The sequence below is a fragment of the Miniopterus natalensis genome, chromosome X (genome assembly GCF_054644295.1).
Source record: "Miniopterus natalensis isolate mMinNat1 chromosome X, mMinNat1.hap1, whole genome shotgun sequence".
In the NCBI taxonomy this organism is placed as follows: domain Eukaryota; kingdom Metazoa; phylum Chordata; class Mammalia; order Chiroptera; family Miniopteridae; genus Miniopterus; species Miniopterus natalensis.
This window is the reverse complement of record NC_142103.1, coordinates 91,665,310-91,737,398: the sequence shown is the minus strand read 5'-3', so window position 1 is coordinate 91,737,398 and position 72,089 is coordinate 91,665,310.

Genomic DNA, 72,089 nt, shown 5'->3' with positions numbered 1-72,089 from the left:
ATCTGAAAAATTATCAAAAGCACACACTACTAAAAATTATTTTGCATGTTATATATACATGTAACAAAATGAAAAAACTCATTGCTGATGAAAAGTGTTAATTGGAGAAGGCTTAGAATGATGTTGAAAATAATGGTAAATTCTGATGGCAGCAGTTTAGACTTGTTGATTAGTTTCCAAAAAGAGAATATATATGACTTTTCTGTGCATGACCTTTGACCCCAACTGGCCAGTTAGAACATCTACCTAGGTATGTAGAGAAAGGGGAAAATGATGCTACGTAAGTTCACGGGGCACAGGACTTATCTTTGGCAAACAAAGAATGAAAATTAGTTAACTAGGTAATGGGGCAGGTATGCAAAGAACAATCTCTTTAGGAAGAACATGTACAAAGGTCCTGAGGTAGAAGGAGTATGGTTCAAAGACCGAAGTGATGGAAGGCTAGACCAGTTTTATTACAGAGAACTGAGTGGTGGATGGGAGATCCCAGAGAGTGGCAATAATGGACAATGGCATAGAATGTGGCAGATCCTATAGATCGATTTAAGGAGTTTTAGGTTGATCCTTACAGAAATGGTAAGGCATTAAAAGATTTAAGTGAGGAAATAAAATAATTAGATTTGCATTTTAAAAGATCACCCTGGAAGATTCTAAAAATTCTGTATACTGTATTATATATTTTATTGATGAATAAACCTTCGACCATTCTGATAATGTTATAATAACCTAGTTATTAAATAACAGGAAAGGAGTGAAGGGTAGACTGAATGAAAAAGGACTGCCATTCATACAGCTCTGCCCGGCAGCTGCAGTTACCATTCCCCAAGTCTGTTCCCAGCAGGCGGCTTGGGGAAGGTGCTGGACAGCAGACGCAGGCCCGGGAGGGGGGTGATGTGGGAAGGTGCTTACCCGGCAGACGCACCCGGGAACAAGTCAGCGGCCACTGCAAGCGCGGGAAGGGTTGATATTTCAGCTCCTGAGCAAAGGAGGCTCCCTCTCTCTCCCGCCGCTTGCCTGTGCTCCTGGCCCTCCCGCGGCAGCGGGCTTACTCCCCTGCGCTCGCCCACATGGCTCAAGGCCATGAGGGACCCGCTCAACAGACTGATGGACTGAATCTAGCCCGATGCTGTACCGGAGCCAATTCCACCTTGGAATGGAAACTCTGGACACTGGCCCTGCATTTGGCTCTACTGAACCCCCAGCTGCACATTTATCAGGACTGGGTTAAGGAACATGGGACTTTAAAACCCGAGAAATATAATTCCACACCAATAAAAGCCATTGACTCTGTGGTGCGAGTCTTAGAAAATTCATTTTCTCAAGATATGACAAGAGCCACCCCACTCCCACTAGTGTTGGGGAAATTGGACCCACTGATTTCTCCAGCAACAATTCACTCAATAAATATTAATTGGGCATCCTTGTGACAGTATTTTCCTTGAGATACATGGTTCCTTTCTACATGATGCACAATACTGTGTGTATAAAGCATTGGTAAGCATCTTGTATACATTATATCAGCTATACAAAACAAATGTTAATAAAGCTTATTTCTTTAGAATGCTGAACCCAACAAAAGCGAAAGTAGTATTTCTCAATATTTAGCATACATGAAAATCACCCAAAGGGTTCGATAAAACAAATTCTGGGCCCTATCCCCGGATAAGTTGCCAGTGATGCAGATGTTGCTGGACCTAGGACCATACTTTGAGAATCACTGAGCTCGAACTAGGCTTAAAAACTATTCCCAACACTCTTCAAACTCAATAGCAACAAAAAAGCATTGATTTCAGGAGAGTGCCCCTTAAACTATAATGTATATGCAAATTGCTTGTGAATGCTGTTCAAAAACAGATTCTGATTCAATTTTTCCAGTGGGAGCCCAAGGTTCTGAATTTCTAAAATGCTCCTGGGTGGTGCTAATTATGCTGGTCCATGAGACACCCCTTGAATAGCAATGTCTAGAGCAGACCAGCAACCTGGAAGCTTACTAGAATGAAAAAATCCCAGCCTACCCCACACCAAGGCAGAATTGATATTTAAACAAGATCTCCAGGTGACTCCTCTGCACTTTAAAATATAATAAGCACCTGTTACAAAGCAATAGTTCTCAAACTTGGCCAGACGTTTAAGTTGCTTAGAGAGATGTAAAAATACTGATTCCTTCTTTATTTTGGTATTGGGTTCAGCCCGGGCATTGGTGTTTTTTAATGCTCCCCAGGTTGTTTTAATGTGCATCAAAGTTTGAGGATTCTTCTAAAGCCCTGGTGCTTGAAGTGGGGTCTGTAGAGCAGTGGAACCTGGGAGTTTGCTAGAAATGCAGACTCTCGGGTCCACCCCAGACACACTGCATCTGAATTTTCCTTCGGACAAGCTCCTGTGGTGCATATTAAAACTTGAGAAGAGCTGACCTGCAAAACCAGCTTATCCTGTTGCTAAGAAGGAACTGAGTTGCTTTTCAGAGACAACACCAAAACCACAAGCCATGCAGCCAAAGCACTCACAGAGAGAACGCTGACCTCCAGCTGCACCCACAACCAAAGTCTCACCCCCCCAACCTGCCATGGAACCAAACCATGGAGGCCCTCTCAAAGGGGAATGGTCCCTGGCCCAGGGAGATCCGGTGCTGAAGCCCCTTACCATAGATGACCCGGTTTCAAAGCTCTCCAATTAAAACTTACCCCACAAAGCTTCTGCATACCTGTTCCCCGAACCCCTTAGAAACCAGTCCTGAACCCTGCAGAGTGAGGTGGATTTGGGCCTTCACCCATCTCCTCCCTTGGCTGCCTTTTGAAATAAACTCTTTCCTTGCTGGATACTCTCGCTTCAGTGATTGTTCTTACAGTGATTGTTCTTACGGCACATTGAGCATACACTTGCGGGTTTGATTACGTTAATGACAATAAAAAAATTAAAAAGCCAGTGCTTCAGTCTCAATAGCCACATTTCGAAGGCTCAGTACAATACCATTGTAATTAACCTAATTCTTAGTAACAGGAAGGGGGCAAAGGGAAGGCCAGATATCACAGGCATGTCATTTTGGCCGATTTGCCAGGAAGCTGCAGTTTAACACCCCTCAGGGAGCCGCTGGCCCATCCCACAGATTGCTGGGGGAAGGGACTGGGCAGGGGGCTTATAGACACGTGTTCAGTAAAGTCTGGGTGAAATAGGGAAGGTGCTTACTTGTTCGTCACACCTGGAACAAGTCAATGGCCACAGTAGGTGTGGTCCTGGCAAGTGCGGGAAGATCTGAGATATTTAACCCAAACAAAGAAGTTCCCTCTCTCTTTTCTCTCTTGGTTTCTCTCGGTCGCTTGCACACATGGCTCTTCGCCTGGTGTGACTGACTCCAGGCCTGCGGGGCTCTCAGGCTCCTGCCCTCTTGCATTCACCGGTGTGGCCCAGGACATGTGGGGCCCGCACAACAGAGTGATGGACTGGAGCTGGCTTGATGCTGAACTGGGCCCAGCTCCACCACGGAACCGAAACCATGGACACCGGCTCTGCTTCTAGCTCTACTGACTCCACAGCTACACTTCTTCCAGGACTGGAAGAATCAGTGGGGGAGGGATTCCCCACTTCCACCGATCACAAATAGTCACGAGTGGCCGGAGGCTACCATCCTGGACAATGTAAAAATCAAACATTTTCATCACGGCACAAAGTTCTGTGGGACTGCACTGGAGAGGGTATGGCACACTGTAATTAAAACCACTGGGAAAAGCCGAGTTTAAAGCAGGTGCAGAAAGCTGAGGATAGATTGTAGTGGATGAAATAGATGCCTGTGGAAACACCTATTTCATACATCTTTATGAAAATCACATTATAAGTAAATAAAATTATTTCTTAAAACTCTGGCCTTGCTTAGAGATCACTAGTGTAACTCCTCTGCATAGATCCTACAGAGTAATTCTTTTTTATACAAGTATTACATACAGGTTTATGGGAAGAGAAGACTTTTCCTGCTTTATATTCAGAAAAGGTGATTTCTTTCCAGCCCCCATTCATGCTCAAGGTGTCTCTGAACTGTGCTCAGGCAGCTCTGCTCTTACAAGGAGCTTCAGGGAATAGGAATTTACTCCCTCCACTTAAGTCAGGAGGATAACTAGGAAGCTTGCTGATTTAATTTTTGAGAAAGGTCCTGACGTTTTTTCCTCTATTTGCAAAAATGTCCTCGGGGGTTCAGTGACTCACCAAGCCAGCCATCACTGCCATCCCAGGCACACTTTGTTAACATGCAGCAATTGATCCCTGCCAGGGTCAGAACTCCAGACACACTCATAATTCTGGAAAGAAAGATGTTTGGAAGGCCTCCTTCCCTTTTAATTGCGAAATCTGAAATGGGGACACTATGTTTTAAGGCACCCTTGGGCATTCCTATGTTGTATTATTTAGAGTTTGACAGTAAATGATCTGCCGCTTAAAAATTCCTTTACCAGGAAGGCTTTCATTCCATCCTAATGCTTTGGCTTCTAGTTTACAAGTAAATCTCCTGTTTGTCTTGTGGTGAGGCACATTGCTACTAAGCAGCAAAATTAAATAATGAAATATGTTCAGAAATTACTGTCAGGGAGGAAAGATTTTCTTCTACTCTTGTAGATTCTTCTGGCTGGTCTAAATAATCAAACTGACATGAGACAGATTAGCAAAAGAAAAACAAATTAAAGTTTAATAACATGCATACATCCTGTATACATGGGAGAGACCCAGGAAAACTGAGTAACTTGCCAAAATGGTTGAAGCCTCCACCTTAAATACCATCCCCAGCTAAAGACAGAAGATGATGTTGGGGCGGGGAGAATCTGTAAGGAGCGGTGACCAGGAAAAGCACAGTAAACACGGCTAAGATTGTTATGCAGATTTAAATCCCTGCCTTCCCCATTAATAGTGCAGACGGGCCTGGTACAGCAAGGAAAACACCCTTACAGATGGAGATTTCCTTACAATGTAAATGTCTTTACAAAGGGTAGCTTCTACTTGGTCTTCTATAGAGCTTCTCCCACGTCTGCTCTTTGTTAAAAATAACCAGCTGAAAATAAATCTTAGACCAGATAGACATATTTTGGAGTGACAAATTTTAAATAGACAATTTACAAAAAGTGAGTTTTCTGCAGTTTTATATTTTTAAAATTTGTTAAGTTCTGATATTAGTGTGTAAGTGGGAGAGGAAATGAAGAGAAGATACTTTTCTAACTCAATGATCACTTCATATCCTTGTATTTTAAAATATTTAATAAGCCAAAGTAGGTAAGGGAGATGATTTGGGCTTACTGTGTGTGAGTTTGTTATTTCTCCAAATTACAAAAATATATTAAACATTTATAAACCAAACCTTAATGAAAAAATTAAATTTTAGAAAAATATTACTAACGAATGCACAAAGACAAAAATATTTACTGAAATTTATGCACGCGCACATTTACAAAGGCTTTGCTTTGTGTTCTTATAGAGATATGCATATAAAATGGAAATGAGTTTTGTGTTTATACATTCAGGTTATACCATTTATAAATATCCTCTGCTTATGGTATATTTGTAGTAATTACATAATTCACAATATTAAAACAACGCTAATTCAAAAAAGAAGTACAGATGTTGCTGGGGTATCTTTTTTCCCCATTCCTAGAACCACCCTGATTTGCACCAGCCAGGGAATTTGCAATAATGAGTTTCAAATCCGGAATGTAATTTTCCAGATGAACTGATGCCTTACTGATAGCAGATACTCTGAAACTCCGTTGACTCCAACATCACTGACTGCTCAGTAATGTTTCCGACAGCTGGGAAAAGGACATCAAAGAAAATGATCAGATTGCTTAACTATTTCCAAATAATAGTATGCCAACCTGGTTGTGGGTTCAGGCAAAAATCTGCTTTACGCTCCCAAACAGTATCACCTACATTCCTAAAACTTAACCATTAGTTCTCAGGCTAAAGGAAATAGATCTTTGGGGTTTTTGACACTATTGTGTGTTTGCAATGGGAATTTCCTGCGCATATTTCTAAGTAGGTGAAGGCAAATTGCAGATTTACCTAAAGTTAAAAATAAGCTGAAAGTTGTCTTGTACATAGTCCCTTGGCTCTGGCTATGGTGTTGACTGTTTTGCACAGGAAAGTGGAGCAGAGGAGCACAAAGCCAGATGCCTGGGTCTCATCTCAGAGTCGCCTAAGGAAGTTCACCAGTAATAAAAGTAAACCACAGAGAGAAAGTGACTAGAAAGAAAAGTTACGGACAGAAGTATTTTATTGAAAGGCAGGAAGTATAGAGAAAGGGAGGTGAAAAGAGAAGCTAGGCATTTTGGACATTTAAATCATCATTACTAAAAATTGCCACAGAAAAATGATATATTTCATAGTTACGCATTGATATACATGCTAGCAATACCCTGCAAATAAGTTATAAATTTCAACAATTTGTTTGACATTTAGATGAATGTTTTATGTCATACAAAGGGACAAAATCTTCATGCATAAATAGGGAACTGAAACTCAAATGACATTGGGGTCAGGCCAGTAATATAAAAAGGTGAAATGTGCCAGATGGAAATTGTGTTGGTCTAGGGAATGCAGATAAACAGAGAGAAATCAAAACCATGACATGTACACAAAACTGCAGATGGTTTACCAAGACTGGAGAATAGAGACGTAAGACATGGCAAGGTCTGGCTAGAGAGAGAGGAAGAGTTTAACAAATACCAAAAAAAAAGAAATACAGAAGCCATGCTAAGGGTCTCGCATTTCATCCTTAAAGGTATAAGAAGGAAATGATTATGGTATATACTTTAGAAAGATCATGTTGGTAATACTGTGTAGAATTCTCCTGTCCTCAGGAGACTGAGGTCTACAGAGATCATATATCCAAAGTAGAAATCTAGACAATATCAGAACTAGAATTCAAACTCATCAGGCTCACTTCCCATTCACTTTAGGATGCAGCGATATGAAATCATTGTCTATTTGCATTGGCAAATGCAAAGTCAAGCCAATGACATTTCTTTATTTATATGTAGAGGAACTATCTGTACTTGATTGAAAATTTCTGGAGCTTGAGTTGTATAAGTGTAAATATATTTTAAAAATAAATATCTAATGTGGTGTATATATTTATGTACTTAATACATGAATGTTGGTGATGAAGATATAGAGCATGTAAAATCGCTCAATTTCTCTCTGCAAAGTAATTTCAGTTGACCTTCAGAATTCATTAGCATCATTACTAATTGACTCATATTGACTTCTGTGACCTTTAGTAACAGCCTTAATTCAAATTCTAAATCTAGCAGAAGCACAACACTCTCTAAGGTAGTTTATTTTGTGGTACTCAGTTTTTGCTCTGGAAATATTAAAAATATACTGAAGTAGACAGACTAATACAACAAAACAACATGTGCCCATCACACAACTTCAATAATTATTACCTCAAAATTTATCTTATTTCAACTAAACCAGCGATCTTCAAACACAGACAATTTTGCCCCCAAGTGGACATTTGTCAGTCTGGAGTCATTTTTGGTAATTACATCGGGGGGGGGGGGCTGGCTGGCATCTAGTGGAAAGAGGCCAAAGATGCTGGTTAATATTCTATGTTACACAATCCCCATGACAAAGAATTATCTAGTCCAAAATGTCAGTGGTGCTGCTGTTGAAATATATTGATCTCAATTCTAACTCACTGTGTCCCTTTTCTGCATTATTGTTAAGCCAACCCCAAACACCATATAATTTCATCCATAACTTTTTAGTGTGAATTTAAAAAATTAGAAGGTTCTGACAAAATTTAAAGACATGGTCTGTTTTTGTTTGTTTGCTTGCTTGTTTCTCAGACCCATGCTTAGTGAACGGGTTCAGAACAGGCTTCCCCAAGATGTGCAACTTTGGCATGTGGATTATTCTGAGCTGAAGGTAATTGAGGCCCTTCAGTCTCAAGGGAAACTTTCACCTCTCCCTTAAGAATTTAAATGGAAGGCTTTGCCCATAATCAGAGTTATTAGCAGAAATAACTTTGTACGTAGAACAAACATCTAATTACTGAATATCTGTTCTTCTAGTCCTGTGAATTACCCCTCTCCCTCTGAAACTCAGGTCTCTCGCTTCATTCCTTAGCTCAGGATGCCAAATATACCTCATTTTATCTTTCTTTCTCTGAACTGTTCATAGTTGTGGGGTCTCTGACTCTCTCATGCATGTGAGGTTCCTGTACATACATATGTAACTAAATTTGGTCATTTTCTCCTGTTAATCTGTCTCATGTTGATTAACTATTAGACTAGCAGAAAGAACTTAGACCGATAGAGGAATATTTCATTCCCCTCCCATTAGCCATCTCATGATCCATTTTGTATCCCAAAGAGCTATCCTCTGTAAACCACATTTCCCAGTTTTTGTTCCCAAGTAGATTCTTACTGGGTTTGGCAAATGGAAGGCCCTGGATGGAGACTGCTTCAGGTAACATCTCCAATAATTTCCTGAGTGGATCTACCTCTTGCCTGAAGTCTACCTCTACTGAGTTAAATAGTGTCCCTCAAAATTCATGTCCATCTGGAACCTGTGAAAGTAACCTTATCTGGATATAGTGTCTTATGTATATAATTAATTTAAGATGAGGTCACGCTAGACTAAGGTTGTTCTTATATCCAATGCCTGGGGCTTTTTTAAGAAGCAGAAAATTTGAACGCAGAGACGTGGAAGAAACACACACACAGAGGAAAGATGGCCATGTGAAGGTGGAGGCAGCAATTGGAGTGGTGCAGCAACAAGCCAAGGGATGCCAAGGGATGCCAAGGGCTGCCGCCAACCACCAGAAGCTAGGAAGACGCAAGGAGAATTCTTCCCGCGGGCCTTCAGACGGGCGTGGCTCTGCTCAAACCTTCAAGACCCCTGAGCTGTAATGGAATAAACTAGTAGCAGGCCCATACAGCTCGTAATCTCTGAGCTTACTTACCACCCTCAGTTTTAATTCATCTAATGTCTATATAAGTAATTCCTTAGATAAATACCTTGCAATGAACTACATGGTGTGCTTACCATTTTCTTTACTGGGCCTTTATACATATTGACAATATAGTACCGAATTCAGTAATTTTTCTGAAAACTATCTTTGGATAGAACTTGTGTCTCTTTTAATAGATTCTATAGGCTGGCTTCTATACAAAAGCATTATCTTGTTTTTATTTAATATTCTGCATTTTGATGTGAAATATAATATAAATTAACCTGCATAAGCATTATCATTTAGCACATTATATTTGGGCAATACTTTGAAAACATGAGTTAATTAGGGAAAGAAACCCTTAAATTTTATAGGAATATAATGCAAACCTATAAACCAGGGAGTCTGAAACTTGTTCTGTAAAGGGCCACATAGTAATTATTTTACGCTTTGCAGGCCATATGGTCTCTACCACAAATACTTAACTCTGCTGCTTTAGCATGAAAGCAGTCATAAGCAATATGTAAATAAGTGAACATGGCTGTGTTCCAATAAAACTTTATTTACAAACAAAGGTGGTAGGCCTGATTTATACCATAAATCAGTGTTTGCTGACTTTGCCATAAACTACCTAGAATTCTGAATGCCTATTTTCCATTGATATCACATATAAATACCACATACATCTATATCATTTTATACAGAGAAAAAGTAGAGTTTCTTTTCCTTATGAAAGTCAATTTTTCAAAGATCTGCTAGCCTTTACTCTCTCTGTAATTCATTCTTTCAAAAGATTGATATCTTGGAAAAAGAGTCATTAGTCCAAAACATTAGACCTCAGGGATAAACCTGGAGCAAACTGATTGAGTGAACAAACCTACTTACTCTTTTGTTAAAGTCTCCTACACTCTTATTTAGAAGGATGAGTCAATTTTTCAAAGATCTCAACAGCTGGTCAGGATTTATTTTTTTCAGTATTACATTTTTATTCCACTCTCAAACACCCCCCAAAAATTCAATAGACTATTTTAAAAAGTAAATCGTTTTGGCCACAGACAGATAACAAAGAACATATGACTTAATTCATATTTCCTCCAGACTCAGCTATTTTTAAGACACTCCCTAAATTGTTTTATTGTTCTTAACGTCCAACTTAGAACTTAGTTCCTGACTCCTGGTAAATCATCAAATCGTATTTGCTGAATAAATGAGCATATTATTCTAAGATGGTGAATATGTATAATCATATGTCATGTAGAATATAAGATGGTTATTTTATAAATATAGAAGTTAAAAAATTCTCTTATGTGTACAAAAATGTATTGATTCAAAGAGGGACACTGTAAATCTGAACATGCAGAGAGGTGCTAACAGGTGCTAATTTTACATTGAGGAGAATTCTTCCCTTTGAATTGAATGGTTTCTCTCTGTCATGAGCAGGCAAATCCAAAGGCTTATAAAAATACTGAGTTATATCCTGGGGTTAACCAAGTCTGACATCATGGTACGCTCAATAGAATTGAAAGTTGAGATCCCCTTCCAGGTGCTTGAATGTCGTACAATAGTCTGCAGTAGCCATGCACGTAGGCAGCCCTGAACAGACTGCTAGTTCCTGAGTATCTAAATTGGTGACAATTTGTGAATGAATCACCATGAACTTGGCAACTGGATCAGCGCTGCTGCATCTGGCATTGCACACAATTTGCATACTGTGGAAGTGAAGCACTTCGCAATCTCTGAAGCCCAGCTCATTACGGCAAGATGAGCTCAGAGCCATGTGTTTCCCATCTTTAGTTCTAATTCCAGGCCAGCCAAAGTTAAAACCTAAGGACACACATACATAGTTTATGGATAATGACTGGCAGGATTGTTTTCACTTTAGTAAACCTAAGATGTTAAATTAAGCACAACTCAACTAACTAGAGTGGAAAGAGGACAGGCAAAATTTTACCTCCTTAATCATCAGTTTTTACCTAAAAAAATTACTAATTGAGTTACTTTAAATAAGAAAAGTGCCGGATGTGGTTATTAAAATGTAAACTATCTCATAATTTACATTTAGTTTCCATAAAGCACTTGTAACAATCATAAATTCATGGGAACCATGTGCTCAAACTGTTTTTCTAAAACATGACAGTGATTATTTTTTCTATTCTTTATACAGCTTGATTTTGTTGTTATTTAAAAACAAGAATAAAGGAGCATATGGGAGTAAGGCTTTTTCTGCAAATTTGCTTAGTATGTATATATAAAATTAGAATTAAGAGAAAATTTAGATATGTGCCATGGTGCCAGTATCCATTACATAGATTACAAGGCATACAAACAGAAGGGCACATAACCATATGCTGCCCATTACTACTAGAATTCTAAATGCACTGACAATTAGTGTTTTAGAAATTCATCCCAGAACCAACGATTTTGGCTTCAATATTCGGCTTCCCTCCAGACTGACTACTTCTCTACCTTTTCTCTTACAAATGATAATTTCGAGAATTAGAAATTTGGACTTAACAGGTATATTATGAATACATTTTTGTGATATGCTATTTCAAAATAATTTCAAGAAAGACTACTAATTAAGGATATTCAAAGTATTTTTATACCATAGGGAAGGGAAGCAAGATAAATATAAACAAAAATATATCTTCTGCAGGCCTATGAAATATTTGTCCGAAAATAATCGTGTCATCAATTCACTTGGTGATTTAACATATTCGCAAATGTAGTTTGGTGTGTTTAGAGGTCAATAAAAACTTTGTTGATGCACATAGTTAAATTACCAAGTACTACCTCTTCATGAAATTACTTTGTTGTTGTAAAAACAAACAAACAAAAATACATACACATATGTACACCCAAACACACATAAAGGATGTGCTTCTTTGCAAAATGCTTTGGAAATAAAAAATAGAATTTGGTCAATGAACTAATGTTTTTACTTAAATCAATTTGATTGTTTAGACTTCCAATCAATTATTAATTTTATCACACTGACTTTTGTTCTGTTAGACATAGCTTAATTGCCTTCACCTTGATGAAGTTAATTTTGTGACTTTGGATTAACTTTGTTGGGCCTCTGTTTCTCCATCAGGAGTTTGGACATGTTACACAAACTCATCTTTAATTACAGGGTTATTTATAACCTCAGAGGGGTTAATTATAGAATCTTCTTCATAGAGGTATTGTGGAAATTAAATGAGATCATTTATTTAAATCATTTAACACAGTTTCTAGCACAGAGTACATTTTCAAAAATTACTAGTGTACTATCTAGTATTTTCGGTTTAGGTTTACAAAAACATAAACCAAATTATAAGAGGAATAAAAATTGGCCCACGTAATAGGAAGCCTGCTGATAGGCCTCCGCTGGGCCTGGCCAGATAAAGACGTTCAAAAATGTCATTGTCATTTTCTTCCATCTCTCTCAGATCTGCTTCCCTGTACTGGCTTTATTCTCATTTAGGGTGTTAACATGATAGGAGAATACTGGTATTTACAATTTATAGTGACAGAGGAAAAGGAAAGGTCATTCCCTGCAGTTCCAGCAACAAGCTCAGAAGCATTCCTGTCGGGCAAATGTGCCAGGCCAGGGAGAAGGAGCGTCTGCGGAACATTCCAGGGACCCCTTTGGGGGACGGTGTGACACGTTCGCCCTGCTTTGAAACCCCAGAGCTAGGCAGGATTACTATGCAATGATTGTGAGGCCATTCAAGAAAGGAAGTCATACTTGGAAGACAAGAAGACAAGTCGGCTACAGTTACAACTTATTACTATCATGATTATTTTAGTAATAAGTAAACTCACTCAAAAGTCTCCCACTGACCAAGGCTCTCTTTCTTCCAGCATTTTATTTTCTATTATTCTTTTCTGAATTATCATTATTTTCTCCAAGATTCTTTTCTACTCTGCAGCTTGCACTGGTTCGTTATAAACATCAAAATTACTTTTATTTAACGGGGTAAATGATACCAGAAGTTAAATCCAAAAAAGTTGATGCTTCACAAATTTGCTCAAGGTTATAGAAAAAATACAAAGGAGATCTAAGTCTACTTGGAATGGCTTTTAGGAAGTGGCAATCATGGAAAGACTACATTTATTCAAATACGGATTGGAAATAAATATTTAACACTTAAACTTGGAATCAAAGTGATTGGTGACCATTCAAAAATAAGGTGGTACAGAAGTTAAGAGCATAGCTAAAGGCTTCTCTCTTGTTGTGACCTGACTCTCAGGTACATCTGCCAAAAAGGAATGTTTCCATTCAGAAGTAGAGGAGGCAGTTTAAATGTTAAAGATTTCATAGCACTTTTCATGGGAAAGAAAGTATTTTTCTTATCTCCTTCCTTAGCCAACAGAATATCATTTAAGGATAAGAGTGGAACTTATTCTTTAGGATTATTTATGGATATTTTCACCTAAGGCAATATTTGTTGTATCCACATGAAAAACAAATGATAGAACAGTGGGATTTTATGATCTTCGTGTGATGGGCATTTAAAATGGAAGACACAAATGTAATAGTTATACTGTAATTTAAACAAAAATAAATTTATTCTTTAACTTTGTGATCATAATTTTAAAAATAATCTTTTAATTTAAAAATAGTTTTAAAGTCACTAATCATCAGAGATGCAAATTAAAACCACAATGAGCTATCACCTCACACCTGCCAGAATGGCTCCATCAACAAGTCAACAAACAACAAGTGCTGGCGAGGGTGTGGGGAAAGGGGAGCCTGGTGCACTGCTGGAGGGAATGCAGACTGGGGCAGCCACTGTGGAAAACAGTGTGGAGTTTCCTCAAAAAATTAAAAATTGACCTGCCATTTGACCCAGTGATCCCACTTCCAGGAATATATCCTACGAATCCTGAAACACTAATCAGAAAGAATATCTGCACCCCTATGTTCATAGCAGCACAGTTTACAATAGCTAAGATCTGGAAACAGCCAAGTGCCCATCAGTAGCTGAGTGGATAAAAAGCTGTGGACATTCACACCATGGAATACTACGCAGCTGTAAAGAAGAAGGCTCTCGTACCCTTTGAGGTAACATGGAGGGACCTGGAGAAAATTATGCTAAGTGAAATAAGCCAGGCAGAGAAAGACAAGCACTACGTGATCTCACTCATATGTAGAATACAATAAACAAAATATACTGATGAACAAAATAGATCCAGAGACAAAGAAATAGGGAACAGACCGAGGGATCTCAGAGAGAAGGCGGGGATGGGGGTGTGGGTGGGGAGAGATTAATCAAACAACTTATATGTTTATAAGCATAACCCATGGACACAGACACTGGTGTGGGGAAGGCCTGTGGGTGGGTGGATGCGGGGTAGAGGGGATTGATGGGGGGGAAAGGGGGACATCTGTAATACTATCAACAATAAAGATAATTTTTAAATAAATAAATATTTAAAAAATAAATAAAAGTTTTAGGTGTATATAAAAATCCTAACATAATACAGAGAGCTCCCATATACCCTACATCCTGTATTACTTATTATTAGAATCTTACATTTAGTATGGGACATTTGTCACTATTAATGAACCCATAATGACACATTATAATAAACTAAATTTCAGACTTTGTTCAGAATTTTCTCCTTTTTACTACTATCCTTTGTTTTCTGTTCTAGGATCCCATCTGGGTGGCCACATTACATTTAGTTATCTTGTCTCCTTAGGCTCTCCTGGCTGTGACAGTTTCTTAGACTTTCCTTGACCAGCACAATGTCATATGTCAAATATATTTCAATTTTAAAAAAATGATTTTCAAGGAGCACTAGCCAAGCAGTTTGCAGAAAATGGCCCTCAATTGGAATTTATCTGATGGTTTTCTCATGATTAGACAACATTATGGCCTCCAGGGAAGATGACTATAGAGGTAAAATGTCTAGATTTTTCTTGCAATAAGAATGAGAGGGATGACTTCTGATAACCTTTAAATGTCAGAGCTGAAAAAGAACTCACTACTTTTTAAAGCGAATTCTAAGGCACTGACAAGACTTGTATTAGGATTGTTTAAGTAGACAGCAGAGATGTGTATACTTAATTAACAGCATTATAGCTCTTCTCAGATATATAGCTCACACGTATTGTTCTCAGAATGGAAAGTTGGCTCTCTGGCTGAACACCAGTTCACTGGGTTTTCTTGAGAACATGTCTTACTTTGATTAACTTTCATACATGTGAAGAATAGTAATGGTAGGAAAATGTTGTGGTTTTATTTTTTCTTAGAAGGGAATTACTTAATTTTAAGTAAAAGTTCTCAAAGGCAATGTCACTTAGAAAAAAGTAAAATTATCATTAATTATTCACTATATTTATAACATTGTTGGATAACTGAAAATAATGCCTCATATAAAGAACAACTACCTCTTTTCTATTGTTGTCATATATTCCTTTTTATGAAGGATGTTGTTTAGACACCCACAGTCTGATTATTAACAGTTAACCTTTCTCTGAAGTCAAGATTATCTTACTGATGGGCTTCTACAAGCAATGCCATACTATTTTGCCAAAAATTCAATATAGATCCAATGTAAGAAAAGCAAAGTAAAAATTGTAATAAAACAAGATTCTTTCTTTAAAGCTAAATGGAAGAGAAAGCCTGCACCATATAGGTTTATAAAAAATTGCGATTAGGTTCATGTTCTTTTTACTTTTAAAAAGTTTTCCTAGAAATAATTTACTAAATGGGTTATTTTTTATTTTGGGGAATCAAAATTGCTCCAAACTACAAATGAATTGAGTCCTGTAATCTTCAAAGAACTGAAATTTCTAAACCCTAAGGAGAAAACTACTTTCTCAAATTATAGTTAATCAAAACTGAACCTCTGTGGACATAACCATGAGTCATTTATAGCACAACAAAATATTCTTTAAAAAAAGAAACCTTAGGTCAGTATTTTAAAAGTGAAATTATATATGTCTGGTTAAAGATGGTGGAATAAAGCCATTTTCAACTATCTTCCAGGAAATCATCCCAAATGAAAATAAGAAATAAAGCAGAAATAGAGAGAAAGAAATATTTCCAATGAGCCAATGGAACAACCACAACCTTTAATCACAGGGTTTGAAGTAGAGTCAATTCTCATTATTTGTGGTAGTTACATTCTGTGAAGTCACTGCAAAATCTAATACTAAACCATTGCTTGTAGAAGAAACACAGGTTTAGATTCCTGTGAGTCTATGGCGACAATATTTTCATCATCAATCAATACATATCCTTGTTTTATGTATGTTTTCATTTAAAGACGCGTTTATATATATTTGATTCTGTAACACTGAACTCACAGGCTAAAACACTACAACTCATGCCTGAATGAAGCTTATCCAATATGTGTATTTTCTCCATAAGGCACACCATAGCTTCCTGCACTTAGGAATACAACATAGCACTTCAATACTATGCTTGGGGCCATTTGAAAAAGTAGAGACTAAAAAATAAAAAGGTAATGGTTGAGATCTTAGTATCTGGCAAGGGAGAATTCAGGTCAAAAACATTTACATAAAGGAAAGAACATATAATTCTCAAGTCAAATTCACAGTGGAGACATAACAGCAACGAATGCCTATGCACTAAATAATATACCTGCATAAAGCAGAAATTACATGAGAAGCTAGGAACAATAGATAGAAACCTACTAATAAAGATGAGTGCTTAACACAGTGCTTTCAACTCAAGTCAAGTGGACTGAAAATCACTACAGATACAGAAGACCTAAACACACTAATTATTACAGTCTTTCTAATGGAGTATGGATTAAACTTTGCACTCCAGGAACTGAGGATGAAGATTGTGCATTGGGGACATTCATGAGATTATTGGGTCAAAGATAAGTGCAATATCCATCAATAATACAAATAACATATTGGTTCACAATTCAATATGTTAGAAATCAGTATTTTTTAAAAAGACCATTCTATCTGGAAATGCAAAAACTTAACACTACATTTCAGATTCTACAGGATACAATTAAAGCAGTGATAGAATAGTTACACCCTTAAATATTCATATCAACATAAAAAGATGAAAATACATGAATTAAATATCCCACTCAAAAAGCTAAAAGAGAAAAACAAAATAAAGTGAAAGAGAGCAAAAGGAATAAAATAATAAGGATTACACCAGAAATTAATGCATTAGAAAACAGAAAAGTACTACAACTACATATAAATGGAAGTCTTATTTCTGTGAAAAATTAATGAAATAGATATCCTCAGCAAAACTAACCAAGAGAAAAAGTACAATTCACCCTAAGTATGAAATAACCATTGAAGCAGAGGAAATCATTTGCAAAACTCTTCAAGTCAACTTAAAAACTTGTGTGAAATGAATGATTTATTAGGAAACATAATTTACCACAATGTATTCCAATTTCTATTGAAGAAATAGAGGAGATTATCAAAGAACTGCCCGCTGAAAAAAAGAGGAGCGGATTCAAATTGGCTGGAAATCCTACTGCACCCTCAAAGAACAGACGCTGCTAACTTTACCCAAACTCTTGCAGAACATCGGAAAAAAGAGCAAAACTTCAAAATGTTTATTTACTTTTTGATTTTTTTTTTTTCTCACTGTGGTAAGAACACAACATGAGCTCTGCCTTCTTAACAAACTTTTTATATGCACAGTACAGTAGTTCACTGTAGGCACTATGTTGTAGAGAAGATCTCTAGAGCTTGCCCCTCCTGAGGGACACTTCATACCATTTATTGTTTGTCTATTTATTGATTTTTAGAGAGAGAGGAAGGGAGAGGGAGAGAGAGAAACATTGATGTGAGGGCAGAAAATCGACCAGCAGCCTCCTGCATGCCCCCACCATGGATTGAGCCAGCAACCTGGACTTGTGTCCTGCCCGGGAATCTAACCAGCAGCCCTTCAGTGGATGGCACGACACCCAACCAACCGAGCCAGGCAGGCCAGGGCCACTTCATACCTTTTAAACTGCAATTCCCCACTTCTCCCCGTCCCAAGCCCTGGCAACCACTATGTTACTCCTTCCTTTTATGAGTTTGACTACCTTAGATACTTCATATAAATGAAATCAAGTAGTATTTGTCCTTCTTTGACTGGCTTATTTCACTTTTTTTTTTTTTTGGATCCCTACCCAAGGATATTTTTTCCATTGATTTTTACATAGAGTGGAAGGGAAGGAGGAGGCAGAGAGAGAGGGAAAGAGAAAGAGAGACATCGACTTGAGAGACACATCAACTGGTTGCCTTTTGAATACTCCCTGCCCAGAGGATCGAACCACAACAGAGGTACATACATACCCTTGACTCAGAATCGAACCCGAGACCATTTGGTCTGTGGGCTGAGGCTCTTACCACTGAGAAAAACTAGCCAGGGCACTTTATTTCACTTTAAAAAAACACACCACAGAAACCATACAAATAATGAAATTAAACATGTCTTCGTGTCCTTAAAACTAGTAATATGCCAAGTGTCCTTTGAACCACAATTTAAAATCCAAGACAAAGAAAATGAAATCTTGAAAAACTCAACGAAATAAAGATCATAATAAAAAACACAGGAGAATCCAGCAGGGCGTGGCTCACCGTTTGAGCGTCGACCTAGGATCCAGGCGATCGGGGTTCAATTCCTGGTCTGGGCACATGCCCGGGTTGCAGGCTCAATCCCCAGCAGGAGGTGTGCAGGAGGGAGCTGATCAATGACTGATGTTTCTATCTCTCTTTCTCCCTCTGAAATCAATAAAGGTATAATAATTTAAAAAAACAACTACAGGATAAAACATTATGAATAAAGTAAAAGACAAATGACAAACAAGGAGAAAACATTTAAAAACTACATCTTAGGCAAAGGGCTAATATCTAGAATTTCTTAAAAATGGTGAAGAAAAAGACTTCACAATAGAAAATTGGGAAAAGAAATAAATATACAGTTTTCAATATACAGTAGTTGGCCCTTAAATAGATGAAAAATTAAGGTTGGCTCTTACTAAGAAAACTAGAGTTAAAACCACACTACAATCCAATTTGTAATCTATAAAAAAATCCCAAAAGAATGCTTTCTATTCAGAGAGGTTCAAGGATCAGCAGCAATGCAAGCACCTGGGAGCTGATAGAAATGCAGAACATCAGGTGCCACCCAGGACTTCCTGAATGAAAGGAAGTCAACACATTTCATCTGAGTTGTATTCACCTTAAAATGTATGAATCACGGCTCCATGTAAAACTCTTGCACAACTGAACTAGGCAATAAGAACAAACTTGTTCATAGCACTATGTGTTATAACTGAAAACTGATTTTTTTTAAAAAGTGTGTGCATTAATAGATGAATGGCCAGAACAATTGTGTGCATTCATAAAATGGAATAATAACACCTGCATCCACATAGATGCATATCAAATACACAACAGTGAGAAAGGAGCAAATCAGAGAATATCTGATACGACATGATTTACATAAAGTGCATAAAACAACGCATTGTTTAAGAATATCTAACGACCTAGAAATCCATCAATGAATGAATGGATAAATAAAATGTGGTACACACACACACACACACACACAGTGGCGTATTATTCAGCCTTAAAAAAGAAGGAAATCCTGCTATTAGTTTCAAGGATGAACCTGGAGGATATTATGTTAAGTGAAATAAGCCAGACACAGAAAGACAAGTAATATATGGTATCACTTATATGAAGTATCTAAATAGGTAGATCCATAGACTCAGAGAGTAGAATGATGGTTGGCAGTGGCGAGAGGTGAAGGCAATGGAGAGATGCTGGTCAAACTGTACAAAGCTTCAGTTGTGCAGGATGAATACGCTCTGGAGATCTGACTATAGTTAACAATAAGTAATACTGCACAGTATATGTAAAATTTGCTGAGGTTAAATCTTAAGTATTCTCACCACACACCTAAACAAAGAAAATGATAACTATGTGAAATGATAGATCTGTTAATTAGCTTGGTTGCTATTATTTCACAATGCATACATTTATGGCAACATCAAGTTGTAAACCTGAAATATATACAATTTCTATTTATCAATTATACTTCAATAAAGCTGAGAAAAAGACTATCTAGACAAATGGGAAGACTAAAAGAAAAGCAGAAAAACTATAATGCAAAATTTAGGGCAAATTTCTTCTTCCGGCCATGATGGAAGTACTAAGGGCCAAAATAATCATTCCACCTTAAACAACTAAAAAAAAGTGGATGAAATCTGTGAAACAAAATGTTTCTGAAATTAGACAACTCACAGTACAGGACAGTGATTCCTGAGAGACAGGAAACAAGTTAGGTGAGCCCTGTGAATACCGCAGTTTATTACCTAGAGTGAGTTTCCTGGCTGCAGGTCAGGAAGGTACAACTGATGTTCAGCGTGCTATCACCAAAACTTGAGGAGAACTACCCCAGAACCAGAGAAGCTAGGAAGGCTGGAATCTGCAAATCAGAGTATCAGAGAAGAAAGAGAATTGCAGAGGGTTCCACTGGAGTCCACAGCTGTGGACAGATCAGTGTATGAATGGGAGGAAACTCCCCAAGGCTGAGAAATACCCACTGGAAAAAAGCAGACAGAACTATCAGTGAAGCTTACAGAGGTCCAGGGAGAGTTTGTGTTTCTCAATAATAAAGAGAAAACATGTTAAATAATAAAAATCAAGACCACTAAGAGGAATATGTTCTCTGTAGTATTTTAAGTTGGATGGTTTTATATATAATCCATTACATATATTCCCTGTCCTTTTAAAATTAAATGAATTCATTTTTAGTTGATTATAATTGCTATATTTATTAACGGGGAATTTTGTAGTTGAATTTGACAATTAGGACATGTGAAAGCCACTTCATTAATCTAATGCCAAAGAAATAAGAAAGTCTGTAACTTTTCCTGACAACACCGTAATTCTTGGCAAATCAATAAAGAAAGAAGAGAATCTTAAGCTAAACCAGCATAGGCTGTCATTGTCTCAAATTCGTTTTTTCAGTCTCTACTTCATTAACTTTTGGAGACAAGTGATTCTATATTGAAAAAGATTTCCTTTTATCTGACCCTGCATCACCTGTGTCCAATGTGTCCATATTCTGGCACAGAACAGGGGATCAGAAGTAAAAACAGCAGATGGGAGGGCCCATGCCCTTGGTTAATGATGCCTTGGACATTCGGTGGATTTGACTGAAGCCATCAGTCAACAGCTTCCAGGTCCTTTTACATTAAGAATTTTTTCAGTGTTTAGTTTATTCAATGTCAATTTTCTGTTTTTAATTCACAACTATGAAGGGATAGCAGCTCCTTTTGTCTATTTTAAAGCAAAAGCTGCATTTACCCTGGGTAGCACATCACTCAGAGGCCTGCCATCGTTCCAATAATGGTGTGTCACTGTAACCTTAGAGTTTAAGAGGGCAAAGGCAATTTCTACTATATTCTTTTTCTTAGCCACTCTTCTTTTATCCTTTACATCTGGATTGCTTGAGAACAGTATTTCATAGATATTTTTTTTATCTGTAAAGTCAAGTACAAAAACTATGTATGGAAAAAAATATCTGTAATGATTCAAATTAACAACCACACCAGAGTGTGGTTATACTCATGCTTTAAAAATCCTATTTCATCGAGAGTTTAAAGCTCCTGAAATCTTTGGACATTTTGCATTCTAGAAAACAAATTCTAAATGATAATTTTTTAAAAAATATGTATTTCTATTGATTTTGAAGAGAGGAAGGGAGAGGGAGAGATAGAAACATCAATGATGAGAGTCATTGATCGGCTGCCTCCTGCACGCCCCCTGCTGGGGATCGAGCGCGCAACCCCAGGATGTGCCCTGACTGGGAATCGAACTGTGACCTCCTGGTTCATAGGTCAATGCTCAACTACTGTACCATTCTGGTCAGGCCTAAATGATAACTTTTGATGTCAAACTGTTTTGTAGATTTTCCAGAAGATCCCTGGAAAATCAAAAGGGTTCTTCCACTTTGTAAAAAGAGAGGGGGCTAGAAATAATTAAGTTTACTTGTACATTGTGAGTAGCACGGGAACTGTCATCAAATCAGAAGAAATGCTTAACCCCTCCCTAGCTTAGATTTGTATGGTGAAAATGTTACTAATATCAATATTTCAGAAATTATATGAAGTTCTTAAAGATCTGTCAATGTCCTTGCTATCTACGATATGTCCTGGTGCTGCTTTGCCTGATGCTAGACAACAACAGTATAGTGCTATAGGTCATTTTCTCCATCACAAAATAAGTTATTTTGATCATTAATTCATTTATTTTTTAAATGCTCTATGACACAGAAACAACCAAATTTCCTTATCAATTGTATTTATTTTTGTAATTAAGTCTCACCAGATATTTAACTACAGATATTTTAAGTCTTTTGTCATCCACAGATAGTTTTTGGTTTTAATCTGAGACTCCCAAAAAGTGTTTGCAGTCAGGCCACAGGCTTGTCTTCAACACAAAGGACTATGTATGGGACAAATGGAAAGGACTATGCCAAGCACTGTAGGGCACAGACATCTGGTAGCTTTGCTTAAGTAACTTTGAGGCCAAACCACTGGATCGAGTCAGGCTCTCCACAACTCTAGAGAAGAAGCTGATGAGTTCATGAGACGTCTGACTCAAGATTAAGCCGAACAAAAATTAATTGCAGAGGACTGAATAAACTTATGAAGGATGATTCTGACTTTTGTTGGGAATACTGATGATGCTGTAATGTCCTATATTCTGAATATAAGGAACACTTTTTTCTCTTTCTTTAAGCTAGTAAATTATAATTTTATAACCACAGATGTAATATTTATTTTTGTGCTGGCCTGATCCCTCCAGAATTCAAAAACTCCTATTGAGTATTCATATTTTCATGGCAAAATAATTGTTTGCATGGATTTAATAAGAATCTGTTCTTGTTAACAGAACATAATTGGAAACATTGGTTATATAACTAAGGCTTTGGCTGGAATATCATATTTGAGAATAATGCTCATAGAATCAGATATGATTAGACACATTTAAAGAGTTAAGATTGACTTTTTTTAAAAGGGTTTTTCTTGCCCTGCCGGGCGTGGCTCAGCGATTGAGCGTCGACCGAGGATCCAGGCCATTGGGGTTCGATTCCCGGTCAGGGCACATGCCCGGGTTGCGGGCTCGATCAATGACTCTCTCATCATTGATGTTTCTATCTCTCTCTCTTTCTCCTTTCCTCTCTCTGAAATCAATAAAGATATATTTTTAAAAAATAAAATAAAATAAAAGGGTTTTTCTTTTCTTTTTTAAAAAATATGTTTTTATTGATTTCAGAGAGAAGGGAGAGAGAGATAGAAACATCAATAATGAGAGTCATTGATCCACTACCTCCTGCCCATCCCCTGTGGGGGGTTGAAGCCCGCAACCCGGGCACGTGCCCTGACCGGGAATCGAACTGTGATCTCCTGGTTCATGGGTGGACGCTCAACCGCTGAGCCACGCCAGCCGGCCTAAGATTGACTTTTTGAAGCCAGTGTTTATAAAGCCTTGACTGTAATGTCAGCCTTATAGGATCACCAGCTTTCAGGTGAGTAAGGAAGGTCACTTCCTGACAGGCCCAGGGGTCTTAATATATCCGGGGAACTTATAGAAGAGAGGAATTTACCCAAGTTAATAGGTGCTGCAGGTGAAATGTAGTTCTTGGCCTCACTTACTAGTCTCAAGAGTCATTTAAAAGTCTAGTATACTGTGAAGCAGGAGATCTCGGTTCAATTCCCCGTCAAGGCACATGCCCAGTTTGTGGGCTTCGATCCCCAGCAGGGGGCGTGCAGGAGATAGAGGATCAATGACTCTCACCATTGATGTTACTATCTCTCTCCCTCTCTCTTCTTCTCTCTGGCATCAATTAAAAAAAAAAAAAAAAAAAGTCCAGTCTAAAGTTCCTTATAACAACTTCTACCAAAGCAAAATTTCGAAGGGCTATTTAGTAAATTTACCATTCTTGCTGCACCTATGCAAATAATCAGACCAGTTCTAATGAGACAGACTTATTTATGATCAAGAATAATATTTCTTTAAGATTATCTTTGATGAAAAGGGGCACGGCTGCAGAGAGAGATTTTATGCTTCAGTTGTAAACTATAACACACTATTGTGGGTCAACATATCTTGGTCCTGTTCATTTTCTCTGAGCTATTTCGCATCGCTTTGTAAACTGCATTGTTTTATTACCTACCTGAAAACTGGGCTAAATCTTGTCATCTTGCATACACTGTCAACCCTTAGCAAATTTTCATTTTTTACACTTTCCTGCAAAATCTGGCTAAAACTCTCCAAACCAATGTTCCAATTTTTCTCCCTCCCTCCTGACTCGGCATCACTGAGAACTAAAACCTGGTTGCTCAGATCCTTAGCGAGATGATAAGGCCTTGAAATTGGCCCTTTCTCTCAGAAGCAGAAGCCCTGAGAGTTAAAGCCTGGTGACTTGACACATACCAGAAAGGACTCACCCTACAGCTGACCACATGTGGGCTGCATTTCTTCCTGGACAAGCCACTCTCTGGGTCACTAAATAAGTCTGGTAAGACGGTCAGATCATGTAAGCTTGTATACGAGAGGTAACCAAGACTGGGCCGCATCACCAACAGCATTGTTATTTTAGCTTCAAGAAACTCAATGAGCAGTGCTGCCTAACGAAATAGTTCCATCCACTGACCTCTTGGATGGTTTTATGTGTTGATGTTTAATATAACGTTTTATATTAACATTTCTTTTTCATTTTATGTCTCCCTCTTTTAAGATCCCTGACACTAAAATAACTGATCTTTGTTACCACCCCTCAACAGATGGTTCAACCGATTTTGCAGGAACAATGCCCAGAACAGTCCACAGTCTCCTTGTTTCCGTGAAAAAGCCAAACACAGACCCTCCAAATTCTCTTTTTTGTGTGCGACTCACAGATAACTAGCTGAACTACTACCTCACTGGTTAATAGGAAGAAAGCTTTTTCTTCTTTCCTTCAGCCCCAGAATTTTGCCCCATGCGCAGCCTGAGTCGGTGTACAGCCCTTCCTTGAAGGCTCCTCCAGGAAAACAGGTTGGTCTCAGGGTAGAACATTGTCTGAGCTCCTCTCTGATCACCCCATGCTTTGCTATTAATTTTATGCTGGCTTTCTACGATACGTTGCTGCATCTTACTGTATACCTTTTTTCTTTCACTGTTCTAGGTAACTTTTGTTTTGTTTTGGGTTTTGTTTGTTTTTAGATGAATTTCTAGAAACAGGCAGTAGAATGGTGGTTGCCAGGGGCTGCAAGGTGGTGGAATTGGGGAGCTGTTGGTCAAAGGGTACACACGTGCAATCAGAAGGTAAGTTCTGGGGATCTAATGCACAATATAGCAATTATAGTCAACAATACTGGATTATACTCTTCAATGTTGCTAAGAGATTAGACCTTAAAGGTTCTACATTTTTGTTGTTGTTAATTCTCACCCAAGGATATATTTTTTCTGTTGATTTTCAGAGGGACTGGAAGTAAGGGAGGCAAGGGTGTGTGCGTGGGGGGGAGAGAGAGAGAGAGAGACATAGATTGGTGCCTCCCTCACATGCCCCAACCAGGGCCAGGGATTGAACCTGCATCCAAGGTATTGTGCCCTTGACAAGGAATCGAACCCATGACCCTTCGGTCCACAGGCCAACTCTCTAACTGCTAAGCCACACCCGTCAGGGCATTTTCAATTTGAATATTTCTCATCTCTTCAGGTCATGGGAATTTTCTTATATAAATCTTAAGAACTTTTAGTGTTTTGCCACGTTTTATCTTCCTGGAATTACTGTGACTTTGACGTTTGTCCCACTGGATTGATCTTCCTGTGACTTCTCCCAGTTCCCCTGGCCTTCCTTCTTTTCTTCTCCTTTTCTAGTTCCCTTTTGGGATATTTTCTTGAATTTTATCACTTATCACTGGTTTTTACTTTTTGAGGTGTTTTGCTTTGAAATTCAGTCTTACTTTTGATTTCTTATTACTTCTTTTTAATCATTTTCGATTGTTATATAATTCGATTTTTAAAAATATTTCAGAAAATACAATTTAATTTATTTCACTTTGTTGTTTTGAATTGTCTTTGTTCCTTTAATCATCTCCACCGCCACCCTTTTCCATTTTGTGTAAGTTTCTATTGGTTAGTCTCGCCTCTTTTGTCATCTTCCCTCCATGTCTAATGGTCCTAGGGGTAGATCTATATTTAAGAGTGAGGCTGTCCATGAGCTTTGTGCGGGTCTAGAGGGCCAGAATGGTCTGCTTTAGAATGAGCAACTTCACCCTGATCTTCATGACTGAGGAGCTCTGAACACCAGATTGAGAAGGGCCATTTCACTGGGGTGCTCCTTTAGTTCTTAGCCTATTCTTTCAATTTCAAAAGCTCCTTTAAGGTTTTTTGAGAAGCTACATGGATTCAGACGACTTTGTGTAAAATTGATGTAGGATAGTATTTAGGGGTGGATTAAACCCTTCCATAGTGAAGAATTACTTTGATCTCCATTAAAACCCACATTCCTACTATGATCTTCCAGCATAGCTGTGGTCTCCAAGACCGAGGGCTCTCAGGGATTCTGCAAGGCAGGTCGTCTTCCTTCTCAATAGCAAATGCCACCTAAAGGACCAAGCTACTGCACCTGTTCTAAGATGCAGCTTCTTCTGAGTTCTTTCACCCTCTTTTGGAGACTCTCATTTTTTAAACCTTGTTGTAGATCATACCTTTCCTCTGACTAATATAATTTTATATGGTCTCTGAAAAGGGAGAATTTAAGTAAGTGAGCTAAATTTGACATCTTGGATCTCCATAAAATTGATTTGATTCCATATACACAGCTAACTATTATTGTTGACTATAAAAATAAGTCTCTCATTTTCACAATAAAGGGCATTTAAAAAGTGCAAACAAAAAAAAGTAGTAAATATGGAATTTCAACAAACATCTGCTATTAATATTTCAATGAATATTTTTATAGATTCTCTTTCTCGGCCTTTCTCTGCTTCTCTTTAATATTTTTCTATCACTATATGCATTTATATATCTATCTATATATACACATTTATGTGTTTAATGCCTATATATCATATACATTTTACAGAATATAGTGCCATACATATTTTTCATATACCCTAAATCATTAAATTATAAAACAAGAAAGATTAAGAATCAGTAATTTAATGAATCATTTCAAGAGGAAAGAAAAATTTTAAAAACAGAAGAAAATCAGAAGTCGGTAAGTTACCGAAAGAAAAAGTGAAATAATAAACATAGGAACGTCAATGACAGGGCAAATAAGCAATTGTGTGTTTCAACAGAGAAAAAATACAGATCACTGAAAAGAATAATTATATATATGCTCCTTCCCTTGTTACATAACAATATAAAAGAGAGAACAAGTAAAAAATGAAGACCATAAAGAAGCAAAGAAAACAAAAAGAAATAAAACTATAGATATAGAAGGTATTCTAATTTGTATGAGAGAATATAATGAATAATATGCCAGTAGACAGGTCAACTTAGGAAATATTAAAAATTATATTTTTTATAAAATACACATTTACCTATTCAATTGTGATTCAAGAGAAAAAGAAAACTTGATCAGTTATAAAAACTGAATACATTTTACCATTAATCCAAAATATACTTCCTAGTCCCAGAACACCTCCAAGCCCTCCTGTCCCAGGGCATCATACAGGCTTGCTTCAAGATTTTAAACGCGTGTAATCTCAATAAGCCAAACATTTTGCCGTGTGTAAGGTCATATATTTCTGCCCATTTTTCCAGCTTCAGCTTTTCTGTACATGTACATCATTCCATGGACTGCATATAAATGAGTTAAGGTTTTTCATCTAATGCAAAATAAACCCATCATATTGTATTTGGTCTTTTTGACACAATGGGTTCATTATATTTACATATATTATTTTACCTGCTATATTTGGGATATCTTGTCTCATATTATTTTTATACTTCCTTGCTATACACTTGTGGTAAAAAATTTAAACAATACACGATGTAAATTTTTAACCAGGCACATTTCATTTCTTTATTTTAACCTCAAGGATCTTCAGAACCAAATTTGCAGTCCAACTTGAGTATTCCAAGAATATTATGATGTGTGTTTTGCTACAGTAGCTTTATATCTGCTCTTTCATTGTATTTCCGCATATATAATTCCTGCCCATGTTGTGTTAAGGTACATTTTTTTATTTATACATATATATTTACTTTTTATGTGTCATCTTTCTTGTCGCAAGCCACCACATATAGCACTTAGAATAAAAGAAGTGTAAAATGAAGCCCAAAACTCAGAAACCCAGACTCAGAAGAAACTTAGGAAAAAATTTAAAAGTAAGCCTTTATATATAGAAAAATATTTTTTTCACTAAATTTTTAATCTACTAAGCCCAGAACCTTAGTATATCACCTGACTTTTTTTAATTAACCAACTTTTTCAAAATGATTATTTTCTTTATCTTTACTAAAAAGACTTTTTATAATCCATTGCTCAAGAATTAATATGAAATGATGAATCCTTTTATTGTGATTTTTGTCTAAATTTTAAAAATAAGTATAAAAAGGTCTGTGTAGACATTATATATGTGTGTGTTTCTGCCCATGTGTATTAGTATGTGAGTTATTTCCCCATAGTACAGACAGTATTTTTATAGTCTTATGGCATTATGCTTTGGTCTTTTGCTTCTAAATTCCCCTATTTTACACTATTAAATTTGAGCGTATGCAATTGAATGAAATCATCCCAATTACTTGATAGCTCCCTATTTTTAAAGGACAATGCTTTGAAAAATTCCTCACTACCTACAGCAGGCTGCCAAGAAAAATCGAAAAGTCTCTCTCCCTTCCTTTCCTTGCTTTATGCCGTATTGTTCTTTTGGCTTCAAATGGTTTCGGCGATGTCTGGGGCAGAGAGCTTTACTCACGCCCCCGACCGCAGCGGCGGCCCGGAGCTCACACGCTGCTCTCTGCCGCGCTTGCTGATTAAGGACGTGACAAAGCGTGTCATCTACGGCGCAACCCACAGGCATTTCTGCGCTGACACGCAAATGACAGCCTCTCTGACAGTAAAAAGCAACGTGGTGCCCATGCTTCCCCGACAGGAGGGCCTTTATCGCTCACACTCAGAGGTGCCAGATAATGACACCCCGATCCTGCACAAACAGGCTCCCAGCTCGCTCAGGGGAGAAGCCACCGTCCAGAGTCCAATCGGTGCAGCACAAGGGAGGGACACAGAACTGCGATTGGGCTCTGCCAAATGATAGGTTATCTCCGGCTCTTAATTGCAGGTTTGGGGCCTTTTGTTTGAGTTCCAGAGATGTGCAGAAGTAGAAGCCTTTATTAAGCTTATCCAGAAGCAATCGATGAACGTCCCAATTACATGTTGTGTGTTGGTAGGAAGTCAGGTTGAACTAAGTAAGGAACCTTCACCAGGAATGTGTCACTGGCTATAAAAAGAGGCGCACCCCAAAAGCACGAGCCCCCTGTGCTGCCTGGATTCCTGCCCTTAGTTTACTTCTTCCCTAAATAAGCCACTGCCTTAATTATGTCCTGAATATGAGGAAACTTTCTGTATATGTTTTGAGTCTAAGCCAACTACTATCGTGCGATTTGAAAACTCCTTCCACTATTGAATTTTTAAGGTATAAGAAATCATTCTAGTTTCCTCCTCTTGGTGCCTTAATGAGCATTTTAATTTAAAGTATTTTAATTTCAACTAGCTATCCAGGGTCTACCTTCAACTTCTGCTTCCAAAAGATGTAAAAAATATTTTTGAGAGTCCAAGAAGAGCACACGTTTGCCCTGCCACGTGTCTTTATCACCTGAAACACTGGGCTTCTTAATGTGAACACCTGTTGCGGTTTAAAACGTAAACATCATTACCTGTGGAATTGTTTTGTCCAGTAAAACAGAACAAAACAAAGCATGATGTTAATGTTTATGTGTTTATAGATTGAAAGGATCGATGAAAATACTTGCCAGAGAAGTAAACTGAATACACTATGACTCACTGAATAGATTAACACAACAGTCTTTCCAAATAGTTTTCATGAATTTTATATAAAGATTAAATTTGTCAAAAGAAAATAATGTAAAAAACAAAGTGGAGTCTATGAAGAGGCAGTTCGTCAAGTTGATATAATCGTACCAGAAGCTCTATCTATTGTATTACGGTGTAATTGCTTGCTTCTGTTCATTACACGTTTATTGAGTGCTATACATCTCATTTATGTTTGAGGCCTATTTGTAAGGCTTACCAGTTTAATATTTTATATTTCTCAATTATTGGAAAAATGTCCCTATTTCATTGGTATAAAAATGGAAGGAATGCAATTCCCTAGAATTTGAATTTTTAACATATATAAGATGATGATTTCTCATCCAAGTTGACCGTGAGAGAAGTTTCATGTATATGTACGAGCTTTCACAATCTGATTATAAAAGGGCATTCAATCAAGCTGAGGGGCGATAATATAAATGGGATATATGCTCCATGTGCAATGAAATAGAAGCCAAAACTTTGTTTATCACATGCATGCTTTTCCACTGGGAAATCGTGGATCTGAGATCTTACAAATGTTATAAGAAGACCAAATCCTTAAGAAATAATGTAGCTTATAGGCCTTCAAAGGTAGCAAATTCAATAGTCTTTTCTAAGACCTGTAACTGTATTTCAAATGTACTGGCTTTTTTGGCCAGATTTTTATCACTGTCCTCAGATTTCTTAGCTGGGACTGTCTGTATTTGTCTACAGCTCGGCAGCTCCAGAAACAAGCTTTCTCTGCTCTCTGTTAAATGACAATAAGGCCGAGTCTTCTCATTTTCAACATTCTTCAATTTTTGCCTATGAAAATAGACACAGGGCATTCGAGCAGATTCTGGATGTAAGTTGATTCTTACAATTTCTGGGATTTGCATGATCTGGGTCTTTTCTAAATAAAAGAGCTGGAGTTCAAGCTACAGAAGAAGTTTACATACAACCTTGTAACATTCAAAGATTATTAAAATATCTGATGAGGTTTAATATAAAACAAGATAAAATGTCAAGAATTAATTACTCTGCAGATATGATAAAATGCCAAGTGGATATAAAACTATATTTACTTTATACTTTAGCAGAAGACAGAAAAGAGAATGATATTTTCAGATATCAATCAGTTAGATTCTGGATCAGCATAACCAAAAAGGTTTCCTAATATTCAGAACTTTTAGAAATAATAATTTCAAAATTATTAGAATTGTTCTATGGGATGTTATATATCCCACCACCACTGGTATTACTGTACATGTCATTTTTGTTTAGAAATGGAACATGAACCCCTCCCACAACTAGGATTCTGCAAGGACATTCACTCATACATTTATTCATGCGAGAAACATTTCTAAAGCGTTTTGGGTGGGCAGATGCTGTTACAGTCCTCAAAGAGACACATGTGGACAGGACACAGTTCCTGCTTTTCAAGTGCTTAGGACTGCGGAGAGAGACAAGCAAACGGGGAATCTCAGAAACGTGTGAGAACCATGGTTCAAGTACGTACTAAATAGTAGGAAAGGACATGAGAAGGTAGCCAACCCAGTTTGAATGGATCAGGGAAAATTTCTTTGAAGAGGCATTGAAGATCAAGTGATAGTGAACTTGGCCAAAGAGAAAAAGAAGCTGGAGGGAAAGTATGCCAGTTAGGGAGAGCAGCGTGAACAGAAGCTCCGCAATGTAAGATTCACATCACATTTGAGAAAATGCAAAAAAGAAATTAAACTACATTGCTCATGGACGGAACACGAGCCAAGCTGTTAAAAAACAAAACACAACAACAACAACAACAACCAGATGAGTGGGGTTGTCTCTTGGTGGAGCTATTAGTAAAATTCCATGTGACTAAAGCTTGGCCAATAAGAGAAAAATAACTAAAATATTTCACAGCAAATAAATAACTTCAAGCAGCAGGGGGCACTGAATTTTAGCAATTTTGCAATAAATAAACATATTTAAGTGGTACTAGATGATCTCATTTTTGTATTTACAATATTTATATAAAATTTCAATGTGCGCCATCACTGTGAGAGTTTGGTGGTAGACCTGAATTTCACACATATTTCTACTCACAATTAGTGCTTTGGGGGAGGGGAAAATTTCCCCCTACCCCTCTTGGTTCATTGTCTGGTCTAATCATTAAATTAACACGAGACAGATTAAAAGGAGAAAAAAGTTTTAATTTTGCATGTACAGGGATCTCATAGATATGGGGCCTAAGAAGTGACCAAAAGGCCCTGGCCACATAGCTCAGTTGGTTAGAGTGTCGTCCTGATAGGCCACGGTTGTGGGTTCGATCTCTGGTCAGGGCACATACAAGAAGCAACCAATGATGCATAAATCAGTGGAACAACAAACCGATGTTTCTCTCTCTCTCCCCCTCCCCTTCGGCTCTCTGTCTAAAATCAATAAATACAATTTTTTCAAAAGAAGTGACCTTATACAACTTTTAGATGAAAAACCAAGCAAAACCAAAAACCAATTAATTTGTGAAGAGCCGACAAGACAAAGATATTTAGGCTTGGGTACAAATGAAGAGGTTGAAGCTTACACAAGTTATACAAAGTTATATAAAATGTCCAAACTCACAGAACTAACCATGGCAAAGGTGGGACTCACACCTTCTCTTTTTCCTCCCCACAACTGTGACGTTTCAATATGCCCACCTAGCGGGGACAGCACGGGGGCGTCCGCCAGGTCGCCCTCCTGGTCTGCTCAGTCGCGGCATCCCGCCGGTCCCGGCCAGCCTGCGGAGCGTTCTGCCGCACTGGCACCCGGCGCCCCTGTGATGCTCTATACTTAGCAGGAAAGGGGTGAAAGGGGAGACCACAAGACACAGGCATGCCACTTACACAGCCTGGCCAGAAAGCTGCACTTAACACTCTCCGAGTCTGTTCCCCTCTGACTGGTGGCAGAAGGGACTAGGCAAAGGCAGGTTAGGCCCACGCCCAGGAGGGTCTGAGTGGCACGGGAGGCTGTCTGTCAGTCACACCTGCAAACAGGTGGCTGGCCAGGACGGGCTCGGCCACTGCAAGCTCATGAAATCTAAATATATAAACTTCCAAGCAAAGGAAGTTCAGCTGTTGGCTCTCTCGTGGCTCCTGGGACCCGTTGCAGGGACAGGCTCCCCTGCGCCCCACAGGGCCACGTGGGGCTCTACACGGACGAATGGACTTTAATGAACTTGGCTGCTGAACTGGCAGCTGCCCCTCTTTCAGGACTGGCATGGGGGAATGGGACATTACAACCTGAGGAGCGTAAGTCCATGCCAACAAAACCTCCTGCCACCTCTCAGCCTCCCGCGGGGGCTTCTCAAAATGCTCGTTTTATCAGCGCCCCAAGAACGCCACAAACAGCAGAGGGTCCCCACTCGTGTACCCCTCAGGCAGCAGAATCAGGATATAAACACTCTGAAAGTTGAGAAAAAAGGCTTTTACTTTCCTGGACCCGTGTTGTGAAAAGTCAGAAAAAGCACAATCCTGGGCAATTTGTAGAAGCAGTAAAAAAGCAAACTTCAAAATGACAAATTCAACGATAGAGGATTCTGAGTCGTTGGGTTAGAAGAGACCTCCAGAAAAAACCCGTATGGCATCCAGATTATTCCACCAGAGTGAACATACTCTACTGGAATCCCATGCAGCCCCGGGGCTTCTGTCTTCAGGTATCCATTCCTGTTTTGTTGGCTGTATCATCCCAGTAACCATTACCCAAGTTAAGTTATAACGTTAGTCCTGCCAGATTCTCTGAAAGGAATTACATATCCTATGGCCAAAAACTAAGTTTGGGAAATTTTCCCCTATTCCTCTTTTGGCAATTCATAGAAACTCAAATTATATATGTTAAACAGAGCATTTCCTAAACATTTCTGACCACTGAATTATTTTTTTTCCAGTAATGCTTATTGTGGGTCAAAAAGGGGCCACATACTAAACCTGACAAGCTCAGGAGAGGCCTGCACCGTGGGCCTTACAAAGTCAAAGACCTAAAGCAACCACATAGGATGGTGTGAAATTATAACTTTCTAACTGAAAGCAAGTCACGGAGGGTAGTACTGTGATGTCCTAGGCAGACATCGGGCATTGTCCCTGACAAAGGTCAGGCTTTAACTTAACTGAGCCTATTGTCTTTTTGCATCTACAATAACATACCTTTGAAATACCCGGATAATTTCCGTGTGTTTTTTTATGGACCCCTCAGGACACAATCACCCCTCCAGAGGAGAGACCAAGAATCCCCCCATTGTGCTTATTGTTGGCTGTTACCTGTGTAAAAGGAATATGTGTCTTTTCCTTTTACTCTTTGACCAATCCCAGAGATACCCAGCTTTGCTTTCTTCAGCCTCCCTAAATCTATCACTGATGAATTTCCTGTAGCCCACTTATGCCTTCTCCTTTGATTGGAATGTATAAAACAAGGTGCAAAACTGCCATTTGCTGGTGCATTTTTCTCAACCTGTTGAGTTTTGCTTCCCAGCAATCGCCACTTTGGCTCAAAGTAAAATCACAAAAATTCTTACGTTGGGACGTTTCTTACATTGACACAACCTATAGAAACAATTTTCTGAGTAAGACACATTGGGAAATTCTATCCTAGGACAATGACGCCCAGTTTTTCCACCAACTAGAGCCCTCCTATTATTTTTCACACTTAGGCCCCATGTCTTGAAAATGATTTTCACTACTGTCTTAAGAACATTTATTCCAAGGCTACTGCTAGACATTATGAAATACTAGCAGGGGGCAAATCCCACAGACCTTCATTACTCTATATATAGTTTCCCTGAGTTACAGATTGGAAACGGGGACTCTATTCTAAGAAGAAATTGCTTAAGATGATTCTATTTATTACTGTCATATTTAGTTCTTTCATGGTTAGAAAATCATTGCCATATCCTTACGGTTAGGTGGGCCAGGTACAGAAACCCAGGTACAGAAACTAGGAAGCCCAGATGCCTAGCAAGGGGCGGGAAAACACATACCTTGTTCCCAGGGTGACCTATCCAGCCCCAGCATATCGCTGGTCATGCGGTTTAGACCCCCTGAGAGTTTCCTCCCTAAAGATAACATCTCTGCCTCAGTTGTATGTCAGCTCCAGGCCCAGATAAACAGCGAAACCAGGCAAGTGGCACCTGGCATATAAATTGACTAGCAACCCCCTGCCCTGGCACCTACCAATCAGTGGAGACCACGACCCTGAAAGAGCACCCCTGAAAGCTGATAAATAATCTACTGAGACCCTCCTCTGTGGCCTCCCCTCAGATTCCCACCTGCAAGGAAGAGATAAATATGCTCAGGACAAAGGACCCAGCTGGAGCTCCCCACCGGGGAAGCATGCCAGGGCCATCTCCATCCCTCCGAGGGGACCCCACAAGACTTGCAACGAGGGGCGCAATGGGCAGCGGCAGCTTGTCTGGGGCTTACCCCTGAACCTGTCTCCAAGGCCCCCTCTCTCTCTGACTTCTCAGTGAGCAAAGCAGCCCAGCCTGGGCTCTCCTGTTACCTCTTCTATGCTCTTCCTTGTTTCACTGTCTGTCCCAAGTATATTTTTGCTGCCATCACGGATCCAATACCGTTGGGCTCAGTGCTGTGTAGTCCTTGCCTTCAGACACTGCCATCCCCTTTTAATAAATTTAATTTTCTTTATTCACCCGTCTGAGATGGCTATTTAGCCTGCCCGTGCACCACCACCCAGCATTAACCTTTCACTGACCATGTTTGGATAACACGGAGGCGTTGGAGGACTGCAGCTGTCAATTTGACTAAGCGTTCCCCAGGGGTGTCCCTGTTCTGTGCAGGTACATCCATGTGGACATCAAGAGTTTCATTTTAATCTTCATCAGGTAATTAATATTTTAGGCTCTCTGTCCTTCCTGCTAGTCTGGTATGATCCTAGGGGTTTGGACAACATCTGTCACAAGTGAATCTTACACAAATGATGAAGAGGGCTTTTCACTGTATCCATTACTCGGAGTTTACAGGAAAACCTGTATCTTGGATGTGAACATTTGGATGGATCCCAGTTTTGAAAATAGGGATGGATATGAATATGAAATGCAGGGGAGCAGAATCCTGCCGCTCCAAAATATGTCTCTTTGACATGAGCCTTATTTTACGCTGAGATTTTTAAGAAACAGCAAGCTCAAGAAGTTTTGTTATTTATTTACCTCCCCCTTAAGGGACTAAACGAATCTAGATAGAGGGCCTGTTCCAGGACGATAGCTATTATCAAAGAGAACTATAAAGAATTTTCTAGGTGTGGCAGGCTTGGGGGAGCTCTTCCCAGTCCTCTCTGGGCCCCTCTGTCTCTGCCAGGCAAGGCACACACATGTTGACCAAACACTGGCTCTTCTGTCCCCATGTGAATTGTCTTCCTCCCCTTTGAAGTCCCAGACTCCTACCCCTTCTCCTTAGTTCTGGACGGCATGTAAGCCTCAATTGCCCCACTGTCTTTGGGCGTCATTTTCTTATGGAGTCCCCATACATATGCAATTAAACTTGCTTTATTCCTGCTAATCTGTCTTATGTCAATTAAACCACCCAGAAGAACCTAGAAGAACAGAGGAGAAAGTTTTCCTCCCCGAGAAAAATTTAATTGGTAACAGGTATTTAATATCATACTTTAATATACAGGATGTCCCCCCAAAAATGTACATACACTTTTAATAATTTTAAAGGCAGTGCTTATTAAAATACATTTCACTAATAGGCTGTTAAAGTGTGCACACATTTTTTGGGACACCCTGTATATCCATCGAATTATTATTAAATTCTGTTTTCAAACTTATCAATTTATCATGACACAAGATTTCTAATGAATTGTTTAAACTCATCATGAAGCATTTTTAAAATTATCTAAAGCCGCAAATAACACACAAATGGAAAAAAATTGCATTCACTTTCCCCGCTTCACTGACTAGATACTAATTTATTGCCATTCACAAAAGTGTCAACAAGTTATTATCTGATAAGATAAAATTTTCTTTCCTTGAATGCTGAGTTATCTGATTTGCCTTATTTACTTTCCAGATTCATTATGTCTTGGTTATAAGAAATGGAACTTCTGTTATAGAAAAACTGTCACCATTAGGGACCCTTTGGTTTGTTTGCTCTTGTTTTCTACCCGCATCTGTTTGTAGACTCAGGACTGAAGAGAGATACTACTTGCTCTTCTTAATTGTTGTTGAAGGGGAGCAGAACTTGTCACCCCAAAATATGCCTCTTTAGCATAAGGATTATTTAGGCTGATTATTTTTTAGAAATGGCAGACAGCTCTGGCCGGTTTGGCTCAGTGTTATAGCATCAGCCCACGGACTTGAGGGTCCTGGGTTCGAGTCCAGCCAAGGGCACGTGCCTCGGCTGCAGGCTCCATCCCTGGCCCTGGTTGGGGCTTGTGCAGGAGGCAGCCAACTGATGTGTCTCTCTCACATCGATGTCTCTCTCTTTCTCCCTCTCTCCCTCTCTCTCTTTCTGAAAAGCAATGGAAAAAATATCCTCAAGTGAGCATAAAAAAAAAAGAAAAAGAAATGGCAGACATATAGGAAAAGCTCTGAAAACTGAGAAGTTACCCTTTTGTAAGAGATACTTACATTTGTTAAGAAAAAGAGACAAACAGGCCCAAGGTGGAGGAGCTCACCCCCAGGACAGACCAAGACTTCCTAGCAGGTACAGGCCCCCCAGGAATGTGACCTACACCCATCAGCCTGGAACTTTCCGACCAAGGCCAGGGAGATCACCTCCTTAAGGCCCCGGCTCCCTTCCCCTAGAGAAAGGTGCCCTTGGCTGAAACAGTCCTCCTTCCTTTCGCCAATGACTTTCTTATCCTGCCCGTTTCTGCCTGCAAAACCCTCTAGTTTGTGCTTCTCAGAGCAGCTCTCTGTTTACTAGATGGGATGCTGTCTCATTCATGATCGTGCAATAAAACCGATTCGATTTTTAAATTTCCTCAGTTGAATTTTTGTTCTTTAAAAAGTTTATAAGGGAAAGCTCCTTGTGTAAGGGTGTTTCCCTTTCTGTACCGAGAAGGATGACTCTAAACTTTCTAGAAACTCTTAGCAACGGAGAAGGCGAGGACTTAGATTTGCCTAACAACCTTAGCTTTATTTTCTGTGCTTTTCCTAATCATCTCCTGTACCTCCCCTCATCATAATATCTTTTTTTTTTTCTCTTCAGCTGGAGATGGGCAATTTGAGGGTATTCCTCAGTTTTCCTGGGTCTCCTCAATTTGTACAGGAGGTATACATGTTATTAAATTTCTGGGGTTTTTTTCTCCTGTTAATCTGTCTTTTTATTACGGGGGGAGGAAAGTGCCTCTGCTAAGAACCGAGAAGGGTAGAAGAAAGATTATTTTTTCTCCCCTCACATTATGTAATGATTATAAAATACCCTACTAATGTTTAGTAAGACTCTGAGTTAAAAAGTCATCAGTGAAAAAGGCATGTCCAGGAGTTCAAAAGTCATTCAAATGAAGGCAGAAAATACCTGAAAATAAGGAATCACATGCAATATACAGTATCTCTGCCTAGGAGAGAAAAAAAGGGGAACAGTAAATGGTGACAAAGAACAAAACTGGTTTATAAATTTAGGCTTATAATGCCCGTGACAATATAAATCCAAGTTCATTGCATTACGATATCCATACAGCTGCATTTTCATTCACAGTATCTATCTGTATTTAAAAGTATTTAAATATATAAACATGTACTTAGAAGTAACAATACTTCTAGGTTGTTAAATGTTTTTAGCACAACCAAAAATTCCCTGTTCTGTAAAAAAAAAAAAAAGAAGAAGAAGAAGAAAGAAAGAAAGATAGGAAAATGTGGACTCTGAGAAGATTCATTTGATGTGAACCCCAAGAAGGAACTTATCTGCTGGGATGCACTTTGGGTGGTCAACCCAAGGACGGAAATTTTATGAATAAGAAGGGCCTAGCAGCCCCTTGCGGACAGGGACCCTCGCCTCCTCTGTATACCAGGAAGGACCTTAGACTAAACTCTTGGCTTCTGCACCAGGCCCCATTTCTTTACTCCATCTGAGTCCAAAACTGCAGGGGAAACCTGGTTTTGTCTTTCTAGAGATGGACTGAGACCTGGCCTGTCCAATCAGAACTGCACAATTTGTATTCCTCATCGACATAAAACAGACCTAACTGAGAAGCCGGGCGGGAGCTTTGCCATGAAAGAAGGCCTCGCTCTGTCTCGGTGCAACACAACTTCAGTTGCTACCTGAATCTGGGTCTCCTGGGCTGCAGCTCCTTTTTGCTCAAATAAGTGCTTTCTATTCTGTATTACAGTCTAAAATTAATTTTGGTTCACAAAAGTCTCCAAATGACAGCAACGCTTCCTTTAGAAACACTTGCTAGAGAGTAATTTTTGTTCTCTTAATAACCGTGATGCCTAATCAGTGTCTCGGTCTGCTTTTGCAAAGCTGTGTAAGTGTGAGAGGTGGCTGTGCAATATGTAAGCATCCCAAGATATTCTTTTTTCAGACAATTAAATATTTCCTTTTCGTCCTGCTCTTAATATAATTTGCTCTCTGCTACCCACACATCCTGCTCTAATCCAAGATTACTCTCTAAAACAAAAGAAATATATCGAAGCTCTACAGGTATGGCTCGCCCTCGGTAACGTTCAATGTGGCAAACAGTTTGTGACAGGCCATGCGGACTACACCGCCGAGACGCTGCACCATGAGATGTAAATGAACTTATTATTGGAAAATTTAGTTCACAGCATTTTTAAGGGCCACCTGCACACATTAGGGAATGTGACATGAAAGCTGGCTATCAGGGCAGAATCTCTGACAAAAGCACGCTTGTATTTGATAAGTGAAACCTGGTTTTCTTTTTTTCTTCAGAAGAAAAACAAAATATAAGGTTTAATGCAATTCACTGACACCCCCTGAATTGCGTTTTAAGCCTAGCATCTGTTTCTCGGGTGACAGTGGGCTTACCACCCAGGGTGTTGCAAGATTCGCAAGAACTGACTAGCTCCTCTTTGTTCTGATCTCTATTTATCTCCTCAGGCCCAGTTCTCTCCTCCTCCTGCAGAAGACTGAAATTAAGTAGTGCTGCATGCACTCTCTAATTTTAGTCATAGCATTCTTCTTAAGATGTGGGGTGGAGAGACTATATTGTGACAAATATCTCACCCTCTTCTTCAATCTAAGGATGATAATTTCAGTGTCATTTATAATAGATATGGGAGGTTTAAAAACGTCTCCCTCTTAGCAGCTGTAAAATTGTTATCATAAAATTACCTGAGTTTAGCCGTTTTATTTCATTGCTTTCGAATCAGGAGGAGGAGCTATTTTGATTAGAAAAAAAGACAAAGATTCTGTGAACTTCTATTCATCTGGAAATAAAATCTAAGGTTAAAGCTATAGCTGTTAAGAGATACTAAATTTTATATTATTCTTTATCTTCCTGATGTATACACGTATTACGCAAACTGATGCTCAAAGATACTTTTTGATGAGTGAAATTATAAAACACTTCAGTAATTTTTATATACTAAGTCTCAATTCCAAAATTCTCCGTATGTTGAGATTTATATTTCCAATTCATGTCATCAGGTAGCATTATTTTTTAAGTCCCTCTCTGATATGATTCTGACTTTGAGGAAGCTAAGAAGCCATTTACAAGGTGCTGATGATGGCTTGTTTCAGTCTGACCCAGTCACAAATTGCTTATTCTTCGTATTGACACAGACTCTACACAGTAATGATACAATATAAAAGTATTTGAGTTGACTGAATGAACTATGAAAATGTAAATACACAGAAATAATAAAGGAGATCGTAAGGGGGAAGCACTGACTTGTAATATTTACAGTATTACAAGATAAATACGTGGGATTCACTGGTAATAATGGTAGAAACCTTCCCAAAGACCTCTGGTCCACAGAAGAGCGCATAAGGAATGGGGTGGAACGGGTCATTGGGGAAAAAAAAGGACATCTGTAATATTTTAAACAATAATAAAACTTAAGAAAAAAAGAAAAAAAAATATTTAGTTAGCCCCACATCAGATGAGGAATGAGGGCTTAGGTAATCTGCCCAAGGACTTACTGTCTCAGTAGCAGATCTGGAATTAAAAACATGTGGACATGAAAAAAAAAAAAAGATTAAAGGAAAAATTCTTGTATAATGGGTGCTGTGACTGAGGTTACAGATACTGAGAACACATGGCTAAGTCTTCCTGCAGGAGGAGACCTCGATGTTGAGATCTGAAGGATGGGTGAGTCAGATGAAGAGGGGAGAAGGGGGGTCCAGAGAGACGGTACATAGAGAGCATGGCCCACTGCTCGAGCTAAAGGGGGTTCTGCAGGAAGGGATCTGCGGTGACGATGCTGGAGGAGGGGCGGTGACTATATGTATTAGTGGGGACCAAGTTCTGACGGGGAGCTTGGCTGAGTGGCCACAGGCCTTCTGCAGAAGTCCTTTGCTACCTCTGTGCTCTGCTACTTTGCTGAAGCATTTCCCTTGCCTTCTTTGTAAAGCGCTCCCACTTCTGGAAAATACACCCCCCCCCCCCCCAAACAAATCTCTCAGTGTCTTGCCAGCCCACCCCCCCCATCCCCACCGGCCTGTCTCAGAGATTTTTGCTTGGCCAACCTGTTTCTTTGATTTGTCGCTGACTATGAAGGTCCCTTTCGGGAAGTGGCCCAGATGAGACTGAAATCTGCCTCATCAACCACTTTTAGACGTCAGCATTGATTCACATTAGTATGGATTTAGGCCCAACCATAAATGTTGACCTGTCCCCTAAAATAAACCTGTGTTTACCCTGATGATTGCTCCCTTGGAGGGGAAGGGCTCTGGATAGACAGAAGGCTAAACATATGCAAGACAACTTTCAATTTCACCAGTGGCGCTACAAGTTCAAAGGGTAAGATTTTTTAATTGTCTCGGGGGAAATTTTTAGACACACAATGCAAAAATGAGAATTATTCAACAGAAAATATTTCTCTTTGTGCTGTCTGAATAACAAAAAAGGAAACTCAATATAAACCAACCTTTGCCTAAGAGATGCATTGCACATTTTTAGACAAAATGGTAATTTTACAACTTAAAATTAGCTTACTCTTTTTCTTCTTAAAAAATCACGCCTGAAAAAAATAATCCATTAAAAAGGAATACAGTAAATAAAAATATAATTGGCACATAAACATAAGCAAACAAACAAAACATTTCTATTGCATAGCTAATAGTAACACTGCTGAAATGGAGCCATCTGTTCAACTTGAAAACTTAATTTTGAAACTGTGGCTAAGTATAGCTAACAATAGTCTTGGAAATCCTATTATCTGAAATTGAGTCTCTTTTAAGAGTATTCATGAAATGTTTTTATGGTTAAAACACTTCTCTGAAGTGTTGCAGAGGGTTTTTCCTGGTTTGGTTTTTATTTCTTTGATTTTTTTTTCAAAATCAGTCATTACAAATGTCTTGTTTAAAACTTTTTTATGGTTAAAGGCCATGTCTCTACGGCTATGTTGTGGGTTACCCAGAATACATGATTATTACTTCAGTTGTTCATTTATTAAATTTATTGGGGTGATGTTTATTGATAAGATTATATAAGTTTCAAGTGTACAACACTATAATACATCATCTGTATATTGCATTGTGTGCACACCCAACGTCTAGTCTCCTCCCACCACTATGTATTTGAGCCCCTTTACCCTTCTCTTTAAGGTATTTCTACCTTAAATTACTAAATGGACAGAGCAAGGCATTCTTCAATACAATGCATTAGAAAACTCAAAAGGGAATAAACAGAGCTCTGAATCAGCAAAGAGCTCTTGGGTCCCGGGGAAAGGCAACAGGGTTAACCAGAAATTATCCCTAAATGCCTGGCACCAGGCAGGGCATATATTACTTCTGTTAACGCATACAGGATGCCATAGAGCAAGCAGTGGTGTTTGCACTAGAATGTACTCAAGAGAAGAGAGATTTTTGTCTTTTGTACACTGAAGTATCCCAAGTGCCTAGGAAAATTCTTAGCATGTAGTAGATGTTCATTAAATATTTGTTGAACACATGAACGAGGGGGAGAGAAGAGATAGGATATAAAGTCTATCAAGTGTAGGCACTGTGATGAGAACTTCATAATATGACATTTTATTAAATCCTTATACAGTCTTTATGGAGGAAACATAAATATTACATTCTTTCCTTTTTAACAGAAAACTCGAACCCCAAATGGTGAGTTTAATTACTCAAGGATTCATAGCTGGTAGCCTGCAGATCTGGCAATCAAGCTCTATCTAACTGGCTGCCCCCCAAAATAATCTAGAACAGTATCAGACTACTTAGAAAATGCACGAGAAAAAGTAACAAACTGAAAAAACTGAGTATTGCAGTTTTCCATGGGTGTTCCCACCATGGAGACCCCATCATTGAAGGAGCAACGGAGATGAATGCCTGTCGATGGGAGACACCACAGGCCTAATCAACTGCCAAGATTCACTGCTGGGAGCCACCCGTAAAATACAGAATTGACACTACCTATTGAAAGGTACAAGGTTTAAATAAAACTTTACAGGGCCATGTAAGGGTATTACTCGGTGGTTAGTGTATTAGTCTTTACTCGGTGGTTAGTGTATTACTGTTATTACTCAGTGGTTAGTGTATTAGTTTTCTATTACATATTACTCCCAAACATAGTAGCTTAATACAACACAGACTGATTTATTATCCTATAGTCCGTTAGGCCAGAAGTCCAATGTGGCTCTCCCTGGATTAAAGCAAGGTAATGGCTGGGCTGTCTCGCCTTCTGCAGGCCCTGAGGGAACCCCTGCTTCCCTGGGCATTCAGATGCCGGGAGAATTCAATTCCATGACGAGGCTGCCATTTCTTGCTGGTTCTCAGCTGAGGGCTGCCCTTAGCTTCTAGAGGCTTTCTCTGTCTGGTTCTCTTAACACTTGATGGGCATAAAGATTGTTGGTCTTTTAATATATTTTACAATCAAGAGATAAAATAATTCCTTACGAAAGAACCTAGAAGGCTTTTCACTGATCTCTTAAATTCTAACTAGTAAGTTCTTTTTTAAAACTGAAATATAAGGGCACAGGCCCGGGTTGCGGGCTTGATCAATGACTCTCTCATCATTGATGTTTCTCTCTCTCTCTCTCCCTCTCCTTTCCTCTCTCTGAAATCAATGAAGATATATTTAAAATAAATAAGTAAAATTGAAATATATTTGACATATAACATTGTGTAAATTTAAGGTGTACATGTTAACTTGATACATTTATATATTGTAATGACTGCCATCGTATGGATAATTAGCACCGCGATTTTGTTCCATGATTATCATTTCTTTTTAAAATATAACTCAACATTCAGAATTTAGGTAGTAAGACTGTTTTGGAAGAAGCATTGCACTTATTACCTATCGTGTATTTTTTTTCCTTCTACGAATGTAGTCCTATCCTTTATTGATGTCTAAAACTTGTTTTCCCATTGACTTTAGATTAGAATCAGGGTCTGTTACTGATTTTCTTTTTGTACAGACCTCGGGAGTGGTTTATCTGCAGTCACTGAGTAATGATCAGGGTTTGACATATGGGAAATAGAGCTGGACTTGTTCCCATAACCACCTATCCCAAACTAATCAACTATCATTCACATACCAGTTTGAATTTTTGGGGGAAAGGCAATAGCAGGGGATTAGAAAAGAAAAAAGAAAAAAAATGAAAGGTATACTTTAGAATGTACTATATCTGCTCTAAACACAGGGTTGTGACTATGCTTTATACCTGAAACTAAAACAAAATAATATTGACTATAAACAACAATTTAAAATAAAATTAAACTAAAAAAAACAAGGTTATATAATAAAAATTCTAAGAAACTAAATCCAGTGTGACTTCCTACTCAAATACTTGTAACGGAATGGCGAAAATGTTCTTCGGTGGAGAACAGACAAAGCAATAAACAAATTGGTTTGGAAGGGACCAACGTTTTGCCCCCCTGAAGCTGCTTTTTGGGATATTGATTTAAGCTGTTTATTAAGAAACAAGACTCAAAAGGAACCTGTGACCCTGCCCCCTTTCCTGCCCAAGAGATTCCGACAGAGAAACCTGCTCCAGGATGGAGAATGTAGGGTGTCCCCTTAGCCTGATTCGCAGTGAGAATGGCCAACAGGAGGGCTTCAGGCAGGTGCCTGTTAGCCAGACACCCCCTGGCCCGCTGTTTCGGGGTGGCTCGCAAGGATCTGCCTGCCACGTGTGTTCCCTCTTCCTCAGCTACCTGAAAATCGCCCATTCTCACTCCGAAATCTAATACCCCGCTCCCCCTCTTTTCTCCTTTGTCCAAAATGTCTTATATGCCCAATGTTGCCGCACTGTCCTTGGAATTTTCAGGCATCTATAAATTCCCAATGCGCATGTATGAAAACTTTGATTTTTTTCGTATTCATCTCTGTTAATCTGATTGTTAGCCCAGACAGAAGAACTTAGAAGGTGGGAGAGAAAGTATTAATAGTTTTTTAGCAGCACAGTTTCACAGCCATCATTCATATCTACTGTATATATGAGAGGAAGGCTCCCTGGATAACACTGCTGGGGTAGATCTTGGACAGGCCTGACATTTCCTCAGGTATCTGGGAGATTCTATGAAGATGTTTGAAAGAGTGTGAAGGCAAGAGGCAGAGCAGTGCTGCATGTGATGGGAGCTACCATTAGGCAAACTGGTTCCCATAACTTGGTGGAGTAAGACTGTATGAGTTCTCCTGATGGACAGTGAATCTATTATTGAGGTTAATGCGAACTTGTGCTGTGGCTTAACAGGACAATTTCTTTCTCATTTATGCAGTCTTTTATAGATTAGACAGACATGTAGCTCTCCTCCATCTTAAAGCTATGCCACCTGAACACATGGTTTTCTAGGTTGCACCCAGGGTAAGAGTGGGATGAGAGACAACACCATTCCCTACCGTGGACAGCATTCTTGCCTGTGACTTTTGTAGCTCCATTCATGCACATAAAGAAAGGATGTGACAACTAAGTGAGATAAAAGGAGTGATACTCCTCTAGAAGCAATCCTAACACCTAACGGTGGAATGATAGGTTAAAATTTAAGAGATCAAGAGATGAATTGAAGATGCTTCTAAGTTCTGGGGTACGAGATGTTACCCTCTTTCTGCCAGATCCTTTATCCAGCAGGCAGGGTCTTTTCAAGATGAGTCAAGAGGGCCATTCTATCGAGCAGTGAGAGGAGAGTCAGTTAGTACTCAACTCGCATTTGTTGAGTTTCTTAACTTTACCTAATTACCCTTGAAGTAAGTTTGGAGACTTATGACTTGCTCTGACATATGAACAGGAGTGGACATGATGTGTGCCACTTCTGGAATGAGGTGGATGATCTGTGTGTGTGTGTGTGTGTGTGTGTGTGTGTGTGTGTGTGTGTGTGTGTGTGTGTGTGTGATATTCTGTGGTTTTCAAATATAGTGTCTTCCTGCTTTCTCTCCCTTTGGATATAATATTTAATGTAATATAGGAATAATTTGAATCTCAGATGTGACTAGCTGTGACTTTAAGTTATTTAAACTTCTGAATTGTCAGTTTCCTCACCCATAAAATTGGAGATTATAATACACCTATTAGCACCCAGTTCATGATGGTAAACTGAGAACATTTATGACCTTGCCTTCTTCACAGAGTACTAGTGAATTTAGAGAAAATACATGAAATTTATATTGTAGGTCAAGAAAAATAACAAGGATGGCACTAGGAAACTTTTTTTGAGGAATTTCTGGAAAATAGAGTTTGAGAGTATGGGAAGGACAGTGGAAACTCAGCTGAAGATCCAAGAACTTCCCAAGAGACTTTTTGAAACACTTCAAAATAGGAGTCTATTGCTATGTAAAATAATTAAATGCCACTCAGAAGCTTAGTACCCTAAGAGAACAACTGTTTCGTTGTTGTCACTGTGGGCCTTGTGGGGTAGTCTGTCCGACGCATGTGATTACAGCTAGGGTTGCAGACATCTGGAGGCTCAACTGGGTAGGAATGTCCAAGATGCCTCATTCGTGTCTGGAACATTGATCGGCAGAGCTGAGGAGCTGAGCTCAGGTCACTAAGATGATTAGGTCTCTCTCTCTTTCTACATAGTGTCAGGTCCTCTCATCCTGGTAGCTTCTGCATGTGGTCTCTATAGGACATCTCTCCACTAGGACAAATTCCTTACAATAGGTTTAACTGCTGAATTGTACTGCATATAAAACAGCCAAGCTTTCAAGTTTTTTTGTGGTTTTTTTAATATATATACATCTAATTTGAATGCAATCTGATTTAGATAAAAAATGTTATTAATGCATGTATATCATTAAAGCAGATCAAAGTCAGACTACAGTAAAGAATAAATAAGAGCGTAATAACTTTTATAACCATTTGTTTGCTCCGTTCTGGAACACAGACCAGAATATTTTAGGGAAAAAATGTTCAATAAATCATTAAGTAATATCACAGTAACATAATTATGTTAAATGCATTCAGTCATTTTAAAATATATTATTATATGTGTAACCGGGATGGAAAACAAAAAACATATCGAGAAAATAATTCAAGATACATGAGATCTTTCATCAGAGGAAAGAGAAGGCCTTTGGAAAGGCTGATCTTATGTGACATAGCAGCAGAATGCAGCAAATGATTAGTGGCCCTTATATAAAAAGTCGCACTTAAACAGAGTTTTACTTTAAATATGACTGCTTTAAATAAAACAATCCCTGGTTTAATCATTTTATGTTTGACAGAGTCAAATGACAGTTCATAAACCATAATGAACACAGCTGTGCTTAGCACTTTTTGTCACGCTGTATCTAAAAGGAGCTGAAAAGTCTCACAGGTTCAGCCAGCCTTCAAGATGGTTTATCAACATCTGGACAGTCATTCCGATTTGGCGTCATTAGTGCACTGATATTGGATTTTCATTACTTTCTGCTTACAAAGCCCTCTCAGTGAATGAAAGTGACTGGGATGTCCTTATTTGTGCCCCCAATTCATCTGGTGCATGCCTCCATCTCGGTGACTGTCATGCTCTATGTCAGGAGTCTGCAAACTTTACACATAAAGTACCAGGTAATAAATATTTCCAGCTTTGTGGGCCATATAGTCTCTGTTGCAACTATCTAAGACTGTCCTTATCACGTGATAGCAACCATCCAAAATGCATAAACGAATGGGCGTAGCTGTGCTCCAATAAAACTTTATTTACAAAAACAGGCAGTAGTCCAAATATGGCCCACGGACCAGTTTGCCATCCACTGTTCTATTTAACCCTTGGCTCATATGTGTCTCTCCTCCGATAGCTTTACTCAATAAGAGGAATCATTTCATATTTATATTTTATTACCAGAACCCAGGAGGTATGCAATAAATCTTGAACAGAAAATTTCTTATGAGAATTAATTGTTCTAAATGTTGTTTATGACTACTATGACTCATTATATCGGAATAGTGTTGAGAATGATTCTGAAGCACTCTGTACAAATTGTACAGCCAAATGAATAAATACAACTAATGCTCACTGACTTTGTAATAAATATTTTTTTCATTGGCACAGTCTTTCCTTTAAAGTAATATTTTTCCTATTTTTTAAAACAATGCAGATTTGCTGTAGAATATTTAGAAATTCAAGAATTTTTCAATGTGTGGTTATGGATAAGAAGGGAAATCCCATCTATTAGTGCAATGATTGTTTCAAGAATAAACACATGTGCACATCTCTCCCTTAGTCTGCGTTCAGTGACATACGTAACATTGGTAGCGAAAAAAAGCCATCATGGAAACATTTACATGACAGAAACTGGCAGAAGTGGCTTTCTTTTGTTCAATTTACCACCACACCACTGCACTGCACACAATCCCAAGCACGGCCAGTGAGATGCAAAGAAAGGTTTGTTGGAAAACTCTCTAAAAAAACTTTTCTTAATCTAAACAGAGGTCAAAAAGCAACACATTTTCTTTCACCTGGATATAAACATGTAAAACCCTTTTCATGGTTGTCAACAGAAACCCTACTCTTTGAAAGCAATTATGAAAACAAAGAATCACAGAGAAATGGAGCTGGAGACTTTTGGGTTCATCTGAAAACTCTTTCCAACTCAGAACTCCCAGGTATATAGAATTCTTTGTTGTTGAGTCAATTTTTTAAATTACTTATTAACTCATATATCTTCAAATATTTGGATTCCCTCTAAATGTCTTCATGTTGTTGTTTTGTGTGTGTATTTTTTCCCTGTAATCTATGTCTCCTCAGTTCCTTTGCTCTTTCATGACTTGGCATAATATTAATTTACCATGATCAAGTTTCCTGTTTGTTAGTATTATCTCTCATATAATGATTCCTAGAAATAATTATAATATTTAGATCTAACATTCCCAGAACACTGTAAACTATTCACTTTTTGGGTTTCATGTTTGGATTGTATTCCTCTATTAGTTAGAAAAAGTGTATGGGTCAACTATTTCAACAATGATGCTGTTTTAACACTATCCCAAACAGGTAATGATTTAAAACACCCATAATTAATTACTGCCCACATGTCTGCTTTCAGCTGGTTGTTAGTCTATCGGTTGAGCTCAACTGGTTTCGCATCAAGGCATGTTAAGTTTGGATTTGCTCCACGTTTTTCATTTTCCACTGACCAGAGAACTAGTTTCAGAGATAGAAGAAGCTCAAGGGGAGTGAATATAAAATTGCTCAAGGCCTCTCATGATCTAGGCTCAGAACTGGCACAGCATCTAATGCACATTCATGTCCTTGCTCAAGGCAAGTCACATGGCCAACCCTGACATCTATGAGTGGGAACTATGCTCTGCTTTTCGGACAAGGGGATGCAAAGGCACATGGCAAACCAGATACGTATAGGGAGGGGTGAATGGCCAGTTATATACTACTTCTTGGATTTCCTGTATAATCTGAACCTTTAAAGTTGATCATATATTTCAGTTATATGAGCCCCAGTTACATTCTATCATTTTGATAATCACAGGGTGTCTTTAAGGCAAGTAAACAACATTAAACGTTTTTACATAAAAAAATCCTTAACTGTTGCTTTAAATATGATATCCCAGTGTTCAAAAAACCTCAATAATTTTCCATTACATACAATATAATTCCAAATGCCTTAGCCTTAAGATGATTCACAGTTTAGGCCCAAACTCTATTTTCACCTATGTTTTCGCAAGTCCCTTTGTCTAAGCAAATTTATATCACCATTCTGCACTTGAATATTTTCTTATCTTTGACTTTACTCATTCTTTCCTCTACCCTGAAAGCCTTTCCTTTTCCTCTGTACTTTCTGATTTCTAGGCAGACCGAGATCCCTGATAATCTAGTCTGGAGTAATCTCTTATTTAAATTCCTGTAGAGTCTGTAAACTGCAGTACGGACTTGGCACTCACAATCATAAAAGAATTAGCATGGACTCTTTCCCAACACTGGCCATATGGCAAGCTGAGGGTAAGGAGGGGCTGAGCTAGTAAGAAGAAAGCCAGCGGGAAGGAAGCCAACTCCGAGGACAAAAGTTAGAAACCACCCCAGGTGACGGGTCAGGTAGAAATGAGGCCAAGAAGAAAGATTGAGTAGAGGTCAAGGAGAGAGAAAGGATTTTACTTCCCAATCTCCCCATTGCTGATACAAAGAGAAGCTGTGCTCTAGGACTAAGCAGGGCTCCCACTGCTTCTGGGGGCAGGGCCAGCAAAGAGACGATGGTGGACATGGGTCATGCGGCTGAGGCGAAGCAGGCGCTGACAACGGTCACAGCCTGCCTTGACCATCAGCTCTTTTGTATTTGTGTTGATGGTACAAAACATCAAAAGTACAAAAATCTTTCTCCACAAATCAACTTCAAATTCTTGGAAGGCAAGCATTAGTTTTTATATTTTATACCCACAACACCAATAGGATTTTGACCACGGTCAACTCTAAGGGAGCATGGTTTGCTGATACATCTGAATTTATACTTTTTAAATAGCAAAACTTAATCTTCTTTCAAAATGCTTTCTTGGCTAAATCTTGCATGAATAAAGAAAAATAATGTACTTAATTTATATGCCAAAAGGAAATATACAATCAAAATAACTGGTCCAATAAGTCACTTCTCATATGCATGCAAACAATCCAAAAGATGAGACAGTGTGAAAATTCTATTCTTTAGCTCATTCCCACAAGACTAGGTTAGTTTCACGAAATGCTTCCATGCATCTGTTACTTTCGGTGTCATTTGGGACTGTTGACATCACTGTCAAGTATTCTTCAGTTTAAATTAAAGCTTTCCTCCATCTGAGCAGGATGAAAGACCAGTATAGTCATTAAAACTGATGCAGTAAAAAATCAAGAGCCATCAGCAAAACCAGAGGAGGTATCGAACATCAGGTCTACTTGTTGAGAAAACAAGAAGGACCCAATGTGAAAATGACAATACTCAGATTACATCAGTACATTTTGCAATTTACATTATAAAAGTTTGGTTTTAGATGGGAAGTAGAGAAGAGTAAACCATATCTGGAGAAATAATTGCTGGGTTAGCCGGACTGTATGCTAGAGAAGAGAATCCTGTGAAAAACCAGAAAAAAAATCAGAATTGGACAGCCAATTCTGACTGACATCACACCCATGAAGTTTCATAGGAAAATAAGCCAAAAGAAAATGTTGTAGAAAAACAAATAATTTCCCAAGAGCAGGGCAAATATGGAAATGACGTAGCCCTCTGTTACTTCTTTTTTTCTTGAAGAAAATTGTCATGGTATTTGGCAGGTGCTGGGTAGGCAAGTGCTAATAGCAGCAATAACCACCAGAAATGATCAGGTGCAACTGCTTTCCAGCAGCTAAAGCCAAGCAAGTAGAACCACGCCAAAAGCCCACAATTACATCTGAGATACAGAGCATGGCAGATCAGGAGCACATTCACTGGAATAAATTAAAACAGACTTGAAATTGTGTTGTGGCCCGGCCAGGCGTGGCTCAGCGGTTGAGCATCGACCTAGGATCCAGGAGATCGCGGTTCGATTCCCGGTCAGGGCACGTGCACAGGATGTGGGCTCGGTCCCCAGCAGGGGGCGTGCGGGAGGCAGCCGATCGATGTTTCTCTCTCCTTGATGTTTCTCTCTCTCCTACTCCCCTCCTCTCTTTCTGAAATCAATTGAAAAAAAAACCCAAAAAACAGGCACCACCAAGTTAAAGTAAATAAGTAAAAGATCAAGGCCAATGAAAATATAAATTATTTCCTATTATCAATATTTAGGGACAGATTTTATAATCAATGTGATTTCTAGACTAAAATAGATATATACACAGATAATTCATATATGCAAAAATGGAGGTAACTTTCAGTCATTCATAGCAGTAAGAGAAAGGAAAATTATAGAGATGTCAGATACATCACTGATCCAAATATCTCACTTTAATCATTATTTTAAGCTTCCACCTCCTAAGTTTAATAAGTAGGAACATAGCTAGATTCTCCCTTTTTTGTTCTAATGGTAAACGGAAAGAGGACAGTGAATTTGGTTATTGTAGTAAACATTCATCTTTCTTTTTGTCCACGGAACAACTGAATCTCCATCTTGTGCTTGAGATATAACTATCCTGATGAGGCAAAGTCTAAATAGTTTAATAACATGTATAATTACCGACTTCAAATCTGATGCTTTCATTTTCAAGAATAAGAATTTAATGACAAATTCTAAAGCATTCCGTAGATGCTTCATAATTCATATCTGCTTTATGCTCTCCATGGCATTTGATGTTTTTAATTCTTTATTGAAAATATTCTGCTTTGGTTTCTAAGGCACTACTCTCCCCTGATTTGCCTCTGAACCATCTGTCCAATAAAATCTTTTTTTTTTTTAAATTCAGTACTTACTATGTAGCTCATACTGTTAGGCATCAGGAATAAAGTGTCAATTAGAAATTGACACGGAAAGGTGCAGGATTTAATGGAAGCGACAGAGAAGTAAATTGGTGATTACGTTGATATTATTCGTGTTGTAAATGCAGGGCATTATGGAAATTTTGCTTTTGGACATTTAATCAGCCTGGGGGAGAGTGTTTTGCCTGATAAACTCTACACAGCGCTCTTAGGTTTACTGAACATACTGTGTGTTTTTTAACCAAGATTCTCACTTTGAACCTACTTTTTCTTTATTTTCCATACACTATTTGGCAATTACAATGTTATCTTCCAGCTCAACACCAATGATCCCTAAATATATAAGATGTGCTTCAATCTCTCTCTCTCAGCATGAGACTGGGTTTTAAATACCTATTGGACAACATCTCATATGCCATAAAAATCTCAGAATCAACTTGCTAAAAACTGCCATGCTCTTATACCAAAATTTTTCTTCTTATAGTAAATATTTCATCTGACCATGCCAAATAACTCTGGACCTCTCCCTTCAGTACCATACCTAATTGTTTAACAACTGTAATAATTTCTTCTTAGTAATTATCTTACAGTGCAGTCCTGCATATCTCTTTCCAGTTTATCTTCCCATATTTACACTCTTTGATAGATGCAAGAGCTGAACTCTCCACCTAAAATCTTATCTCTTGCATTCAACCTACCACAGGGCAGATATATCTTGGCAAAATACAACGAGGACCAAGGCACTTAACAACTATTAAGCATGACTTCCCTTTGCTATTATTTACGACTTCGCAATTCATAAATATTCCTAATCTTTCCTATGACTATATTTCTGAGAACATTCGTTGGTCATGAATGGAGAGTAGTTTATGTAAAGCATATAGTTACACATGTTATTGCCCAAAAGAAAACTTGGAAGATCGTAACAAGTTGACAAATTTATATTATCATTTCAGAAATTCATTTTCTAATACTCCAATGACCTTTTCCAAAATTCAGATTGTATTTAAAAATATAATTCTATTATCAGTTTTCTTTTTCTTAAATATCGTATACCAAAGTAAGCTTTTTCAGTGTTAATTTCTCAAACTGGAATTTACTAGAGACAGCAGAAAAGTAAAACTGAACCAGACAGGTATTGCAAGGTAGGCCTCTTGCTTCAGATTTTTCAGGCATGCGCACAAACTCAACTGTACACATACACACAAACACAGGACAAGGCTTTCTCTTTCTGAGATTAAACATCTCTAAGTCCTCAAACTTTCTGCAAATGAAACAGTTGCAAAATTCTCTTTTCTTTCTGGTCATTCTACCAGATTCATCATGGTTTGTCAACTTCTCTCTAAAAATGTGGGTTTCTTAAATAAACACAGATATGATATGCGTTGGGACAGTCAAAGCAGATTAAACTTATTGCCTTACTTGTGTTTTATTTTTCCTTCCTGGGGAAACGTAAAATCTCATACCATGAGATTTATCCTCAACAAGTTTTCAAGTGTTCATATATCATTATTAATTATAAGCACAATATTGTGCAGCAGATTTCTAGAACTTTTTTTTAAATCTTGCTGTTTATGGACATAGAGTTTCGGTCATGCAAGATTGCCTCATTTGTTTTGACATGACATTCTATGAAATGAGCCTGTTGTATTAACCTTTAATTTTGGTAGAAGCCATAAATCACAAAATCATAGACTTGCACAATTAAAAGGGACATTAAAAACCGTCCAATCTAATGACTCACTGAAGTATATTTTAATATGAATTCCTGTTAAAATACATAACTGAAAGACTGCATATCTGTATATATTTTAGTATTTATTGATAGATTGTACATTAATCTCTACTGAATTTCATTCTTTTTTACTTCATCAGCATATTACTATCTATGGATTATTGAAGATAACCTATAATCCTCTATTTTTTAATTTGAAAAATTATTACCTGTTTGATTTTTATTTTCATTGTATTTTAACCCTCGTAGATGTTTTGTTTAATTAAGACAATATTTTGTAATTTTCTTAGTTCTGATCTAGTCTTCTAGCTTTGTGTACTACTAATAACCTTGGTTACATAAGCCAACATATAAATGACCATACTGATTACTAGTTATACCAACCTGGAGAAAAAGGGATATTCTATCTGAATTGTTTCATTATCTTTCATTCTCTATACTTTTGCAGCTACAGCACGAAATCTAAATGGAAACAGATGAAGTTTAATTGTCTTACAATTATTCTACAAAGAGCACAAGTACTTCAACTTAATGAGCATACTGACATGTACTATTACTGTTATCCTACAGGAACTTCTAAAGTATTCCAGAAAACAGTGTGAGAAAAAAAAAAAAAAAAAAAAATGAGCGAGGGAGAAGGGTTGTCATGAAAAACTCCCTAATTGGAAATTATAGAAAGTGAATTGACTTTACATCTTTTTTTCCCCTTTCACGAACAGCCACAATTACAGTGTCTCTCTAAGAGAAGGGAGCAACATAAAACTTTATACCGCAGAGTATCTTTATAAAGAGGATAACTGAAGGTTTTCCTCATGATAAGGAAAACAAAATTCAGAAGTGTAATTCCATGGGAAAGAAAATCATTTTTGTAAATACTGACAGTAGCCCATGAAACACTGAAATGAAATGTCTATGCCAAAAATGAATTTAATTATACCATCTTTAAAACTTTATTTTGCTACTATATTTATATTTAGTCTTTAAATTTTAAGTCTAAAACTTTAAAAAAATAAAATCCATTTAGAGGTTGATTCAGTTTAATTGACAACATATTCAATATAAAAAGTTTAAATATCTCATGAAATCAAATCACGACAGCGAGAGTTAGGTAGATTAGATAGACCTTTAAATCATTGACTGCTAGAAAACTAAGCTCTCTTTCTCTAATAAGGAAAGCTGCTGACCTTTGCATAAGAGTTCAAGTTCAATGTTACAGGGAAGAAAGGACATTTTGTTTCTACGGTGTGTGGGTTTTTTTTAGCATTAATCAAGCCACTCATAACTATAATTAATTTGGTTAAATAAGATAATAAGCATAGCACTATAAAATAATATTAAATTATATTATAAATATTAATAAATATATTTTCTTTTACAGAAACTTTCTTAGAATAAATTCTACCCAGTGTCCTACTTCCCCGCTTTGCAAGCCTGATTCATCTTTTACTAGGACTTTTATCACAAAATCCCTCTAATATTTGTAGATTTAAGGAAACTTAGTAACTCTTTTCTTCAGATATAGAAAATAAATCCAATTTCCTTTTTCTTCCTTTGTATATATAATATTGAACATTCTCACAACAGCGATTGCTGTATTTTGAGCTGCTTCTGGTTTGCCTATATTCAAGTAAAATTTTGATGTTAAGATCTTGACCCAATGCTCTGGGTCTCAGCAGGGAGACAAAACCAAGTTCTCATCTTTGGCATTCTACACACAGTACTTAGAAGGAATTAAGACCTACATACTAACTATTTTTTGCCCACGTCTTACCATTCATATATATTGAGTTTAATACATCTAAAATTCAAATCCACTCTAAAAGTATAATCTCTAAACCATAAGGTCCCCCAACGCTTTATGTGTGTACTTCCATTTGGACAGAGTTAAGGACACAAACTCCAACCTGCTCAAAATCAGTTAACTTCTCTGAATCTCCACTACTGCACAATTAGGAAATACACCCGCCCTAACACTGTGGTTAAGAAAAGAAAATCAGATAATATAAATTAAATTCTCAGTGTTATGCCTAGCACATATCAAATGAACAAATTAATTATGTACAATTAACTATGGTATTATAAATCAGATAGCCATGGGCATTTTAATTTGGGAGCACATATGCAAGGCTTTTAAATGTTTCCCATCAAATTGCCCCCCTTTAGATCTGGATCACCATTCTAGTCTATTGACATCTTTTTGAATACAGAATCTGTTATCCACTAAATTTATTCTTACCATTTTTGTGTCATCTATAATTTTGATAATTGTGTTTTCCAGAACTTGGCTGCAGTGATTGACAATATCAAGCAAGACATAGCCTCCTCTTCTGTGTCTAGTCAACCACATATAATTCTGCCTAATGAACTCATATCTAGAGCTTGTGTCTATAGCTTTTCATGGAAATGTTATGGGGAAAAATGTCACATACTTTGCTGATGTCCAGGTATACACGTTTCCCAACTCAACTATTCTAATGAGCTGTCATGAAATGAAGGTAGTCTACCTTGACATGTCTTATTCTTGTGAACTCTGACCACTCTTCATAAAGGCTTCTTTTAGAACTGTTTTTTTGGGTGGTTTTTTTTTTTTTTTTTTTTTTGAAATGTTGCTTTCACTGGAGTCATCTAGAGATGGAGACATTCACAATCTATCAACTCCTGCATGGCCTCGGGATGTCAAGGAAACATGTTTTGCTATAAAACACAGGTCCCTCCATCCTAACAGACTGTGCAGTTTCATGTATACCTCAGTCCAATCTCTTTTTAATATATAAAACTATCCCTGCTAGCCCGACTGGTGTGGCTCTGTGGTTGAGAGTCAACCCATGAACCAAGTTGTCCTTGCTTCGATTCCCAGTAGGGGGTGTGCAGGACACAGCCAATCGATGTTTCTATCTCTCTATCCCTCTCCCTTACTCTCTCTGAAATTAATAAAAACATATTAAAAAAGAAAAACTACCCCGGTTATACTAACATAGCATTTTGAAAGACTGTCAAGGACAATGCCCCTTGCCATAAACTTCTCACTATGCTCAGAGATAATTTGTCTGGGCCAGGACACTTGATTACATATTCAGGAGCTTGATATATTGGGTATATTCCCTCTCATCAATATTTGGGAAAAGGAAAAGATGGAGAATACAAAATGAAAATAAGGATTAGTTAAGTCATTTCCCATCACTTGTTACCACAATGATATTTGCAGAACTTCCTTTCTCACGTTAATTTTTGCTCTAAAGCAGTGCTAGTGAAGGACAGTGGAATCTAGATGGACAAGCTTATCCTTGTTACTTCATGTTAAGTAACAGATTAAGAATTATCATAAACTTTTTATTCAATTATGGTCGAGACATAAAAAATGGTACCTGCAGTAGGCAGAATTCACATGACACTGTAAAATTCCCAACACCTGCTGTATGCACAACTTCTCCCAGATATTTACTCAAACAGTAATATGAGACAAGATTTTGCTAACATAATTAAGATGCTAAATCAATTGACCCTTAGATTTGCTAACTATCTGGGTGGGCTAAATCCCTTTAAAAAGGGGATAAGTGACATCCAAGATGGCGGCGGACTAAGTGGAAGCTACTGAAACTCTCCCTGGACTGATCTGGATTTACAACTAAAACAGAGAAAAAGCACCCTGAAAACCAACTGAAGACAAGCTGGAGAGCACCCTCTTAAACAAAGAGGAAAAGTGGAGACTGCACGGAGACTGGTAGGAAGTGCGGACGCCAGAGGGCTGGCTGGGCTCCCACAGGCAGCAGCTGAAGGTCCCGGGGGACATCTCAGCTGTGGGGGTCCCACTGAGGACTCTGGGGCCTAAACCCCAGGCTGGGACCCCCAGCCCAGAGCACCAGAAGTGAGAAAGGTGCCCACATAACATCTGGCTGTGACAAGCAGCCGGGTTTCTGTCTGCCAGGGAGAGACGGCTGGAAATGCAGGCACCCTCTTAAAGAGCCAACGCACAACGTTTCGTGTGCAGCCGCTCACCCTGGGCTCTGGCGGAGGGGGAGTGGAGTAGACTGGAGCTGTGTGGGGAGAGTCTGGGGAGAGTCATTCCCCCAGTCTGTGAGGGACAGCTTTCTTGGGAGGCGGACTTTCGGCTTTTGCCTCAGGGAGAAGCAATTGCCCCACCTGATTGAGAGCCTCTTGCCCTGCGCAGAGGAGTTTCTACAGCCTGAGGCTTGTTAAAAGACTGATAACAACTAGCCGACCCACCCTGAGGAGCTTCTACAGCCTGATACTCATTAAGAGGATCAGATTAAGAAGTCTGCAGACTGAGGCAGACCTCAGGGTGCTTTGAGTTTATGCCTGATCTGTTTTGGGACCCGGGCATTAAAAAAAGCAGACTTTGCTGTGCACCTCGGGCCTGTCCAAATGCATCCAGCCCCAGCAGTGGAGATCTCAAGCCTGAGTTGTTGATAGCCCCAAACAGGGTTCTCAGGACCTGTCACAAACTGCGACAGACATTGTCCTGAACCAGATGCCCTCCAAAAAGACTGAGAATCCTAGCAGATCTACCTAACATTTAGACAAAATGGGGAGACCAAAAAACAAGCCCCAAATGAAAGAACAAGAGAAGTCTCCAGAAAAAGAGCCAAATGAAACAGAGATAAGCAACCTCTCAGGTATAGTTTAGAATACTGATTGTAAGGATGCTCAACAGCATGAAAAAAGATTTGGAAACTATGAAAAATGACCAGTCAGAAATGAAGAATGACATAGCAGAAATAAAGAATATATTAGAAGGAAAAAACAGATCAGAAGAAGCTGAGGATAAGATAAGTGAATTAGAAGAGAGGGTAGAAAAAAATCAATCACTCAGAGACCCAAAAACAAAAAACAATTAAAAAACAGGAGGACAGTCTAAGGGAGCAGTGGGACAGCATAAAACATAACGATATTTGTATTATAGGAGTGCCAGAGGACGTTGAAAGTAAGCAGGGGTTAGAGAACCTGTTTGATGAAATAATGGCAGAAAACTTCCCTAACCTGGTCAAGGAAAAAGGCACACAGGTTCTGGAGGCACAGAGCGTCCCAAGCAAAACCCCAAATAGCCAAGGCATTCTTGAGAAAGAAGAACAAAGTTGGAAGGATCACAATAGCAGATATCAAGTTATACTACAAAGCCACTGTAATCAAAACAGCCTGGTACTGGCACAAGAACAGACATATTGATCAGTGAAACACAACAGAGAACCCAGAAATTGACCCATGCCATTATGGTCAATTAATATTTGACAAAGGAGGCAACAACAACAATGGAGTAAAGACAGCCTTTTCAATAAATGGTGTTGGAAAAATTGGACAGATACATGCAAAAAAAATGAAACTGGACCACCAACTTACACCATACACAAAAGTAAATTCAAAATGGATAAGAGACTTAAATGTAAGGCATGAAACCATAAAAATCCTAGAGGAAAACATAGGCAGTAAAATCTCAGACATCTCTCATAGAAATATGTTTGCTGATACATCTCCTACGGCAAGAGAAACTAAGGAGAAAATAAACAAATGGAACTGCATCAAAATAAAACGCTTCTGCACAGCAAAGGAAACAGTCAACAAAACAAAAAGGGAGCCCACTGTATGGAAGAACATATTTGCCAATGACACATCGGATAAAGGATTAATATCCAAAATATATAGGGAACTTATACAACTTAATAAAAGCAAGCCAAACAATCTAATTAAAAAATGGGCAATGGACCTAAACAGATACTTCTCCAAAGAGGACATACAAATGGCTAAGAGACATATGGAAAAATGCTCAATGTCACTAATCATCAGAGAGATGCAAATTAAAACCACAGGTATCAACTCACACCTGTCAGAATGACTCCATCAACAAGTCAAGGAACTACAAGTGCTTGGGAGGGTGTGGAGAAAATGGCACCCGAGTACACTGCTGGTGGGAATGCAAACTGGTGCAGCCACTATGGAAAGCAGTATGTAGTTTCCTTGAAAGATTAAAAATTGACCTGCCATTTGACCCAGTGATCCCCACTTCTAGGAATATATCCTAAGGAATCCCAGACACCAATCGCAAAGAACTTATGCACCCCTCTGTTCATAGCAGCACAATCCACAGTAGCTAAGATCTGGAAAGAGCCCAAGTGGCATCAGTAGATGAGTGGATAAAAAAGCTGTGGGACATTTACACCTTGGAGTACTATGTGGCTGTGAAGAGGAAGGACGTTTTAGCCTTTCGCACAGCATAGAGGGAACTAGAGAGTATTATGCTAAGTGAAATGAGCCAGTCGAGGACAAGTACCAAATGATCTCGCTTATATATGGAATATAATAAACAAAATAAATTGATGAACAAAGTGGATCCAGTAACACAAAAGCTTGGAAGAGACTGAGGAATCTCAGAGGGAAGGCGGGGAGGGGGAAGTGGGTAGAGAGAGGTTAATCACGGAACTTGTAAGTTTATGGGCATGGTCCATGGACGCGGGCATTGGTGTGGGGAGGGCCTGGGTGTGGGATGGATGTGGGGTGGAGGGGATCACTAGGGTTAAAAGGGGGACATCTGTAACGGTCTCAACAATAAAGATAAGGAAACATTTAAAAAATAAATAAATAAAATAAAAAGCTTATAGTTTTGCTGACAGGCGTGGCTAAGTGGTTGAGCGTCAATTTGTGAACCAGGACGTCACTGTTTGATTCCTGATCAGGGCATAGGCCCAGGTTGCAGGTTCAATCTCCAGTAGGGGGCATGCAGGAGGGAGCCAACTGGTCACTCTCATCATTGATGTTTCTCTCTCTCCCTCTCCCTTCCTATTTCTGAAATCAATAAAAACATATTTTTTTTAAAAAGTAAAAGCTGACAGTTTCTTTAGCTGATCAAAGAGGAAGTCAGAAGCATGCTACAGATGGCCTAAAAGCAAGTATACATATTGTGAATTGCTATGGTGACCTACAGAAAACTTCTAGATTAGCAATTTTCAATCGCGTGCTGCAAGAATTTTTAAAACATGCCATACCTGACTATTTAGTAAGGGGCACTGACCTCTTTTCCCTTAGATTATCAAAAAAAAAAAAAAAAAAATGACAACAGCCAACACAACAATAGCCATCCAGTGTTAATGCCCTGTCTTGTACCACAAATATATAGGTCATATAATAGAGTTGCAACTTATTGGTCACATTGCCTAATAAGGTTACATCTCATTGGTTAATTCTTGGTACCAGAAATCCTTATATACAAGTACAGGCATATGATTTTTTAAAAAGTCACTTTGGAGAAAAAAAGGTAGGTAACTCCATATGATTTCACTTAGATGTGGAATCTAACAAACAAAATAAACAAAATAGCAACAGACTCATAGATATAGAAAACAGAAAGACAACTATCAGAGTGGAGGGGTGTTTGGGGGCTGGGAGAAAAAGATGAAGGGATTAATCAAAAACCAAAACAAAACAAAAAGCCCTCGAAGACAGATAACTGTATGGTGATTATTAGAAGGAAAGGGGGGTGGGGGCAGGTAAAAGAGGGTAAAGCTGGGATAAGTGGTGACTTGACTTTGGGTGGTGAGCACACAATACATTGTATGGATGATGAATTATAGAATTTTACATTTGAAACCTATATAATTTTATTAACCAATGTTACCCCAATAAATTCAATAAAATAGTTTTTAAAAAGCAACATACACACAAAAAAGGCTAGGTAATTACTTAGCCTTTTGATACATTACTTAGCCTAATGATAAATAATTATCATTATTTATTTTTTTTAAATCAATCAAAATTATACCTATTTTTTGGTCAGATCAGCAAAGAGTATATTTTGTGGTGTGCCGCAGAATTTTAGTAATTAGTTTATTTGTGCCATAAGATGGAAAAGGTTGAAAATCACTGCTCTACATTATAAGGGCAGTCTCCAGCTGGCAAGAAAAGGGGGACCTCAGCACTACAACCACAAGGCAAATAATTCTAACCACCACCGAGGAACCTGAAAGAAGACCCTGACCTCCAGATGAGAACTGCAGCCCCAGACATCCTGATGTCAGCCTGGTGACTCTGCGCAGAGAACCCATCCACGCTCTGCCCGAAGTTCTCTCTACAGAAACCGTGAGATAATCAATTTATTTTGTTTTAAGCCACGAAGTTTGTGGTAATATGTTGTACAGCAATACAAAACTAATATAATGTATGTATCATAAGTGTACAACTCAAAGAATTTTCTCCAAGTTCAACGAGTATCCTGAACAAAAAATAGCAAAAGAGCCCAGAAATTTCCCCAGACTCCTTTCCAGTCACTGCCCACCCACCACTCACCATTCCTCCACCTATGCCCGCAGGAGTAACAATTGCCCTCGCTTAATAGTATAGATTATTTTAATCTAAGTACTTTGCACAAATGGAATCATGCATTTTGTGCTCTTGGCTTTGGCTTAACTGAATAATACTGTTGGTAAGGTTTATCTAAAGTGTTACATGGAGTTGTAGATACAGTGGAACCTCTGTTCTGGAGCTTAATTTGTTCTGGAAGGCTGTTCAAAAAGCAATTTGTTCCAAAACCGAATCATTTTTTCCCATTAGAAATAATGTAAATTGAATTAATCCATTCCAGACCCACAAATGATTTCCTGTTTTAATCTTTCTTGTATACAGCACATGTCTAATGTACTGTTTAATCGATAAACAAATACTTATTTTCTTAAATTTATCAAGCCACCTCCTACTAGCCTTAAACGAATCACTCTCAGCACTCCTTCCAGGGGTGTGTTTCAGGTCAGCATGAGGCACCTTCGCTGTTTCACTTATTATTGCCTCCAAAATGCTGTCACCAGCTAACTGCTTTTTGTTTATCCAAATCAACAACAGTTTTTCCACCTCTTCAATTGCCTGTGATCACTGTTTCTTTCACACTATTAGCAACATTAGCACTCTTGGTGGCCTCTTTATGTTTTAAAATTGTGCTAATCATCCATTTCACCAGCAACAATAGCATCCTCTCCTTTGTTTGTTGCCCGAGAGATGCTTTTTGTCACGCCGAGGTATCAGCATGAAAGTGTTGTTCGACAAATGAGACATTTTTACCACGAACAACTTAGTCAAGAACTGAATTGTTCGAGATCGAATGTTCGAGAACCGAGGTTTGACTTTATTCCATTCTCATTAGTGTATAATATTCAATTGTGTGAAAGGGCCATAATTCACTCATGCATTTGACTTGTGGGTCATATAGGTAGTTTCCAGTGCAGGGCTATTGCAAGCAGTGATCCATTCTTGCATTTATCTTTTGGTATGCATGACATTTAGTTTTCAACTAAGAGAAATCAAATTATCAGTCATTCTAGAAAACTGGTTAAAGAGATATAGTATTGAGAAAAGAGTATGTCTTTTTTTAGTCAGAAACCCCTGAATTTATGTTATAGACAGCTATAATCTAGATGTGATCTTGATCAAGTTGCTTAACTTTTAATCAGTTTCAATATTTTTAAAATACAGGGTATTAAAAACATAATCTCTCACTTCTCTTGAGGATTAGAATTTGTACTGTCCAATACAACAGTCACTAGACACATGTGGCCACTTAAATTTAATGTAAATTGTTAAAATTAAATTTTAAACCAAGTTCCTCTAACACCAGCCATATTTCAATAGCTAAAGAACCACATGTTATTGGACAGTGCGGTATGTATATGGGGGATTTAAGCCACATTGTCACTTTTTAATTGCTACTCGATAAATAAGCGTCCTGTGTGTTTTTCCCCCACTCGATCCCATCACAGTTTCTTTCCCCTTTTGGTAACAGAGAGAGTAAGATCCATGACAAGGCGGGGGCCACTGCTGTGGCTTCCTTGCCTCCTCCCCCTGCAGGGGTTCCTGGGACTCTCATCCAGCCTGATCACCATGCAGGCAGCTGCCCTTCCCAGTCAGAAAAAAATCCCATCTCCATTGCTCCTCACTAGGCATCCCTCTGTCACACTGTTTTCAGATGTGTCCAGGTGTCTTGCCAACATCTCACAAGGTCATATGAACAGCAATCTCCAGTTGCCCCCTGAAAACTGCATTTTTCCTTGAAATTCAGGCACAAGGTCTTTGAGGATGACTTTAGGGTAATCTTGAGAATCATCAAGCTCTTCTCTAAATGCTCTTTCTCATCGCAATGGATATTTATTTCCTTTAAATTATCTCTATGTTATGGTTATTTGTATTTCATTTTGTGAGTTTTCTCTTCAATAGCTATGGTAGTTATTATTATTGAATTATTTTTTATTAGTGGTGCTTATACCATGATAGGTGCTATGGGAATTGAAAGTGTCATGGCCTTTGTCATTTAGAACTTATACTATACAAAAGGGGAGATGATCTAATTTCAAATAATTATAATCTGAGGCAGACAATTATATTGCTGGCAGTAAACATGTTTATCTTCATCATTTTCATTAAACTTGTAAGTTTCAAATATGAAAATGACAGAAGTCAGCAAGCATCACTGTCTGGTTTTAGTTTGCCTTTTTCTTTTCTTTTTTTTCGTCCTTAGAACTATTCATCTGTATAGGCAAGAAGCAACTGTACATGGGGTGTAACTTTAAGGAAAACTAAATATCTCATTTGCATTAATATTTTATTTCTCTCCAGGCTATCTGAAAGTGTCAATTTCATATTGAAGTCATTTATATCCATAAGACTTAATAAAACATAAAAATGTTCTTTGGGAGTTGGCAAGTGGGAAGATTGTTTTGATGATCCATTGGTATCTCCTGACCTCCAATAAACAGGGGGGATTCTCAGAAGGTGTAACAAAGTGAGGTACAGGGAAGGGAGGGAGAAAGTTTGGGAGAGGTGGGTTGCTCATGCCTGGAAGGTGAGCTGGGACCTTCCAGGGGCCCAGAGTCGAAGAGAGAGAATGAAGGAAGAGAGAGATCAGGATGTGGTAACAATATAAGCCCACTGCTTGTGAAAATCCATTTCACTTTACAGCGGGGGTGGGGAAGGTCCGGCCCCCGGGAAATCATTTGCCAAGGCAACCACAGGCAGGACTCGAAATTCAATAAATCTAGGAGCTTTTCTCATAGCTATTTTTTGAATTGATCATTTTGTATGGCCCGTGTATGATGTTATAAATATCAAAATGGCCCTTGGCAGAGAAAAGGTTCCCCAGCCCTGGTCTACACTCTTGTCATGGTCTGTTTCTGCCATATTTCTATACTTGTGCTTAGGCATCCCTAATTAAATGCCTCTGATTTGAAATCACAGGATAGCGCGGAAAAGTGTTGTTTTTTTTCCCCAAGAGCATGAGGTGTTTTAGTAGAAAAGTGTCAGCTGAAAGTTGGAAACCAATGTGGAAGCACATAATCTATATTCACAGGGCCAGAATCCATATTCCTGTGTAAGGATTGTAAGATTGTACCGACAAGCAGACAGATTGTGAGGGACGAAAAAGACATGCAGACAGGAGAGACTGCTTAAGAAAGGGTTATTGAGAAGTTCTTATTGAAATAAAATAAATGAACAGTTCTTTAGGTTAAAACAGATCATAGAGTAGTTTATGGCAGCTAGGAAGCTAGAGCCAGACACTCCTGAAATAGATCCCTTGAGATATCAAATGCTGCAGCAACATCTCTAAAGTAATCAGTTGCATTCACAGTCAAGATGAAATACAAACCCAAGCCTTGTATCACACAGTAGAAGCCATTTCCTTCTCTTGGCTTCTATCAAGATATCCTTTTATGCTAAATGTAGTGCATATTCACACGCGATGTGCGGAATTTTAGCAGAACACACGGTCTCATCCATATTTTTTGTATTGCTATTTAAACTGTTTACATAGGTCAGTGATTCTTGGAGTTTGATCCATGACTGACTGCATCCGAGTCACCTGAGAACTTGTCAGCCTGTAGTCTCAGCACCGCCACCACTCTCCCCACCCCCACCTGAGGTCTGCTTGTCACATACTCTGGAGGTGAGATCCAGCCGGTGTGTTTCAAGGAGCCCTACTGATGCCTCTGAGGCATGACACTGACAGAAATGATGATACTACTCAGAGTGCAATTTCATCATTTGAAAACGGGAGTGTGATAGAAAAAATAAATTCTCAAGAGCCTTTTTACCCTGTAGCAAAGGTGTAGAGGTTTCTTATCTCCCTCATGCCTCCTATAAGCATTTCCTACCACATTTTTGCGCAAAAGATTCCATCACCATAACCAGTCTTCAATTTAAAAATTGGTTTCTGAAAAATTTACAAGTTGAGTTACCATGTGGTCTAGTAATTCCACTTCTAGACAGACATGCAAGAGATTTCAAAGCAGGGGTTCAATGAGATATTTGTATACCCAACACTATTATTTACAATACAAAATAAAAATAAATATAAACAAAATTGGTTTCCATGGCCTGCTGTGGATCTGCACACCATTTCTGACATGAACCCTGAGCATCCATCTTATCCAAATTCCTCTTTTCCCTGTTGAGATTGCGCTCACATGGGAAGCTGCGGAGTATTCAAAGAGCAGGGAGCTTGTGCAACTCAGGACATTACTTTCAGTCCTGGCTCTGAAAATAGTCTGTAATTCTGGACACATAGTTAGATGCATTTTGGCCTTGATTTTGTCATCTATAAAGGAGATGAGTCAACTATCTCGAAGTTTCCTTCTAGCCCTAAATTGATGACTTTATATCTTATATTGAGATCTAGGTCCTCCGTTTTGTAAAGAAACTAATAAAATTATGTCTTCAAAGTCAAATATGTATGGTGCCAGGTGGATGCTAAACCTATTGAGGGGATCACTTTGTAAGTTATATGAATGTCTAACCACTATGATGTACACCTGAAACTAATACTGAATGTCAAGTGTAATTGAAAAATAATTTTTAAAGTCAAATATATGAAGGTATTTTTTAGTAGTTGCCTTTTGGAGGTTAGACCTATCACTTTGTATGCTAAAAGCTCACATGTGACAACCCAGAGAAATGTCACTAGTTGTTAAAAGTCCAAGAAAATTTCCAAAGGAAAACCATGCCAAGGTGAGTTTCATAAAAGGAGAATTTGGGCTTGGAAAGAATGGATTGCCTGCAATACTTCTTTAAGTGTTTACTTGATTACTTCAAATAATCAAGTGTTTTTCTCACCAAATACTGTGCAATTGATGTGCTTTTGACAGGGTATGTATCATGTGCTAGTGTGGTCTCCAATCAGATTATTCCATTTCACATATCATTGCAGAAAAGTTTACTTTTAGATAGAAATAGTACATTTTAGTAGCAGTTACCAAGTGTTTACTGTGTACCAGGAACTGTTTGAAAAGCTTAAATATATTAACTCAATCAATCCTTGCAACAATGCTTTGAGGTTGGTAAAAATACTGTCTCAATTTTCTAGGTAAGAAAGCTGAAGCACAGATGTAAAAGAAATTAAATTAAATTTTAAAAAATATGCTCAATCAACAAGAAACAGCTGAGATTTGAACCCACGAACTGCAGTTTGACTCTTGTTTTCTAATTTTCAGCCACTACCATACACTACTTATTGAAGTAATGTCATTACTGAAATAAGAATTACTGTTAGAATTGAATCATAAAGTCACTTCAGGGTTGTCTCTCACTGTCTCTCTATACTTACTGAGCAGGGATAGTTCTTCATCAGGCCCGGGATGAAAATTCAAGGCCAGCCCCATGGCTTCTCTAGTCACACTAAGGTAATAAATACTCAGCTGTTGCTCTTACTTCCAAAGAAGTCTCAATTCAGTAATTAAGACAGCCAGTTTCAGCCGGCCGGGTGTGGCTCAGCGGTTGAGCATCGACCTAGGATCCAGGAGATCAACGTTTGATTCCCGGTCAGGGCACAGGCCCGGGTTGCGGGCTCGATCCCCAGCAGGGGGCGTGCAGGAGGCAGCCGATCAATGACTCTCATCATTGATGTTTCTCTCTCTTTCTCTCCCCCTCTCCCCTCCTGTCTCTAAAATCAGTAAAGATACATTCAAAAAAATATAGCCAGTTTCAAAGAATCATTTTTAAAATGTCTCAGTTTGCTCTAAAATGTAGTCTTCTCACCTGCCTGGAGCGTGGGCCCGCTTCAGGTCGAAGCCCACATCATTACTAGGCTTTCCAGCACTCTCCCCCACCTCCCCCTCACAACGGAGGACTACAACGTGGTGGACTCTCAGGGAAAGAGAAGAGGTAGATTGGGCACAAAAGTTCTCATTTGCTTGGTAACAGCATGGTGACTTAACTCTAGCACTCTTTGGATCTGGAAGGTGACTAAATCTGACTTGGTTTTGCTCATGGCCACTGTGATAGACTCATTAAAAAAATGCCCTCCAGTCTTCACCCCTCCCTTGCCATCACCCATTCCCTGCAACTTCATAAAGCTTCTTCAGTCCATCTCTGGGGATGGCCATCTGACTTGCTTTGGCCCGTGGAATGTGAACCACCTGATGTAAGGAAAAGCTTGAGAAATGCTGCTGTATATGGACTTGCCCTCACTTTTGTGCTTCGGCCACAGCAATGAGAGCATGTTTGTGCTAGCTTGCCAGAGGTGAAGACGGACATGGCATCTCAGTTGTTCCACCCAGAAGCGTTCTAGATGAAGCCGAGAGTCAGCTATCCCTAAACGTGTATAGGAGCCAAGCCAGGGCCAGGAGAGACAGGGAGATGACAACCCTAGATGCTTGAACGATACAGTTATTATTGTATGTGGGTGAGGGTTTCCTGGCTGCTATTCAGTATTATTGTGACAATAGGTATCTGATACCGGCACTCTCATGAGTCCCTTTGGGGTTCCCTTTATCATGGGGATATATCTCACCTGTTTTTTCATCAATGAGGACAATCACAGACATTTCTAGGCTCCTGAGTTGCCCTTTCATTCTCCAGATCCTAGACACATGGAAAATCTTCCAGATTATTTATTCTGTGGCCTAACTAACATTTCCAGGGGCTTCAATGAACAAAATCCAAGAGAAACATATTCTCACTTTCTCTTGTTCATGGTCCACATCTGGGACACAGGAAATAGTCATAGAATTTTACCCAAATAAACACTTGGAGTGAAATCTAATTGCTACACAGATAGCTCTCGGCTGCTGCTGGTATAAGTTAAATACCAGTTCCCAGGGCCCATGAAATTTATGGGGACACAGAGTAAGCTAATTGTGGCACCTCATTAAAGCCCTTCTCTTGACTGGGGATTTGGAAGTAATACCATACCCTTCTCCTTTGGGAGGGAAGGAATTCACAACACTATTCCCTCCAAATTAACCTGCCAAAAATATTCTCAGATAAACTCTATGAAGCTACTACGACTCTGTTGGAGGTCAGAAGGTATTCCACCCTTCCCACTTTGGGGATAAGGTAGTCCCTAAGGCACAGTTGTAGCCTAAGAAAATGTTCCTCCTAAAAAAACAAAAAAGGACAGAAAATACTTCTCTTAATCTTTCTCTAACAAAACCCACGATTTAACATTCTTTATAAAGTTAAAGAGACTAAAATTCCTCTGATGCTTCTTTGTTACCGTTAACAAGTCCACATCTTGGTCTAATACATAATTTTGTAACATGTTTTGACATCCATTTTGAAATATTACTGTACGTTTCTTTTAAAAAAGAATTATATTTATTGATTTTAGAGAGAGGAAGGGAGAAGGAGAGAGAGACAGAAACATCCATGATGAGAGAGTCATTGATCGGCTGCCTCCTGCGCGCCCCCTGCTGGGGATGGAGCCCGCAATCCGGGCATGTGCCCTGACCAGGAATCGAACCGCGATCTCCTGGATCCTAGGTCGATGCTCAACTGCTGAGCCACACCAGCCAGGCATATAGTATGTTTCTTGAACACATACAGTGTTTAAGACTCTGGAAGACATGTATAAATCCTGCTTTTTTGCAGCAAAAACCATCGGGTCAATGAAAGTAATATTCACCTTGACGGTTGCCACTGAAACTATCCTCACTAACTGCCCCTCCTATCACAGGCAAAGGTTTGCTTACATTATATAAATGTCTTCCTTCAAACCATCTAACCCAAAACTAAATACACACACTCATACCTTATACAACATGTACACACACACACAATCTCCTTACACAACTTGCACACACATACACACATATATTCATGTCCAAGAAAGGTAAACTAAAATAAAATACAAAAAACAAAGATAGATTTCCATGTACAGCATTTCTTCTGCACATATTGTCTGGCTTCGTCTAGCCTATTTGGTTGGTCATTGCTCAACGGCCTGACTTTTATGGTACACAGACAGCAGGGAACAATCTCACAAAAGCCTGAAATTAAACCTGCAATTTGGCCAAGGCTGCGATAGAGACAAACCCTCTGTTTGAGCCAGAGAGAAAGCATCCACTTAGGGGAAAAGCACAATTTTCAATGAGTGAGAAAACCATGTGCAGTTGGCATCAGAAACCCAAGATGAAAAGAAAATAAACAAAATACAAAACAGGAAATTCCAATAAATAAGCCTAGCACAGTGGTGTGTAATTAAAAGCAAAGTAATATTCAGGGACCACGAGCAGGCAGGTGTTCGGCATTAGGGGAGTCTAGCAGCCATGACAGAGTCCTCCTAATTAGGTTGGTTGGTGGAGTAGATAAAAGAAATTGCCAGAATCAAATGAAGCCTCAATCTCGCAAAGACCAGAATATTTTGTAGCTTATTAAAGAGGATGGCAACGAATTAATGAGCTACTATTTATTGAGTGCTTATTATATTTGAGCTCTGAACTTAATAGTTTAAATTCATTTAATACTTGAAATGAATTCATTACAGAAAGTAGGAGAGCAAAGTTTACGTAAGTTAAAGTTACAGTGACATAAAAAGGCGATATTAGCTTCTCATTGGTCTTCCATAGTGAAGAGCTGATTATTGAGAAATGACTGCCTCCCTTGAGGCCATATTTCCCAGCATCTTATGCATCTAGTTGTATCTATTCATTCCTTTTTTCTTCCATTTTTTGACTGTAAGCAAGTGTCTCCGAGGCCCTATTCTACTGTGGAGCCACCAAGTGGAAGAAATCTGGCCTCGTGCATCACCAGGTTAAAAACCATCCTTGAATATTCATATTTAATCATTATATGAGAAAAAAGTAATTATTTTATTAACTGAGTTTGGGGGCTTATCAGTTATGATATCTATCTTCACATATACTACCATAGCGCTCTTAATCACTGAGACAATACTACCATAATAAAATAAACGAAAAAGAAAAAAGAAAACATGTTGAGTAACTGCTTTGAGAGGCTGTTGGAAGAACTCAGTTAACACACCTGTAGAAACAAGTTTACATATAGGCAGCACCATGTATGTTTGGAATTCCTAGTGTTGATGATGGTCATTCTGTACCTTTACTTTAAATGTATTTTCTCACTTTAGGCTTAAAGATGGAATTTTTAAAAGAATTCAATAAATATGGAAACCAAGTATCAGAAGACTCAAATAGCTTCTTTGTGAGAGAGTTAGAGCAAACCCAAGTCGTTAGCTAAAAGTTTCTGTGCTCTTGCCCGGCCGGTGTGGCTCAGTGGATTGAGAGACATCCTATACACCAAGAGG